The sequence below is a fragment of the Schistocerca nitens genome, chromosome 11 (genome assembly GCF_023898315.1).
Source record: "Schistocerca nitens isolate TAMUIC-IGC-003100 chromosome 11, iqSchNite1.1, whole genome shotgun sequence".
Lineage (NCBI taxonomy): Eukaryota > Metazoa > Arthropoda > Insecta > Orthoptera > Acrididae > Schistocerca > Schistocerca nitens.
In genome coordinates, this window is record NC_064624.1 from 133,280,074 (window position 1) to 133,352,162 (window position 72,089).

A 72,089-nucleotide genomic window follows, 5' to 3' on the forward strand; every position below is an offset into this window, starting at 1 on the left:
TTTTTACATGTGAAATTTCATCATTTTTTCATTTACTATTGGCTGCATTTGTTGCTACAGGCACACTTTTCTTCATAAGTAAGAGAGATTCTTCGATGAATTTTGCACAGCATACAAACCATACTTAACGGTGTAAGAAACTCTAGAATTTATTTAATTTATGAAAAAACAAATGAGATATTACTTCATAAACTACATCTTTAGAAAAAACTCAGATTTTATTGTTAATTATCTCAATTTTTAGCACAGTTTTTAATAGATTTGGAAAATTCTAGAGTTTCATACATCTGTAAGTATGGTTTGTATGCTGTGCAAAATCCATCGGAGAATCTCTCTTACTTATGAAGAAAAGTGTACCTATAGCAACAAATCCAGCCAATAGCAAGTGAAAAAACTATGAAATTTGCCATGTAAAAAAAAGTTATTTTGTTATGTTTTTGACCTTCCACTGCTATAAGTGTGAATCCTGAATCCTTCCTGGTCATTCTGACGAAGTTTTATGAATTTTTTTGTAAAAGTATAGGCAGTGGACATTAAAATGTCCTGTGGTGCCTCTCCTGCTCCAAGTCGGCCCGTTTGACGTCCTACCCCCCCTTAAAGAAAAAAGAGAAGCAGAATATATTCTCTTTTTTTTCCTTTAAAATCAGTACCGCTATTAGGCTGTTTTTTATTTGCAGTGTTACATTTACACGATCATGATTTCGGCTTTAAAGTGCCATTATCAAGTGTTTTAATGTTATACAGTGCCTAAGATGGCATACTGTCGTACTTAAAATACACTATTAGACACATTGTCTAAGGGTTGTATTTTAAGTATGATTGTATCTACATCTACATCTACATCCATACTCCGCAAGCCACCAGACGGTGTGTGGCGGAGGGTACCTTGAGTACCTCTATCGGTCCTCCCTTCTATTCCAGTCTCGTATTCTTCGTGGAAAGAAAGATTGTCGGTATGGCTCTGTGTGGGCTCTAATCTCTCTGATTTTATCCTCAAGGTCTCTTCGCGAGATATACGTAGCAGGCAGCGATATACTGCTTGACTCCTCGATGAAAGGATGTTCTCTAAACTTCAACAAAAGCCCGTACCGAGCTACTGAGCATCTCTCTTGCAGAGTCTTCCGCTGGAGTTTATCTATCATCTCCGTAACGCTTTCGCGATTACTAAATGATCCCGTAACGAAGTGCGCTGCTCTCCGTTGGATCTTCTCTATCTCTTCTATCAACCCTATCTGGTAAGGATCCCACACCGGTGAGCAGTATTCAAGCAGTAGGCGAACAAGTGTACTGTAACCTACTTCCTTTGTTTTCGTATTGCATTTCCTTTGGATTCTTCCAATGAATCTCAGTGTGGCATCTGCTTTACCGACGATTAATTTTAGGCCGGCCGAAGTGGCCGAGCGGTTCTAGGCGCTACAGTCTGGAACCACGTGACCGCTACAGTCGCAGATTCGAATCCTGCCTCGGGCATGGATGTGTGTGATGTCCTTAGGTTGGTTAGATTTAAGTAGTTCTAAGTTCTAGGGGACTGATGACCTCAGACGTTAAGTCCCATAGTGCTCATAGCCATTTGAACCATTTTTTTATTAATTTTATATGGTCATTCCATTTTAAATCACTCCTAATGCCTACTCCCAGATAATTTATGGAATTAACTGATTCCAGTTGCTGACCTGCTGTCTTAGGCACTGTATAACGTTAAAACACTTGATAATGGCACTTTAAAGCCGAAATCATGATCGTGTAAATGTAACGTTGCAAATAAAAAAACAGTCTAATGGCGGTACTGACTTTAAACAAATATATTATGACTGTGGCCCTACATTATGAAAAAATTATTAGAATATATTCTGACATTTGGCATTCCTGGAAATCTGATGTCCGCATACTTACTTACTTTCCGTGTCTGGAACTAAACTTCCAAAAATCAGCAGCCAATATAGCCTTGTCATTTGCCTCCCGTAAGTCATTCATTGTGCAGGGCTGGTCTAAATATGGACAGATAAGCAGGTCAGTACCACACAGACAGAGAGTGTTCTCATTCTCTTTTAGGAAACCCCACTGCTGCAGGTTTGTCTTGCACTTTGGCGCTTCTACCCTCATACGGTCTAGGGTTCTCCAGACAGTGTATGGTAGGTCTCCACCAGGCGCCAGTTCTTCTTTTACATCTTTATGGGGGTTTCTCAGGTCGGTTTCCCACCTTTTCAAACGATTCTCTGCAGCCGGCCCTTCCAGGGCTCGGGTACGTGACTGGAAACTCTTCCTCGAACAAAGCTGTCGGTCAACAGGCTGGTGTCCATATAAATGGTGACGCATGTCCTTTTCTTGCTTGGTTTTTTCGGCTTCGGCAGCGATGTCACGTCGTATGTTGGGCGGTGCGATCCCCATGATTAAGTACATCTTGTGCACTGGTGTCGGCCTCAAGCATCCGGTAACAATCCGTGCTATTTCATTCACTGCAACATCAACTTTCCTCATGTGTGTTGTTGCAGACCATACTGGAGCGACGTATTCCGCGGCTGACACACAGGACTTTTGGGTTTGCACCTCAGGATCCGCTGGTTAGTCTCCTGATGATGTTTCTAGTTGAGACTTTTTCCCTTGTGGCATTACAATGATGTTTATAGGTCAGTGTGCGTTCCAACGTGAGACCAAGATATTCGGGCGTTTTACAATGCTCAAGAAGTTCACGTCTGCATATTACATTTAATTCACGATTTGCCTCCCTGTTCTTTAAATGGAATGCACAGACCTGCGTCTTGGAATGGTTCGGCCTTAGGTGGTTTGCCTCATAATACTGGGAGACAGCTTCCAAGGTACTGGTTAATTTTTCCTCTACATCCATAAAATTGTTACCTTGGGCTACAACTGCAGTGTCATCAGTATACATATTTTGCACCTCATACAAGGTGGGCTGGCAGCGGAAAATTGTACTCCGCTCTTCAGCCACAAGCAGTACAATAAAAGAGAAAATGAAGACAGAAAAGTAACAGCCTGGTGGTTAAAAAACTGTAGATACAATAATTAAAAACATGAAGCCACTCACACTCGACGAATAAACAAGGAAAACTGTCGGCACTGTGCACAAACACTGATGATTTAGACGAGACACGTGAGCGAAGGTGCGTGGCGGCGAAAAACACTAAATCACAAACACGACGGCACACACACGATGATCTCTGGTGTGCGAATGTCCACTGAACGTGTGCGAGTCTGGGGACCTGCCAGGAGGGGAAGAAGGTGGTGGGGGAGGGAGAGGGGAGAGCAGAGATGCCAATGGCAGGGGAGATGGTGGGAGAAATGAAGGTATGGGGGTAGGGGAAGCCCGGGGGAGGAGGGGGGAGAAAGGGTGGAGGGAAGGAAGGGGGAGAGAAGGGAGACAGGGTGCCCATAGGAACAAACACAGGAAGTGGGAGTATCAAAGTTGGTAGGAGGGGTAGATGGAGGGATGAGGGCATCATCATGGAGGGGGTAAGGAGAGATGGAGAGCAGGTGGGACTTGGAAATACAGGCGTGGCAGTGGGCGGGGGTGGGAGAGGATGTGAGAGACGAGCAGGTGAGGGGGATCGGGTTTACGGGAGGTGTAGAGGATCTGTATCCGTTCGAGGAAAAGGAGGAGGTGGGGGAATGGAATAAGGTCGTACAGGATCCATGTGGGGGAGGGGAGACGGATGCGATAGGCGAGGCGAAGAGCATGGCGTTCGAGGATTTGAAGGGATTTATAAAAGGTAGGAGGGGCGGAGATCCAGGCCGGATGGGCGTAACAAAGGATAGGGCGGATGAGGGATTTAAAGGACCTTGAGGAGACGGAGTCGGGAGTATGCCTCAGCTTGGATTGTCCGGAGATGGGGGATCCAGGAGACGCGACGGTCAAGCGTGACACTAAGGTACATGAGGGTGGGGGTGAGGGCGATAGGACGGCCATAGATGGTGACATAGAAGTCGAGGAGGCGGAAGGAAGGGGTGGTTTTGCCTACAATGATCGCCTGGGTTTTGGGAGGATTGTACTTAAGCAACCACTGGTTACACCAAGCGGTGAACCGGTCAAGATGGGATTGGAGAAGGTGTTGGGAGTGGCGCGTGATGTTTGGCACTGGTTGGTCATTTGTGTATATATTATACAGAGCTGGGGCGAGAACGCTTCCCTGAGGTAGGCCATTCCTTCGATTTCTCCACCTCCTCTTCAATGTCCACGTGGGAGTGGATAAGAAGATTACACAAGCCTACTCGAGTGGCTTACTCGAGAGCTCCGGCTCGCACACTTGACGGAAAAAGATTCGAGGTGACGAGGGCGATAAGCTGACAGGCGCCACCTGCTCCCGATCACGCGAGGTGACGTCACGCGGCCGCAGCGACCGCCTGCAGGTGTTTATAAGAGGGGCGGGGAGCCGCGCCGTGGCTGTCTGTACGCCGTGTGAGCCGCCCGCGACTCAACTCACCACCTGACGGAACTCCGCCACGACTGCAAGGTGAGTAGGGGCGCTGCAAGGTCTGCTTCCTCTGCTTAAGCTGTCGCCACAAGGACCGTGCTGTCGAACGTAAACGTCGAGTGTGCTACGATCAACGTGCTGCTCAACGCTCAGGAACGATGCGACTTGTGCATGCGGTACGTGGGCACCAACGTGGTATACCAACACCGACTCAAAGGAAGGCCTCGGCGCTTGTTGGTGACGTCACGTCAGCTAGGCATGGCGAACGCCAGGTCTGTTGCAAGCAGAAACGCCTGGGCGTGCTTATCACTATAAATCTCTTGTTTTTGGACAAACTGTTTGGTATTGTTTTGGATTCTGCACTTTTATTTAGATGAAAGACTTTCTTACTATCGTAAAGCTACAAATGAAGATTCTGTATTACTGAATCCTGTCGAAACAAACGTAGATCAATATGAGAAGACGCTTTGCCCCATTGAAAGCTTCGGAAGTTTTACGTTCAAGTAACTACACTCCTGGAAATTGAAATAAGAACACCGTGAATTCATTGTCCCAGGAAGGGGAAACTTTATTGACACATTCCTGGGGTCAGATACATCACATGATCACACTGACAGAACCACAGGCACATAGACACAGGCAACAGAGCATGCACAATGTCGGCACTAGTACAGTGTACATCCACCTTTCGCAGCAATGCAGGCTGCTATTCTCCCATGGAGACGATCGTAGAGATGCTGGATGTAGTCCTGTGGAACGGCTTGCCATGCCATTTCCACCTGGCGCCTCAGTTGGACCAGCGTTCGTGCTGGACGTGCAGACCGCGTGAGACGACGCTTCATCCAGTCCCAAACATGCTAAATGGGGGACAGATCCGGAGATCTTGTTGGCCAGGGTAGTTGACTTACACCTTCTAGAGCACGTTGGGTGGCACGGGATACATGCGGACGTGCATTGTCCTGTTGGAACAGCAAGTTCCCTTGGCGGTCTAGGAATGGTAGAACGATGGGTTCGATGACGGTTTGGATGTACCGTGCACTATTCAGTGTCCTCTCGACGATCACCAGTGGTGTACGGCCAGTGTAGGAGATCGCTCCCCACACCATGATGCCGGGTGTTGGCCCTGTGTGCCTCGGTCGTATGCAGTCCTGATTGTGGCGCTCACGTGCACGGCGCCAAACACGCATACGACCATCATTGGCACCAAGGCAGAAGCGACTCTCATCGCTGAAGACGACACGTCTCCATTCGTCCCTCCATTCACGCCTGTCGCGACACCATTGGAGGCGGGCTGCACGATGTTGGGGCGTGAGCGGAAGACGGCCTAACGGTGTGCGGGACCGTAGCCCAGCTTCATGGAGACGGTTGCGAATGGTCCTCGCCGATACCCCAGGAGCAACAGTGTCCCTAATTTGCTGGGAAGTGGCGGTGCGGTCCCCTACGGCACTGCGTAGGATCCTACGGTCATGGCGTGCATCCGTGCGTCGCTGCGGTCCGGTCCCAGGTCGACGGGCACGTGCACCTTCCGCCGACCACTGGCGACAACATCGATGTACTGTGGAGACCTCACGCTCCACGTGTTGAGCAATTCGGCGGTACGTCCACCCGGCCTCCCGCATGCCCACTATACGCCCTCGCTCAAAGTCCGTCAACTGCACATACGGTTCACGTCCACGCTGTCGCGGCATGCTACCAGTGTTAAAGACTGCGATGGAGCTCCGTATGCCACGGCAAACTGGCTGACACTGACGGCGGCGGTGCACAAATGCTGCGCAGCTAGCGCCATTCGACGGCCATCTCCGCGGTTCCTGGTGTGTCCGCTGTGCCGTGCGTGTGATCATTGCTTGTACAGCCCTCTCGCAGTGTCCGGAGCAAGTATGGTGGGTCTGACACACCGGTGTCAATGTGTTCTTTTTTCCATTTCCAGGAGTGTATATTTACTTGATCCATTTTGCTACCGAAACTTACCCCAACCCCCTTACAATTAACTCGTTTCTTATATTTATTTATTTATTTTTGTTTGACATCGTCACTGCAAATGTTAACTAATTTACATGTGTAAATGTCCAACTGTTGCCAGTCATTAGACTACAGACGTTTTCAACGAAAGGAATTTTAAACAGGAAACAAAATAGCTTCATACATCGAAAATACTGCTGATCTTAAACTTTTTTTAACATGCACGTTAGAAAAGATAAATATTCCCCTCTTGCAACTGAAAGGAGAAACTTTATAAGATAGAAAAATTTTATTTGATAAAACAAGTATCTCTCTTTTGCCTCTTCTTCTGTCCCCCACCTCCTCCCCCAACGTGTACAATCGCGAGATATTTCATTAAGATTCAGTACTCCTCACCCGACAGTCAACCAAGATACCTAAAGAAGAGCACCAATATGTTCACAGTTTCTTGTAAAAGCGACCCAGTACAAATGTAACTTCCTCAGATTTACAAATAAGGAAAAGAAGCACGAATTCTGTTGTTGCTGGACCATGAAGTTGTTTTTGTATGTCAATCCTTAAAACAGGTGGAAATTTAAGTTCAGGAGGGCACTATTTGTTAAGAAACGTAATGAATTGCACAATTAATTGATTGCAGAAATGTCTCAGAACAATGTTTGTTGGTCAACTACCGCCAATAGTTTCACATTTTCCTGTGTCAGAGAGGGAGACACCACCATTATGAGTATGCCTGCAACAGACCTGGCATTCGCCGTGCCTAGCTCGAGGCCTAGCTGACGTGACGTCACGAACAAGCGCCGAGGCCTTCCTTTGAGTCGGTGTTGGCTATATGCAATCGCAACGCACTCCAGCGGCAGTTGAGGGATGTTCCTAGTTCGTAAATCACACTGTTTACTCAACGGGCGCGAGTAAAATTCCCACGTTAGCTCTATTAAAACGCACATTTCCTCCATCGTCCACGAGAAGGAAAGTACCATGTCCAATCAATAAGGACACAGGCTTATAAAAGTTCCATTACAAACAGTGCGATACAAATTTACAATACTTCTCCAAGTAAGATAAACATTATTTCATCATTCCCACATTTTAGTAAAATCCCAATGTCAGTCTTACTTGATCACTGTTCCTACCCAGTGGCAGAATCTTTGCAACATGTGGATTAGGAAGCTTAAAAGAAAAAGGAGCAAAATATCTTTATACAAGTAGCGCAAGATGTCCTGTAGATTAAGCCAATCGAACAAAGTCACCCCTCAAAAAAAGGTGAACTTACATTTACATAACATCAAATATTATTGTATATGCTTATATTAAACTAATAATAAAGTGTCAGAACCTAATAAAAACGCGAATGGAAAAAAAAGTTGGCAGGCTCAAGACGCGAACCACTGCCCCACCATAAAACTCTTCAGAGCTCAGTGACTCCACTCATTATGCTAAACCAACATCACAACAACATGTTATGATACGTCTTGCTGAAAACCTTAGATATGTTAGTAATTGAAATTTAATTATAACAAATTGCACCAAAAACAATACGTTTTGGGTGGATCGTCAGTGTGTCGCTGCTTTCAAATAGCCTACTCTCATAATACGCAAGTTACAATAATTCTTTTGCCACGAATATGATGTTTCTCATTATTTTATAGGAAGGAATCACACAGTTAACAACGGGTTTTCCAGTGATTTTCAATTTGCTGGTGCTCATGAACGGCATATATACATATAGGCTTGAAATGAATGCCAATATGGCGCCTCACAACTCTGTACTGAAGAGAGACGGCGCGCCTGTGACGTAGGTGGCGTTGTGCCGTCTCATTGGTCAACGCTCAGACGCACGCTCAGAATATCTGACATCTTACAAGGGAACCTCCCCATCGCACCCCCTCAGATTTAGTTATAAGTTGGCACAGTGGATAGGCCTTGAAAAACTGAACACAGATCAATCGAGAAAACAGGAAGAAGTTGTGTGGAACTATGAAAAAAATAAGTCCATGTGCAAGAGAGACAACATCAAGGGCAGTGAGAGTTGCGAAGCGCCGTGGTCCCGTGGTTAGCGTGAGGAGCTGAGAAACGAGAGGTCCTTTGTTCAAGTCTTCCCTCGAGTGAAAAGTTTACTTTCTTTATTTTCGCAAAGTTATGATCTGTCCGTTCGTTCATTGACGTCTCTGTTCACTGTAATAAGTTTAGTGTCTGTGTTTTGCGACCGCACCGCAAAACCGTGCGATTAATAGACGAAAGGACGTGCCTCTCCAATGGGAACCGAAAACATTTGATCGCAAGGTCATAGGTCAACCGATTCCTCCACAGGAAAACACGTCTGATATATTCTATACGACACTGATGACGGCATGTGCGTCACGTGACAGGAATATGTTGTCGACCCACCTAACTTGTACACTCGGTGAATGGGTAAAAAGATTCTTCTGCCTTGCCCGATTTAGGTTTTCTTGTGGATGTGATCATCACTTCCAAAAAAGTGATGAAAACATAAGAGTTTGTCATGGAAGGACGGACGGACAGACAATAATTGTCTGAAAATAAAAAATTAAACTTTTCACTCGAGGGAAAACTTGAACCAAGGACCTCTCGTTCCACACCTGCTCGCACTAACCACGGGACCACGGCGCTCCTGAGATCACACTACCCTTGATGTTGCCTATCTTGCGCATGGACTACTCAGTTTGTATATTTTGCTTATTTTTTTCATAGTTCCACACAACTTCTTCCTGTTTTCTCGATTGACCTGTGTTCAGTTTTTCAAGGCCTATCCACTGTGCCAACTTATAACTAAATCTGAGGGGGGTGCGATGGGGAGGTTCCCTTATTAGATATTACTCTGCACGTTCGGAAAGACTCCCGAACGTGTTATTCCACGCTATGACGTTAGAAACTCGGCAAGCTCAACGCTCAACGTTCTGATGCACGGTCCGTGTGCCGACAGCTTTAGTCTCGCAGTTTCTTCGGGTAATGGGTGGGCGCTGCTTTGCACTGTCTCCCGGTAATTCCTCTCCCAACTTCAGGCTCACAAGGGGAAGGTCTCACACACGGCCACCCGATTCGGCTCAGATCTGGCTGGTCGCTTGTGTACAACCTAAAATAGAAATTGAGATATGGAAAGATACAAGCGAGAAGAAAAACATCCGCTAGGTTTCCTCGAGATTTGAACCCAGCTTCTCCGCTTCCCAGCCATTTACTTTGGTTGTTGCGTTGCGATGTGGGCAGGGGTCATTGTACAAGGCCTGGCCACTATGTCTCCATCGCCATACAGGAACATATGGAAGGGGTAAATGGCCATAGGAGAATATTCACTTGTATTGACAAAAAATAAATCCACCTTGTCTTTGAAAGAAAAATAAACACAAAGCTACACTTCTGTAACACGCACATACAGCGTCGATACTCCATGGACGCTGCTGCCGCTTTTTCATGGCATGTTTTCTTGTAATGTCGTGTAGCTTCTTATCTGTTCATCTCCTTGTGCGTACGTATCAAATTAATCTCCTGCGACCGGCCGTTGTGGCCGAGCGGTTCTAGGCGCTTCAGTCTGGAACCGCGCGACCGCTACGGTTGCAGGTTCGAATCCTGCCTCGGGCATGGATGTGTGTGATGTCCTTAGATTAGTTAGGTTTAAGTAGTTCTAAGTTCTAGGGGACTGATGACCTCAGAAGTTAAGTCCCATAGTGCTCAGAGCCATCTGAATGATTTTATCTCCTGAGATAAATAATCGAACTACGGCGCGGATCGTGGACGATGCTCTGCAAGAAGTTCGAAAAGTATTGACCGCACTTAGGGTTCTTCACAATAGCACAATGACGATCGTTTAAATAGTTCCAAAAACCCACGAGTTCTGTGACACCACGTCCAAATAAACAATGAATCACGTGACCTCTGATCCACGTGACGGCGTTGTGTTTCGTCCTCGGGCAATAAACAGCGTCCGGGTAGAGGCGAGGGCGGGATTCGACGTAAGAGGGCGAAATGCGTAAAAAAAAAAAAAGCAAAAATTTTAGGAACAAAATACCAGATCCCTTCCGCCGTCCAACAACGGAGCCGGACTATTTGCGTTGCTGCTCTCGGCGAAGAGCGTTTACCATGCGGGTGCACAAGCGGGAGCTGTAAAAGTTTCTTTCTTCGATTTCTGGGAAAGTATGCATTTGTGGTCCCTACACCTCATGATGAAAAATACTCTAGTTACAATTGTCTTCCTATCCCGCCAATTTTGGGTCAGTTGCTGGACGTAACCTTTAGGGGTGGTTTTCTCAAAAACTTGAGGGCGTTGAGCCAAAATTGCTAAACCACGAACATGACGTGCTACAGACGCGAAATTTAACCGACAGGAAGGCGATGCTGTGATATGCAAATGATAAGCTTTTCAGAGCTTTCACGCAAGGTTGGCGCTGGTGGCGACACCTACAACGTGCTGACATGAGGAAAGTTTCCAATCGATTTCTCATACACAATCAGCAGCTGACCGACGTTGCCTGGTGAAACGTTGTTGTGATGCCTCGTGTAAGGAGGAGAAATGCGTACCATCACGTTTCCGACTTTGGTAAAGGTCGGATTGTAACCTATCGCGATTGCGGTTTATCATATCGCGATATTGCTGCTCGCGTTGGTCGAGATCCAATGACTGTTAGCAGAATATGTAATCGGTGGGTTCAGGAGGGTAATACAGAACGCCGTGCTGGATCCCAAAGGCCTTGTGTCGCTAGCAGTCGTGATGACAGACATCTTATCCACACAGCTGTAACGGATCGTGCAGCCACGTCTCGATCACTGAGTGAACAGGTGGGGACGTTTGCAAAACAACAACCATCTGCACTAACAGTTCGACGGCGTTTGCAGCAGCACGGACTATCAGCTCGGAGACCATGGCTGCGGTTACCCTTGACGCTGCATCACAGACAGGAGTGTCTGTGACGGTGTACTCATCGACGAACCTGGGTGCACGAATGGCAAAACGTAATTTTTTCGGAAGAATCCAGGTTCTGTCTACAGCATCACGATGGTCGCATCCGTGTTTGGCGACATCGCAGTGAACGCACATTGGAAGCTTGTATTCGTCATCGCCATACTGGCGTATCACCTGGCGTGATGGCATGGGGTGCCATTCGTTACTCTTCTCGGTCACCTCTTGTTCGCATTGACGCCACTTTGAACAGTGGACGTTACATTTCAGATATGTTACGACCCGTGGCTCTACCCTTCATTCGATCACTGCGAAACCCTACATTTCAGCAAGATAATGCACGACCGGATGTTGCAGGTCCTTTACGGGCCTTTCTGGATACAGAAAATGACCGACTGCTGCAAATGGTTCAAATGGCTCTGAGCACTATGGGACTTAACTGCTGTGGTCATCAGTCCCCTAGAACTTAGAACCACTTAAACCTAACTAACTTAAGGAGATCACACACATCCATGCCCGAGGCAGGATTCGAACCTGCGACCGTAGCGGTCGCGCGGTTCCAGACTGTAGCGCCTAGAACCGCTCGGCCACTACGGCCGACTCGACTGCTGCCCCGGCCAGCACATTCTCCAAATCTCTCACGAATTGAAAACGTCTGGTCAATGTTGGCCGAGCAACTGGCTTGTCACAATTCGACAGTCACTACTCTTGATGAACTGTGGTATCGTGTTGAAGCTGCATGGGCAGCTGTACTTCTACACACCGTCGAAGCTCTGTTTGACTCAATGCCCAGACGTATCAAGGCCGTTATTACGGCCAGAGGTGGTTGTTCTGGGTACTGACTGCTCAGGTTCTATGCACCCAAATTGCGTGAAAATGTAATCACATGTCAGTTCTAGTGTAATGTATTTGTCCAATGAATACCTATTTATCATCTGTATTTCTTCTTGGTTTGGCAATTTTAATGGCCAGTAGGGTATCTTAGAGTCCTTGGTTTTGGATTGTACATAAGCGACCTGCCTAATTTGAGCCGAATCGGTTGGCCGTGCCTGAGGCCTTCGCCTTGACAGTCAAGTCTATAGTTGGCGTGGCCGATCCCAAGTGTCCAGCTTTTGTCCAAAACGTTGGGGGAGTTCATTCATTTGTTCTGTCGGCGATGACAGAATCGACGCGCGTGCCCTGCAATTTTTCCTGAACGATTTTACCGAAACTATTCAGTAAAAAAAATTCATGTTTGCTTCACTTGTATCTTTGTACGTCAGGTTCATTACGATGTGCCCATCGTTTCGTTGACGATCATAGTTATTGTGATATTTGCGTGCTAGTATGACACTGCTCGGATTTCAAAAGTTGGCAACGATAAACAGAGGTCGCTATGATTTTGCGTTTGGTGCATATTACATAATATGTTGCTAAAACTTAGCTAACATATTGAATTTTTCTTTAGACTTGGGTAGTTACAATTGCAACTGACCCAAAATTGGCGGGATAGGAAGACAATTGTAACTACCCAAGTCTAAAGAAAAATTCAATATGTTAGCTAAGTTTTAGCAATCTCTCACCCGTGTCGAGAAAATTGGTTTACGACCGCACTGCGCCAGCAATGAAGCTGAAGTGAAATATCTACAACATTCCTCGTGTATCATAAACGGTTTCAGATATCGGCGTGAGATTTTGGCGTATGATAGCACAGAAACAGTATTTTGCTGTATGGTTATTATGCAATACTTCTTTATCTACCTTGTTATTCGTGGCCGAGCAGTTCTAGACATTTCAGTCTGGAACCGTGCTACTGCTTTCGCAGGTTCGAATTCTACCTCGGGCATGGCTGCGTGTGATGTCCTTAGGTTAAGTTAGGATTAAGTAGTTCTAGGTGTTGTGTTGGCAGAAGAGCCAACACCGTGTTACTAGAGGAGGCCGAAAGGCACGCGTTTTAGTTCACGCAGGCTGGCGTGAGGAGGGAAGGGCTATACTGACGGGAGGTCTGGAACATGACAAGGAATGAGAATTCAGAAAGCGGACGTAATTAGTTTGATACTTAACTTTAATCCATTAATGATGAACGTCGCTCATGACGGTACATGGTTCACAATATTATCTGTTCAGAAGACATATAGTAACTGAATACGGCGCCTTGCTAGGTTGTAGCAAAGGACGTAGCTGAAGGCTATGCTAAACTGTCGTCTCGGCAAATGAGAGCGTATGCAGACAGTGAACCATCGCCAGCAAAGTCGGCTGTACAACTGGGGCGAGTGCTAGGGAGTCTCTCTAGACTAGACCTGCGGTGTGGCGGCGCTCGGTCTGCAATCACTGATAGTGGCGACACGCGGGTCCGACGTATACTAACGGACCGCGGCCGATTTAAAGGCTGCCACCTAGCAAGTGTGGTGTCTGGCGGTGACACCACACTAGGTTCTAGGGGACGGATGACCAGTGTTCGGAGTCATTTTAGCCTTGCTATTCCACTAACTACAGACTGTTCCGATGAAAGGACGTAATTGGTGAAACGGGAAATCCTACTGGTTTTGGAACAACGTCCGTGAAGTCATTACACGTTTATTTTATACCGAGGATGTGCGTTTTCATAAGATACTGACCTTGCTTTTCCTTAGTTCCTCACCTAATAAACCTCTCAGCGCCCGCTGCCGTCTACTCTGGAGACACTGTACAGGGCCCACTTCGGAATGGTGAGATGGCAGCGCCGCTGCATCAAGATAGCAGTTAGAGCACGCTAGGGCGGTGCTTTCGCCTCTGGGGTAACGGTTATCAAAAAATGGTTCAAATGGCTCTGAGCACTATGGGACTCAACTGCTGTGGTCAAAAGTCCCCTAGAACTTAGAACTACTTAAACCTAACTAACCTAAGGACATCACACACATCCATGCCCGAGGCAGGATTCGAACCTGCGACCGTAGCGGTCGTGCGGTTCCAGACTGTAGCGCCTTTAACCGCTCGGCCACTCCGGCCGGCTAACGGTTATCGTTCGCGTTTTACTGTCCCTGTTACTCGTACATGTCGATAAGACGGATATCGCACTAGACCAGTCGGGAACCACTCTATCGAATGGCCACGTAAAATTCCGCTTCAAAAATTATTTTGCTCGTAACGGGAAACAAACCGACGCTCTCCGTTGACACTGGGTGACGCATGAAAGACGTGATGACGTGATGAGAAGCAATTCTTTGGTATAGCTCCAGCTACACAATACGAAAAAAAAAAAGAAACTGCAAATATCTGCAGAAACGTCAGAGGAAACTGCGACTGACGACTCTACGACTCTCTCTCTCTCCCTCACACACACACACACACACACACACACACACACACACACATATACAGGGTGTCCCAGCTATCTTGTCCACCCAAAATATCGCTGGAACAATAATAGCTATTGGAAAACGACTTTCACCGGTATCAATGTAGGGCTGGGGCCTATGAATGTACATATTTGGAAACATTCTAAAGCGAAAGCATATGTGTTTTTTAACACAAACTTATTTTTTTTTTAAATGGACCTCCCATATTTTTTCTTCAGCAATCAATATCATGACAAAGCACATACAAAATGGCGTTGATTGCATCGCAATATTCCCATTACATCCCGAGACGCGAAGTTGACGCTTGAAACACCCGACATGCGCTGCTAGCGCACGTCCTGAGGCTCAGGCGTGAACCCCATGCTGCCCGTAATCGCGATGTGATTAACATGTGTAATCACACCTCCGTACTTATCAAGAGGGACACTTACTTGTGTCAATCACATCGCGATTACGGGCAGCATGGGGTTCACGCCTGAGCCTCAGGACGTACGCTAGCAGCGCATGTCGGGTGTTTCAAGCGTCAACTTCGCGTCTCAATATCTCGGGATGAAATGGGAATTGCGATGCAATCAACGCCATTGTGTATGTGCTTTGTCATACTATGGATTGCTGAAGAAAAAATATAGGAGGTCCATTTAAAAAAACATAAGTTTGTGTTAAAAAACACATATGCTTCCGTTTTAGAATGTTTCCAAATATGCACATTCATGGGCCCCAGTCCTACATTGATACCGGTGAAAGTCGTTTTCCAATAGCTGTTATTGTTCCAGAGATATTTTGGGTGGACAAGATAGCTGGGGCACCATATATATATATATATATATATATATATATATATATATATTGTTGTGGTTGGCAGAAGAGCCAACACCGTGTTACTAGAGGAGGCCGAAATGCACGCGTTTTAGCTCACGCAGGCCGGCGTGAGGTCTGGAACAGGTGAAGGAAATTAGAATTTAGAAAAACGGACGTAGCTGGTGGAGTACTTAACTTTAATCCATTAATGATGAACGTCGCTCTTGGCGGCACATGATTCACAAAATCAATAGTAACTGAATATGGCGCCTTGCTAGGCCGTAGCAAATGACGTAGCTGAAGGCTATGCTAAACTATAGTCTCGGCAAATGAGAACGTATTTTGTCAGTGAACCATCGCTAGCAAAGTCGGTTGTACAACTGGGGCGAATGCTAGGGAGTCTCTTTAGACTAGACCTGCCGTGTGGCGGCGCTCGATCTGCAATCACTGATAGGGGCGACACGCGGGTCCGACGTATACTAACGGACCGCGGCCGATTTAAAGGCTACCACCTAGCAAATGTGGTGTCTGGCTGTGACACCACATATATACAGCGTGGTCCATTGATAATGACGGGGCCAAATACCTCACGACATAAGCATCAAACGAAGAAACTACAAAGAACGAAACTTGTCTAGTTTGAAGGGGGAAACCAGATGGCGCTATGGTTGGTCCGCTAGAAGGCGCTGCCATAGGTCAAACGGATATCAACTGCGTTTTTTTAAGTAGGAAACCCCATTTTTTAATTACATATTCGTGTAGTACGTAAAGAAATATGAATATTTTAGTTAGACAACTTTCTTCGCTTTGTGATAGATGGCGGTGTAATAGTCGCAAACCTATGGCTCACAATTTTAGACGAACAGTTGGTAACAGGTATGTTTTTTTTTTAAATTAAAATACAGAACGTAGGTACGTTTGAACATTTCGGTTGTTCCAATGTGATACATGAACTTTTGTGAACTTATCGTTTCTGAGAAGGGCATGCTGTTGCAGCGTGATTACCTGTAAATACCACATTAATGCAATAAATGCTCAAAATGATGTCCGTCAACCTCAATGCATTTGGCAATACGTATAACGACATTCCTCTCAACAGCGAGTAGTTCGCCTTCCGTAATGTTCGCACATGCATTGACAATGCGCTGGCGCATGTTGTCAGGCGTTGTCGGTGGATCACGATGGCAAATATCCTTCAACTTTCCCCACAGGAAGAAATCCGGCGACGTCAGATCCGGTGAGCCACGGTATGGTGCTTCGACGACCAATCCACCTGTCATGAAATACCGCTTCAACAGCACGCGAGCTTTGTGCCGGACATCCATCATGTTGGAAGTACATCGCCATTCTGTCATGCAATGAAACATCTTGTAGTAACATCGGTAGAACATTACGTAGGAAATCAGCATACATTGCACCATTTAGAGTGCCATCGGTAGAATGGGGGCCAATTATCCTTCCTCCCATAATGCCGCACCATACATTAACCCGCCAAGGTCGCTGATATTCTACTTGTCGCATCCATCGTGGATTTTGCGTTGCACAGTAGTGCATATTATGCCGGTTTACGTTACCGCTGTTGGTGAATGACGCTACGTCGCTAAATAGAACGCGGGCAAAAAATCTGTCATCGTCCCGTAATTTCTCTTGTGCCCAGTGGCAGAACTCAACACGACGTTCGAAGTCGTCGCCATGCAATTCCTGGTGCATAGAAATTTGGTACGGGTGCATTCAACACGATATCGACCTTTTCCGCAATTGGTAAACGGTCCATTTTAACACGGGTAATGTATCACGAAGCAAATACCGTCCTTACTGGCGGAATCTTACGTGATACCACTAACGGGCCAACCAAAGCGCCATCTGGTTTCCCCCTTCAAGCTAGACAAGTTTCGTTCTTTGTAGTTTTTTCGCTTGAAGCTTATTTCGTGAGATATTTGGCCCAGTCACGATCAATGGACCACCCTCTATATGTATATACTCTGCAGATCACATTCAAGATTCTGACAGAGCGTTCATTGAAAAAAAATGCATGTGAAATCTTATGGGACTTAACTGCTAAGGTGATCAGTCCCTAAGCTTACACACTACTTAACCTAAATTATCCTAAGGACAAACACACACACCCATGCCCGAGGGAGGATTCGAACCTCTGGCAGTACCAGCCGCACAGTCAACGACTGCAGCGCCTAAGACCGCTCGGCTAATCCCGCGCGGCAGAGGGTTCATCGAACCATCTTCACATTTCTCTATTATTCCAATCTCGTACAGTGTGCAGAAAGATTGAACGCCTGTATCTTTCCGTACAAGCTCTGGCTTCCCTCATTTTAACGTCGTGATCGTTGCTCCTCCCTAAGTAGGTTGGTGTCAACAAAATATTTTCACATTCGGAGGAGAAAGTTGGTAACTGGAATTTCATGAGAAGATTCCTCCGGAACGAAATATGCCTTTCTTTTAACGATGCCCATCCCAAATCCTGTATCATTTCTGTGACACTCTCTCCCCTATTTCGCGATAATTCAAAACGTGCTGCCCTTCTTTGAACTTTTTTGATGTACTCCGTCAGTCCTATCTGGCAAGGATCCCACACTACGCAGCAGTATTCTAAAAGAGGACGGACAAGCGTAGCACAGGCAGTCTCCATAGTAGATCTGTTACGTTTCCTAAGTGTGCTGCCAATAAAACGGCCCGCAGCTCGTGGTCGTGCGGTAGCGTTCTCGCTTCCCACGCCCGGGTTCCCGGGTTCGATTCGCGGCGAGGTCAGTGGTTTTCTCTGCCTCGTGATGGCTGGGTGTTGTGTGATGTCCTTAGGTTAGTTAGGTTTAAGTAGTTCTAAGTTCTAGGGGACTGATGACCATAGATGTTAAGTCCCATAGTGCTCAGAGCCATTTGAACCATTTGAACCAATAAAACGCAGTCTTTGGTTAGCCTTCCCCACAACATTTTCTATGGGTTCCTTCCAATTTAAATTGTTTGTAATTGTAACTCCTAGGTATTTAGTTGAATTTACGACCTTTAGATTTGACTGATTTATCATGTAACCAAAGTTTGACTATTCCTTTTAGCACTCATGCGGATGACCTCATAGTTTTCGTTATTTAGAGTCAATTGCCAATTTTCACACCACACCACATCTTTCATAAATCATTTTGCAATTTGTTTTGATCTTCCAACGATTTTACTAGTCGATAAACGACAGCATCATCTGGAAACAACCCAAGATGGCAGCTCAGATTGTCTCCCAAATTGTTTATATAGATAAGGAACAGCAAAGGGTCTATGAAGCTACCTTGGGGATCGCTATAAATCACTTCTGTTTTAATCTACATCTACATCTACATCTATACTCCGCGAGCCACCTTACGGTGTGTGGCGGAGGGTACTTATTGTACCACTATCTGGGAACGACTGCTTGTAAGTCTCCGTATTTGCTCTAATTTCTCGGATCTTTTCGTTGTGATCATTACGCGAGATATATGTGGGCGGTAGTAATATGTTGCCCATCTCTTCCCGGAATGTGCTCTCTCGTAATTTCGATAATAAACCTCTCCGTATTGCATAACGCCTTTCTTGAAGTGTCCGCCACTGGAGCTTGTTCAGCATCTCCGTAACGCTCTCGCGCTGACTAAATGTCCCCATGACGAATCGCGCTGCTTTTCGCTGGATCATGTCTATCTCTTCTATTAATCCAACCTGGTAAGGGTCCCATACTGATGAGCAATACTCAAGAATCGGACGAACAAGCGTTTTGTAAGCTACTTCTTTCGTCGATGAGTCACATTTTCTTAAAATTCTTCCTATGGATCTCAACCTGGCGCCTGCTTTTCCCACTATTTGTTTTATGTGATCATTCCACTTCAGATCGCTCCGGATAGTAACTCCTAAGTATTTTACGGTCGTTACCGCTTCCAATGATTTACCACCTATGGCCTAATCGTACTGGAATGGATTTCTGCCCCTATGTATGCGCATTATATTACATTTATCTACGTTTAGGGAAAGCTGCCAGCTGTCGCACCATTCATTAATCCTCTGCAGGTCTTCCTGGAGTACGTACGAGTCTTCTGATGTTGCTACTTTCTTGTAGACAACCGTGTCATCTGCAAATAGCCTCACGGAGCTACCGATGTTGTCAACAATCGATGACTTTCCATCAATTACTACGAACTGTGACCTTTCTGACACACACACACACACACACACACACACACACAAATATATATATGAGGTGTTACATTTTAAACATAATGTTTAGAAAAAACTCAAATTTTGTAGTCATTATCTCAATTTTTACCATAGTTTTTAATAGATTCGGAAAACTCTAGAGTTTAGCATTAAGGATTAAACAATAGTAGATACTGATATACAAATTTAATTTGATAGTATATAACTCAGCTGAAGGACAAGCAGGTTCTCTATGATGCTCAGACATATCCCTGAAGCATTGTCAGGTGTTGTCCTGTTGTAATATTTCAGACGCGTTGTACATGAGCTGCAGCCTGAGTATGCCTGCTACCCTAAGGTAACGTTTCCCTGGAACGCATCTCAGCCTTATAGCAGGAGATGACTGATCTTCTGTGTAAACCAACTCCTCAATGGGATCATGCAAGACTAATGGTTAAAAGCAGAATAAATCAGATTCCGTTCATAAAATAACTTTGTCTCCTTAAATAACTGGAGAAATCAACAATAACTCGTTGAATAAAATCCTGCTATAGTTACTTACGACCTCTTTAGTACTGTGGTACATCTTCATTTCGAATTATTTCCTGGTCAAGTAACAATGCAGTGTTCTGCGAAATCAGAAGAAGTGAGGTCTCCGTCCCTTCTGAGGCTTCCTATGCAAACGAAATATGCTGAAACCGAAAGGAAATTCTTTAAAACGGTATTATTACAGATTTGTGTCTCGTCTCCTGTCGCATTAAGTTGACATGGCAAGGATATTGTTGCGTTGAAGCTGACCCAGATATCCCTGTGCCTCATAGAAGTATCGAAGGTGAACTGTGAACAACCACTTACCCGCATTGTTGAATTATGATTATGAAACCCGGTTGACATAATTGGCCTGTCTGCACATCACGACACACTCTTATAGACGTGTGATGTGTTACAGGACTCAGGTTAGCATCTCACTTTTGTAGGACGTAAATGGAGAAAAGAAGGAATTGCCACACTCACCAGTAATTCTTGTATCAAAAAGTTTGCTTAGAAAAACATGTGGAAGCATATGTGGCCGATGTTGAATTTCATAATAAATCCTTCATAATACACCGGCGGAATAAAAATCCCACTACCAAGAAAAAGTTTTGCGGGATAAACTAAAGTTGGTAGGCGTGTTTCTACATCTAAAAGATGATGTCTATTGAAATTTGGCGCCAGTCGCATGGGAGTGGCTCTACTGGCGCCAGTATGAGAATGGAAATCTAGTTGGCTTTAAATATGCGCTGCAACGATCGTGTGAGTTAGTTATCTTTGAGATTGGAGGTGGTGAGTTGATTTTAATCAGGAATGCATGTAAGGCAATACTGACCTTACGACTTATCTTAGAAGGAATATTCAGGAAAGGAAAACCTACATTTCTAGCATTTGTGGACTTAGAGAAAGCTTTTGACAATGTTGACTGGAATACTCTCTTTCAAATTCTAAAGGTGGCAGGGGTAAAATACAGGGAGCGAAAGGTTATTTACAATTTGTACAGAAACCAGATGGCGGATATAAGAGTCAAGGGGCATGAAAGGGAAGCAGTGGTTGGGAAGGGAGTGAGACAGGGTTTTAGCCTCTCCCCGATGTTATTCAATCTCTATATTGAGCAAGCAGTAAAGGAAATAAAAGAAAAATTCGGAGTAGGTATTAAAGTCCATGGAGAAGAAATAAAAACGTTGAGGTTCGCCGATGACATTGTAATTCTGTCAGAGATAGCAAAGGACTTGGAAGAGCAGTTGAACGGAATGGACAGTGTCTTGAAAGGAGGATATAAGATGACCATCAAGAAAAGCAAAACGAGGATAATGGAATGTAGTCGAATTAAGTTGGGTGATGCTGAGGGAATTAGATTAGGAATTGGGACACTCAAAGTAGTAAAAGAGTTTTGCTATTTGGGGAGCAAAATAACTGATGATGGTCGAAGTAGAGAGGATATAAAATGTAGACTGGCAGTGGCAAGGAAAGCGTTCCTGAAGAAGAGAAATTTGTTAACATCAAGTATAGATTTAAGTGTCAGCAAGTCGTTTCTGAAAGTATTTGTATGGAGTGTAGCCATGTATCGAAGTGAAACATGGATAAATAGTTTGGACAAGAAGAGAATAGAAGCTTTCGAAATGTGGTGCTACAGAAGAATGCTGAAGATTAGATGGGTAGATCACATAACTAATGAGGAGGTATTGAATAGAATTGGGGAGAAGAGGAGTTTGTGGCACAACTTGACAAGAAGAAGGGACCGGTTGGTAGGACATGTTCTGAGGCATCAAAGGATCACAAATTCAGCATTGGAGGGCAGCGTGGAGGGTAAAAATCGTAGAGGGAGACGAAGAGATGGATACACTAAGCAGATTCAGAAGGATGTAGGTTGCAGTAAGTACTGGGAGATGAAGAAGCTTGCACAGGATAGAGTAGCATGGAGAGCTGCATCAAACCAGTCTCAGAACTGAAGACAACAACAACAACAAATGCCTTTAAGGCGACAAAGATGCCATTATCAACAGTACACTGAGTTTGAATGATGTCGTGTAGTGGTGCTATGAGAAGCTGGATGTTCCTTTCGTGATACTGCAAAAAACTTGGCAGGAATGTAGTGACTGTACGTGAGTATTGGCAGCAGTGGTCACAGGAAGCTACGGTCACAAGAAGACCGGACTCCAGACTGCCACGTGACACTACCGAGAGGGAAGGCAGGTGCGTCCGGTGTATGGATGTGGCACAGTAGGTACTGGGAGATGAAGAAGCTTGCACAGGATAGAGTAGCATGGAGAGCTGCATCAAACCAGGCTCAGGACTGAAGACAACAACAACAAAACATGCCTTTAAGGCGACAAAGATGCCATTATGAACAGCACACTGAGTTTGAACGATTTTGTGTAGTGGTGCTCCATCTGCAGCAGCAACCTGTGCAACAGTTGGAACCACAGTGACACAACTGTTACAAATCGGTTACTTCAATGACAATCTCCGAGGCAGATTCCCTAAAGCGGTATTCCACTGACCCCAAACCACCAGCGTTCGTAGCTTCAAACGTATCAAACGAGAGCACGCTGGAAGGCAGGGTGGAGGTCAGAGGCGTTTTCTGTTGAAAGATGGTTCTGCCTCGGTCCCGTTGATGGCTATGTGTGGTCAGAAGGAGGTCGGGTGAGCGACCCAACGACTCTGTGCCTGCAGCCTAGATACACTGTACTGGAGGGCGATTTTGTATGACAGTAGGAGCAACCTCGCGGTCACCTCATGCACTCTCACCGCAAATTTGTACGCCAGATTCGAGCTGTTCAGCTGTCATTACAGGGTATGTTTTCCAACAGGATAACGCTCGCCCATGTATCCCTGTTGTAGCCCTACATGCTCTACAGATGGTCGACATGTTGCATTGGCCTACTCGATCACCATATCTGTCTCCAATCGATCTTGTCCTGTGGAACATCATTGTACTAGAACTTAAGCATCATCCACCACCAGCATTAGCCATCCTTGTATTATCCAACCAAGTGCAACAGGCATGGAACTCTATCCCAAACTCACATCCGGCACCTGTACGACACAATGCATGTCCGTTTGCACACTTACATTCAACATTCTGGCAGTTACACTGGTTGTTATGAAATAGGATATCACATTTGTATTGACTTCTATCACACTTACATGAACCAGTAATTATGTAACGTTAACCACGTTACCTAGCCAAACGTGCCCCAAAATTTCATTACTCTACATTACTTGTTACTTGGTGCAGGAATTTTTTTCTGTCATTGTAGTAAATGTAGTAATTGTAGTAATGTAGTAATTGTAGTAAATGTATACCAAGCACCTACAGGTAACTTTAGTCTGTTTATCGAGGGTGTACCATAATTAATGGTGTAACCGCATATAGTTGAAAGTACATGATATTATGTAGATGCAAGCAATCCAGCAGACAAAGGCTCTAAAATGCATACCAGAAGAGCTCTGTGCATTTCTTCTTCGACACTGTGAAACAGAGCTCTTCTTCTGCAAGCTCTTTGTTTTCCATATTTTGGGTGGAGATAGTATGGACAAAAACAGGCTGTAAAATGAGTATAGGTATTAAGCTATGTGCACTTGTTCAGTAGAAGAGATGTCGACATAAAAGTTTTCTGGGTATGGTACCGCATCATAGTCTATAAAACTACTGCGTTTATACAATATGACGAGGTACAATTTTTTTTCCAGAAAACTTTTATGTCGACTGACTCTGGCCATGGAAGCCTACGCAATATATTAGAAGAGATGTGTTTCACTATAGCGAAGATGAACAGGTGTTTATAGTTCTTATAGTACACACTTTAGAACCTATGTTTACTCAACATTTTTATCTTGTTTTGGTCCTTACTACCATCTAGAGGTGGCAAAAAATAACGTAACTGATAGAAATAACCGGTTACTGAGAAGTAACGGTTACTGCGATAACCGTTCCTCTGATTCTGGCAGTTATTTCAATAACTGTTTAGTGTCAACAGTGCCTCGCGCCATCTGTTGACCGAAGATCGTACTGCGCATTTGGAAGGCGTTCTATAGACCATGGGAATAACTGTGAGACTGCGCGCCATCTGTTGATAAGAACTGTGTACTATTTCGTGGGCCTTCGTTACTTTTAGCATAAACAATTAAATAAAGTTAATGTTCGAGCCGTGGCTGATAGGAGCTGCAGTACAGGCATTAACAAGTACAGTCGATCCCTTGAGCCACCGCCTTACGTGTTAATTTAGCTTGGACGCGTAGTACAAGGAAAGTTACTAAGGAATTCGAGCGACTATGGAAATAACTGTCAGAGACCGGTATTCTCCTCTGGCAGTTATCGTTATTGGCTCGTAGTTCTAGTTCTCTGGCAGTTATCAGGCTACCACCACAGGTAACCTGGAAGCTGGTAACGGAATAACTGTGTGTCTAGACGTTCCTGACTCGGTGACTCCAGTTAAAGGTCGTAGTTCCAGGTGATATTTCCAGAGAGGATAGTAACTGGAGCGAACAAATATTTTCGTACTGCTACGGAAATGACGGTGGGCCATTGGGGAGAGGGGATAGCAAATAACGCGAAGAGGTCGAGGACAAGCGAAATGTGGTCATATTTCGAAACTCTTGATCGAGAGTCTGCGAAATGTACTTTGTGCGGTAAGAAATTATCGTACAAATCGACGACGACGAATTTAAAAAAACATCTTCAGAAATCACATTTAATTGTGAATTTCTCTTCATAAAGACCTTCGGAGCTAGATTTGGGTGAGTAATGAAAAAAATATATTTATTGCAATTACGGTTATTTCAGTGCATGCATAATCATTTATTTTATTAATTTTTTTAAAAAATAAGAGCATGCTATACAGTGTGGTGCTTTGTACATTTTTACACGCGAGTTTTCATTTGTCGTGACTACTTAAGCTGTCGATACCACCGCACCTGTTTGCCTTGACATTTTCAAACATTAAATTATGTTGCATATGGTGCCGGAATACTTAATCATTTAATTGGAAGTTATTGTTGGACGTGTAATAACGATAGTGCTAATAAAATGCCACTGTGTGATATATGAACAGTCGTCTCGCAATTATTAGTAACTAATCGGATAGCAGATTGTATCAGTGCTCATTCCTGTGTATCATTTGTTTTTAACCCTGACGATGCCAGGGGGGAATTAGATACTGTTTCATATTTTAAAATTTTGAAAAGGAAAATTGTTTTTAATGGAGTCTTCAACTGAATTCCATAAATGTTTTAAATTTTGTGGTTAAACTTAACCCAAAAATTTGACACGTTAATAGTACATGTGACTTTCCACAGTGACAGTCATATTGAATATTTTGAAGTTCAGGGCCCTACTTATACATCAGTATTTGTTTAAAATATATGTCAACAACAATTAAGATTTTTTTTAGGGTGGAAATACAGTACCCTCCCTTCCCCCCCAATACACATTATTGAAAATGTGTTGGTGTTGCTAGGATTAAAGAAGAAACTTGAAGCTATAGTCATTACTAAAACTGAGTCAATTGTCAACTTGTATGAAGTAAATATTCAAGCTGCAAGTACCATGTAGAATACTGTATGCAAACATTGTAATATATATCACCAAAAATAATATGGCATCATTTCTATTGTGCTTATGCTGATATGAAACCTTTTTTTCTGTAGGTGAAACCCTTCCTGTGGAGAGGTGATCCTTGGCACCAGTAGTGTGGAAGAGGAGCAAGAGGCACACCAACACCAGCAGATGAGCCTCCGTTTAATACTTGGGATATTATAACAGTAAGGTAATTCTAGTTTGGGTACATTTTTGGCAGATTTGAACTCCCCCTTAAAATGGAGATATAACTGTAGGGCATAGCATATATTTGTTTTGCTGCATTAAGAGTACTAGTGGTTTTTTGTTGAAGTGTTTAATGTATATTGTCGGTCAGTAAGTCAGAGCACTTTGTTCCAGTTATAGCTCCAGAAGTCAGTCACCAGCAGCAGATGTCACAGTTATCAGCAGCAGCAGACGTCACACAGCCATAATGCAAGAAGCTTGAAGAATAATCTGGTAGTGGTTTGGATACATATGACATATTTCACCTTCAGTTTAAAATTAAAGTTTGTTTATATTGGCAGGTGGTAACTCGGAGCTCTTTGTTCCAGTTATGGCTCTGATAGTCTTCCAGCAGCAGCAAATGTTACACAGTCCTATAGAGGCAAACTTGAAGTATAAGGTAATAGTGTTTTGCATACAATGGCAAACTTGACCTTTCGCTTAAAATGGAGGTACATTTGCACTGAGTTTAATGTTATGAAACGTGAATGGATTACCAGTGATGTATATGTAAAGACTGGAATTTGTAACTTAGAACTTAATTTCAGTATCGGCTTTGAAATTTGGTCACTGGATACAACTATATTATCTTTCATGTTGATAGCAGCAATCATCAGATTGCAATCCAGTTAAGTACCTGTGAGGCATGAGATGTCAAAAATACTTGTGGGTTATTGGTAGCCTGTGTCAAGGCATGTGGCACCTCAAAGTTTGTAAGTACAGTAGCATTTTGTTTTCTGCTTTACTTAAAAACTGGTAGCTGTAGCACCCATTCTGACATTCAATTATTTTGAATTTCAAGTTTCTTAAAATGATACTGACATCAGTTTAACACTAATCCGTATATTATTGTTAATATATGCAGCTATTTTCCTCAGATGTTAACTGAAATTGTTTTATTGTTATGATAACAACATTTCAGCCTTTGCAAACTTGCAGTATAGGTTACCTGCTGAGAAATATTTACTGGAAGAAATGGTTTCTTGAATAGGACTGAAAGGAAAACCATTGAAAATGCCAAACGTGAATTGGTGAAACATCTTGTGCTCAATACTAAATTTCATTTGCAAAACACGGAAGTTTTCCTATCTTTGTGGTGGAACACAACAAATTCTCATAATTTTGCTAGTTTGTATTCTAGAAAGGGTGCCAGAAATGGAAGAGTATAATTTTTATTAAATCGGGCATTAAATGTAAGTAGGTTGGAGTGCAGAAAGGGTGCAACTGGCCTTCCCCACTGTAGCCTGATGTGCTCCAACATGCAATTTGTACTGATGAGCAGGTGGTTATAACACTAGTATCAAACTGCATGGTACCCGCTTACTAATGTGACCTACCCTTGCATGATCTTCTGCAGACAGCAAGAAATCCGCTACTGCTCTTACTACCTGTCCAACAGTTGTGGAGGATTTTTTCCCCTTGGTGCTTGACATGACATGTTTTGCCCTCTGCCCTTAAAATCTCAATTCTTGTTACATTTTTCATCCATTTTCTATCTCCTGATGGACCTGTATTGATTAAAAAACTAATCACTGCAGAGGTGATTGTAGAACTTTTGCTAGTGGCAGTGTGGAGGGGCTCCACTCTTTAAAAAATAAAATTACATTGTGGGACATGGAATTATTATTAGATGCTTTCATGGACATTTTGTTTACTGAAAAAGTCAGTCATTATCTGAGGTATTTAAATGTTAACTTCAAATCTAAAACTGCATCAAAAGATAAATTTCAGTAAGTCTTTAACAAGTTTCAGTATGTTGCTTCACATGCTGGACCCTCCAACTATAAAAAAACAGTGTTTTGCAGAGAACAGCTATTCAGATGTTAACATCCCAGAATTTGTGTAGAAGATATCCCTTACATTGTTAGTTTCATTGTGGTCACACTCTACAGTGTAGTGTTATCAGCATACATATAGAAGTTTGAAGAACATATTAAATTAATTGCTAGACATACCTTAAGTGAATATGTTTACTACTAATATGAGCCAGCTAAGTAGTTGCTGCAAGTTTTTATGTTGTTTCTAAAGTGTCTTTAGACAAGGATATTTCTGCTGTTTCCTGTTCTTCTGTTTCAGATAACTACTCGTATACGCAGCAACTGCTGAAGCAGCCTCTGGCAGTTTATTGAAGTTCCGTGAACAAAGTGTTGTGTGGTCTGTTTGTGTAAAGTGATAAAGAAAAATGTTAAAGTGTAATTGCATATGTAATTGTGTATATATTTAATCATTATTTTTGCTAGTTGTAAGATCTATTTTCATGTAAATCAGAACATTGTATAATAGGTAACAACTGAATGAGGCAGTGTAGCTATTAACAGCACTGACCTCATATTCGGGAAGATGGGGTTCGCTCTGTCTGGCCATCCTGGATCGCTAAGGCAAATGCCGGGATGGTTCCTTCATCAAGGCCACGGCTGACCACGTGTACCGCCCTTAAAGAGATCCTTTAAACATTGTGTGTATACCCATATTTTGAATTATTGATGTTTGTTGTATTATGTTGAGATATTCTTGGATGAAATAAAAAAAGTTTATACATTTGTATTTGTGGTCACATGTTAAATTACTGAGAAAATTTCAGAGTGATTATGGCACCGAATTTCCATTCAGGTGCATTGGGATCCTTCACCTGTTTGAACATCCTGATTTACATTTTATTTGGGTTCCCTAAATTCCTTTAGGCAAATACTTTTGTTGGTTCCACTGAATAGGCCATGGCAGATTACCTGCCATGTCCAATCTGAGTCTCTTGACATGTTAACTATTTATTCATTCTCTTTATAATGCTGCAATGTTTTAAGTGTTCCATATCATTGTGAAAAAGTCAGAATAAAATTGATCATTTCACATGTACATACATTTGTGTTGGTTACCATTTTTTATTTTAACTTATCTTCCTTTTGTTCCCTGTACTCTTAAGTAATTTGTTAAAAACCCATGAGGTCAAAGACGAGCACTTACTACCATTTTAGGATATATTTTATGTACAAATAAGGTAATCTCATGTGGCATGGTAATGTCTTTGTTGAGGTGATATTACTGTCTCATGAACATAGGTGTCTTACATAGAACATACAGAAATTAAATAGCTGTGCAGTAATCTTGTACGAATATATTTTAATTTTGGGGCAGGATAGGAAACTCATCTCAAGTGATACATGTATTATCTACCTTCTCAAGAAATGTCAAAATTTGTGGCACTACTGTGAGCACAAACACTTGCTGTCTCATACATAGTATGGAAAGCTATGAAGTGTAGTAGTGTGTATGCAACATGTTAATACTTTCTAGGGATTTTAAACTTACTGAAATGCCTTGAGTATCGGCAGTGATCTAAAAATGGAACATAGTTGAGTATCTTCTCCAAGTATACCCCATCACTAATGCTTGGTAGCATCATGATGAAAAAGTGCCAGTGCTGTATCAGGTCAACTTGAATACAAAGAAACTTACGTAATTTGGTGAGACTTAGCTTTGTGGCATTAGCGAGAGAAAAATGAGTTTTCTTAATTTGTACACATCCATTGCAAATAGGCTTTTTCTCATTTAATTAGTTTTTGGCCATTGACTTTGAAACATTTTATACATAGTTTGGAGCATATCACTTTTATGCGGGAACAGTGTACACTTCAAACATAGGTATTGCAATTGAAGCATTTCACGGAGGTATATTTGGCATGAATACAATATGCTTACAACAATAATCATGTCAGATACATATTTACTTACATTTGGGCCTATTAGCACTTGTGCATACTACATGAAAGTTTTTGAATAAAATATGCTTTTTTGTTTTCAAAGAGCTCAAGTAAGTTCATTTTCTATTATGTTAAGCAACACTGAAAAACTGTTAGGTGCACTCATTGCTACGTTGAGGTCGTTATATGCAAGACTTAGCCCTTCATTTTGAGTGCTCATCTTGTCTTGTTCATGAATTAGTCTTACCTATTCAGACAGTTAACTGTCATGATATTAAACTGCAAAAAGATCAAAGCAGGCAGCTGGCATTGACAGAAGAAGTGTTTCGAAAGGATTCGTGTTATTGCCTCGTGTGAGACAGAAAAAAAAAAAAAAAGCAAAACGTGGAATCGACAGGTAAAGCATTCCCCAGGAAAGGAAATTTTGTATTTCCTATAGATGAATATCTTAACAGGGACTGGTAGAGTAACTTAAGTAAAAAGTATTATTTCAGTTTTGACAGCACTTTACTGCAACAGACAAGATCAGATTTCTGAAAACTTACTGCAAATTTGTATTACCTACACAATACCATTAATTCATACTCTCACAATCTGGATATACAAAGAAGAACTGTATAAAACGAGTGAAAAGGTATTGTAATGACATCTGAGACATTAAGCCTTATGAGTTGTTAATCAATCATTCAGCACTGGAATTCTGTATACAATAATGCCAAACATGACAGATACACAACAAACTGAAGGCTTGGGCATATGCATTAGTCATTCTCCCACCACAAAATCAAAACCCTCACTGTAGATTAGATTAACTTGTTTTTGTCCCAAAGGCCCAAAAATGAGATGATTCTCATGGATGTGCAACATGTCAAAGTATAACATAAAGCATTTGAATATAATACTTACCACCATCATCTGTCACGAGATTGTCAAAATATGTGAATATATTGCAGTAAACTGGAGCTGCTAATATGTACAGCATTAATATACTGCCAGAACAAAACATAGTTATGCACTTTTAATAAATTTATCACACACAGAATACCTGATCTTGACTGTTGTGACCAAGTGCTGTCAAAACTAAAATATGCTGGTAGCAGAATTTTTACTTAAGCTGGTCTAACAGTCCCTGTTAAGATATTCATATATATAGTAGAAGTTGCCTATCAAAAAGTATTTCAAACTCTCAGTAAACCGTGATTTATTTGAAACAAAGTTTTTAATGGTTGCTGGCAGTTTATTGAAAATGTGTGTTCATGAATGTTGAACCCCTTTCTGGTCCAAGGTAAGTAGATAACTGTTCTTATTCCTAGTATTGATACTATGTTTTGTGCTATTGGTTGGAAATACTTGCAACAAATTTCATTAAAGAATAAATATACTATAAAGCAGTGGTTAGAATATGAAGTTCCTCGAACAGGTTTCTACATGGTGTTCTTGAATTTATACCACAAACGATTTTTATTAGGCCTACATGCTTTTACATGCTAAACACTTTTGCTCCGTTGATGAGTTACCCCAGAATATGATCCCTTATGACATAACAGAATAAAAGTATGTAAACTTTTTTACATTTGTGTCTCCTACATCTGACACCATTCTCACTGCAAATACAGATTTGTTTAGGAGCTTTAGCAATTCTGTGGTAAGCCCTCCAACTGAATTTATTATCGAGTTATAATCCCAGAAATTTAACACTGTCAATCTTTTCGATCTGCATGTCTTTATATGTTATGGGATTACAGAACCTTACGTCACAGGTCAAAGCAGACGGGTGGAATCAGACGCTTCCATTCATCCTATGTTATACACATGCTGCAGATGGAGAAATCGAGCAGTTTTCCAACTAGCGTACTCACACTTTCAACCATATGACTATCTTGTAGAGGAGTGAACGAATCTTTCACATTACGTATATTTTTGTGTTTTATTACAAGGCAGTACACTTATTCTATTAAGTAAACAACACAAGAAATTAAGCTTCGAATTTAACCTAAAGTATTCAGTTTACATATTTCTTCAAACTTAAAAACGCACGTTGTTAACATTTTACTTAAACAGCGCTGTGGCGAAGTTCCGCGTACTTTCTGTTGCAGCTGCGAGGATAATATTTCTAATAGCGACCGATAACCTACATACATATAATCTGAAACACTAATAATCGTTCTAACATCAACTAAAATGTACCCGGAGCTGAGGTTATGACACGATTCATACGACATTCCTGCTATTTCACACTACTCGCAGTTATACTGATAACTAAACTGATGGATTCCAACTATGTCGTTATTTAACTGTCGGAGTTATCGGTATTCGCTAGCGAAAAATAACTTGGCAGTTATTAATAACCGTTAACGATAACGGTTATCAAAGAATAACTGGAACTGTGATAACGGTTACTCCAGAATAACCGTTTGGCCCACCTCTACTACCATCTCCAAAATATGGAAAGCAAAGAGCTTCAATATAAGAGACTTGTTTCACAGTATCGAAGATGTTCTTCTGATAGACGTTTTAGAGCCCACGTTTACCAGACTTGTTTGCATCTAGTGTTGTGTACTCTCAACTGTGGGCATTTACACCATTTGTTATGATACAAGCCACAAATCACCTTGAAGGTCTATTGCCCTATTTAACGACAAAAAGAAATAGTGACAATTGATGATTTTGGCATACATGTTCTCAAAAATTTCTCCAGTAAAAATTCATTACAGTCAGTAGCATTAGCATTAAGCTTAATTCCTACTGCAAATTTCCCAACTAGCGTAGCTAATTGCTCGAAAACAGCCAGTGATAATATCTTTGTACAAATAGCTAATGAAGACAATTATGTTACAAACCGTTAATATCTTTGTACAAAGAGCTAATGAAGAAAATTATGTTACAACTGTTAGTCAATGACCTCATACACCAGATCATGCAATTTCTTTTGTTAAATGTTAATAATAAGAAGGATATAAAACTTATTAAATCAGAGCTCAAGAGTGTAGCCAGCAAGCCACAAATTGATCATTTTCGCAAACTGCTCACAGATATGAACCGTAGATGTGTATACTGGCTCACAGCATTAATGGAAAATAGAAACAATGATTAATAATATACTTACCGTTTTTTAGAGCCGCTTTTGCCAAAACTAACCCAGATTAGACCAGAGTCTACAAATACACTGTGGATTACTCAAGGAATAAAGGTATCTTGGAAGACAAATAGGAAACTGTATCTGTCACTCAGACACAAGTCTGGTTTTGATACTGTAGCTTATAGCAAAATACACTGCAAAATATTAAAAGTGGTGATGTGGGTGTCAAAGCAAATGCATAACGAGAACCAGAGAATCACATCAGGCATAATGAACAGAATACGGAATTTAGCAACAGGAGAGACAGGTAGAGAATTTGAGATAAAGAGGGACAGATAGTATTAAAAGTAAATGATACACTGGTAACAGATGTGTGCAATGTTGCAAAATTTGTATCAAGCATTTCATAACTGTTACTGAAAAGTTGGTGATGCTGCCATGAAACATCTCGGACCATTCATTACAAATAACTTCGCCAACATATAATACCTGTAGAAGTGATGTCAACCAATAAATATTCAAAATCAAAAAGGTCAAGTGGTTTTCATAAAATAGCAGCAAAGTTAATTAAAGAGCGCGCTTCTGAGTTTGGTAACATATTTAGTTATCTGTGTAGCCAGTCATTTATCAGTGGAACATTGCCTGAATTGTTGAAAGATGGTGAAGTTAAACCATTGTTTAATAAAGGAGATAAAGAAATACTGTTACGTTTATGTCCATTTTCACTTTTCCCATTGATCAAAATTTTAGAAAAGGTAGTATACAATCAGCTTCTTAACCATCTGACAACAAATAATATATTGTCATGTCACAGTTTGGATTTCTATAAATGGTTTCGATATTGGGAAGGCTGTTTATACACAAAGAAAGGATTTAAGTATTTCATTATACAATAAATTACAAGCTACTAATATATTTTGCAATCTCTTAAAAGCATTTGACTGTGTAAATTAAATGTATTATTGTTTTTATTTTATTTGATAATGTGTTTACATACCACACAGCACATAAATAAATCCTTTTGAGTAAATTAGAATATTATGATGTAAGAGTAAATGCTGCAAATTGTTCACAATATTCTTTATGTCTGAAAGGACACAAAGGGTTTCAATACAGAAGGGACATGTATTAACATTTCAGGCTTCATTCATCTGTGTACCAATTATAAGTACAATCCCACAAGGTTCCATCTTAGGGCTCATAATTTTTCTTGTGTACATCAGTGACCTTTCGTCAATGAAATTATGAGATGCCAAGTTAGTTTTGTATTCAGGTGTTATAAACATTGTAATAAATAGCACAAAAACTATTCAGTTTAGAGTTTATAAAGGTTCTCCACCAGCATATGCCTAAAATATGACATGGAGCAGATAGAAGAAGTTGACGGTGTTAAATTCTTTGGATTTCAGCAAGAGAATAAGTTCAGCTAGGTGGAGCATATCACAGAATTGCTGATGTGCCAAAACAAATCTCTGAATGCACTGCAAATGTTGTAAGACATAATGGATATAAAAATGATAAATCTAGCATACTATGCACACTTTCATTCCGTAATGTCATATGGGATTATTCTTCAGCATAATTCATCCAGTCAGCCTAACTTTCTGTGAGTTCAAAAACGTGTAATGAGAATTATTTGAGACATGAATTCAAGAAATTCTGCAGGAGACCTGTTTACAGAATTAGGTATACTAACTACTGCTTATCCATACATATATTTCGTAGTGAAATTTCTCATTAAAAATATATCTCTTTTTCAATGGACAGTTCAGTTCATGGAATCAGTACTGGAAATAAGAATAAACTTCACAAAATTTTAATGTTAAAACTTGAGTCCAGAAAGGTGTCCATTATTCAGGAACACACATTTTCCATAAATTGCTAGCAGTCATGAAACGTTTAACTACAAATGGAGTTCAGTTTATGAAGAGCATGAAGAATTTATTGATGGGCAATTCCTTCCACTTCAGTAATGAATTTTGTTAGCAGAAACGACTGTTGTGTAGATGTACTGATAATATCAAAGAATGTATCATGTACAATTCAGTCCAGTAATGAAGTCATTGTTGATAAGTGTTGTAAATATGTTTCTCTGTCTAAACTTTTTCGCTTGGAATCCATGGAAGATAATTTAGCATATCTGTTTCTCTTTGTAAATGTTTATAGTGTATTCTTGTTTCCCGACATATTCTACATCCAGAGGGATCTATTCACTACAGATTCATATTCTACGTCTGGGGGGATCTACTCACTACAGATATATTAGAACGACAACATATCGACTTTAGTCTAGACAAAAGGCTGCTAAGTGATGCTATGTTTCAGAATCATCCACAATGGAAACAGTTAAGAAGGTTGAGGAGACGATGGCCACGGACCTGGGAGCCCTTCTGGACGCTGGGGACGGCGCCATCGTGATGCTGGTGGCAGGCGACACACGGCTGGCGGCCCACCGGGCAGTCCTGGTGGACAGGAGCCCCGTGTTCGCTGCCATGTTCCAGCACGACACGCTGGAGGCCAGCAGCGGAGAGGTGGCCATCGCGGATGTGGAGGGCCCGGTGCTGCGCCAGCTGGTCTCATACCTGTATACCCTGCGGGCCCCCCAGCTGCCCAGCATAGCCCCCCAGCTGCTGGCCACAGCAGATAAGTACGCATTGTCGGGGCTTAAGGCAGAGTGCGAGAAACAGGTGGCCGCAGAGCTGGCTCTGGAAACCGCAGCAGCCACAGCGGTTCTCGCTGTGAGGCACTCTTGTAGCAGCCTCAGGCAGGCTGCACTCACCTTCATCAAGAGACACACACCCACCAGGTGATGGCCACCCAGGGATGGGCTGATGCGATGCTTCGTCAGCCTAAAGATCTGATTGAAGTGAGCCGGCTGCTCTCTCATCCACCGGCAGAAACCAGGTAAGCTGAAGACAAACCACTCATCTTTGTTTCTTGTGTATGTATGTATTTCCAAGCCTACAATGCTCGTCACTGAGTTTCCTTAGATGTGTCCCTGCTGTAAAATACACCATTACAGGCATTCGTTTCCTGGTAGCTCGTGGTTCTTTAACTGCCTCCTCATAACAGGTTCATCGAACCTCTAAATTTAACTGTGTTTATTAGCAGATAAACAGGGTGTACATAAAGTCCGGGAACACTTTCAATTATTATTTATTGCACAAGAACTAAACATTGTACAGATGTCCTACGTATTGTATTTTGAAGAGAAACTCTGAAAGTTTTTTTACAAACTTTTGATATGCGAACCATGAGTGAGCCGGCAGACGTCAATACGGTAATCGAATTCTTGCCATAGCCGTCCCAGCATGGCATCGTCGACTGTGGCAGTCACTTCCCGTATTCTCTCCTGGAGCTCTGCTACATCACGTGGTAGAGGCGGGTACATACACCAGATCTGTAATGTGTCCCCACAGAAAAAAGTCACACAGAGTGAGATCTGGTGATCGGGGAGGCCATTTCACGAAACAGCTGTCCCCTGCGAACAAAACTCAAAAGGCTTGTCTTCGTTGTCGTCATTGAGCTTCTGTACCTACTCCAGTTTGAATGGTTTCATAGACAGCTGCTGTCGCAGGACTTTCCACACTGGCATTGGAGACATTTCGAGTTCACAGGATGCACGACACACCGATATCTTTGTACTCCTTACTAATGGGCGGCCGCTGTGGCCGAGCGGTTCTAGGCGCTACAGTCTGGAACCCCGCGACCGCTACGGTCGCAGGTTCGACTCCTGCCTCGGGCATGGATGTGTGTGATGTCCTTAGGTTAGTTAGGTTTAAGTAGTTCTAAGTTCTAGGGGACTGATAACCTCAGAAGTTAAGTGCCATAGTGCTCAGAGCCATTTTTGAAGCTTACGAATGTCTCTCGTACACGGTCCATATTCACTTCACTCACATTGGGATGTCCGCTTCTCTTTGCCGCACACAAGCAACCCATCGTAACGAATTTGTTGCGCCAGTGGTAAATAGCCTTCCTTGTTGGTGGCTTCTTACAGAACTTGGTTGTAAACATCTGTTGAACAGCTGTAGCACACTTGCTTTTGTCGAACTCCAACACACAGAAAGCTCGCTCCGCCCCTGAACTCGCCATGTTTGCGTCTAGCGCTGACTATCAGCAAATTACAAAACTACGCTGTGGCGGTATACATAAAAAAAAAAAAACTTTCAGGTTTTTTTTTCAAAATGACATATGTATGATATCTGTACAGTGTTTGGTTCTTGTGCAATAAATAATTGAAGTTTCCAGAATGACATTTTCACTCTGCAGTGGAGTGTGAGCTGATATGAAACTTCCTGGCCGATTAAAACTGTGTGCCGGACCAAGACTCGAACTCGGGACCTTTGCCTTTCGTGGGCAAGTGCTCTACCAGGTAAGCTACCCAAGCACGACTCACGCCCCGTCCTCACAGCTTTACTTCCGCCAGTACCTCGTCTCCTACCTTCCAAACTTTGCTGAAGCTCGCCTGCGAACCTTGCAGAACTAGCACTCCTGGAAGAAAGTTTACTGCGGAGACATGTCTTAGCCACAGCGTGGCTTTCAGGAGTGCTAGTTCTGCAAGGTTCGCAGGAGAGCTTCTGTAAAGTTTGGAAGGTAGGAGACGAGGTACTGGCGGAAGTAAAGCTGTGAGGACGGGGCGTGAGTCGTGCTTGGGTAGCTCAGCACTTGCCCGCGAAAGGCAAAGGTCCCGAGTTCGAGTCTTGGTCCGGCACACAGTTTTGATCTGCCAGGAAGTTTCAATAATTGAAGTATGTACACCGTGTATTACCCAGAAATCGTGTAAGAGTTAAGTTTTACATAGCATCATGAACCGTTTTGACCTTTAAGTAATCCAACCTTATTTGCAGTCATTAATTGTGTTAAGCAAACGCTAGTTATTTAATTGTCTGGACAAATGCTCCATTGACTGTGTGACTACAGCATGGGGTATAGTAAATTTCGTTCTCCTCCTGAAAAAAATTTAAAAAAATTAGAGACGACAGTGCAAAACTTTTTGAACACCCTTTTTACTCAAGGAACACACAAGCATGCTGCAAGCAAGCATAACAACAACGCACCCAGCAACTAGGCAGGTTGAATGGCACAGAACGATATCTCGTAAACGACTCACACTAGAATCCTGCAACAAACACCACTGACATTCTAATTTACCCTACTTTTAATTTGTCATTGTCGATAGGGATTGTTCCATTTAATAAAAGTATATGTTCACACAAAAATGCGCTTACTGAATATCATTACAATCTTTTGATTGGCTAACAGTACGAAACCTTTGACTAACGATTTATCCTGTGAAAACCGCACATCAGTAGCATTTTCAGATTCCGAATTACCTGCGGTGTAGGTTCACCCCGTATATGCAATATCCCAATAACCTGCCCAAAACAAGTTTTTGTTATTTTGGAACTTACTTATAAGGCACATCAAACGAAAGAGTGATTAGTTTTCCAGTCAGAGCTTGTATTTCGATGTGCAGAAAGAAAAGTGAAAGCAGCATTTGTGCTCCAATGGGTGGCTGCCTACTCCTCACACAGACACTCTGTGACCACCTCATGGTACCACAAACCACTCCTCATGGCAGCTGCGGCCAATCACACACTATGCTGAGTCTACCCTTCTCGGTTTCTTCCCCTTTCTGTTCAGCCATAATCCAGAGCACACACAGTATGTGGGTGCATTCCACAGAAAAAGGGCTGTAGTGGTCAACACACTTTACTGCATCCTCAGTCAACTGGTGTCAGGTTCCTGTCTGGTTCTCTTGGTTGCTCTATGGCTCTACTACCAGGTCTCAGCCGATGATCTTCTCTACCCCATCTGTTGTTGCTGCTGTTCCATCTCAACTTGGACACTGAAGAATCGTTGACATCCAGCTTTCCTTTACTCCACACCATCTTCCAGTTATATATGCCACCTAAAAGTCTACTAACCAGTAACACTCAATATTATGCAATACATTATGTCCTATTTGACCTACTGGAAACCTTGACGTGGAGGTTACATTGCTAGTACTTCCTCGATTACGTGTAATCAACTTATAGCCTGCACAGTAGTCGTTTGATCTCTATTGTTCAGTGTAGATTAAAACGTAAATACATGTTTGAAGCAAGAAACATATTACTATTGCTCTGTATTTTTATTGTAAAGAAATTGTTTTCTTAATACATTATACATAAATATATTTGTCTGCATTAAGCCAAACTTGTTCTGCATGCAGTTTCAAATTACAAACACCCACAATTTTGAAGAGTTTGTTATTACAAGGATAGTCACATCTGGCTGTGCATTTTCAGTTCCTGTTAATGATGTACATGAGATTCTTGTCCCATCACTCACAGCCTAACACTTCACACACATTTTGACATTAGTCATAGGTGAGTATCTAAAGCTCAGTTTTGGGGTTTCCACGCTCTCTTACTGATTTCTCCCTCTGCCCAAAACGTAGCGCACCATCGCAACTACATCAAATGTGCTCCTCTCCCAAAAAAAAAAAAAAAAAAACAAGTAACTTTCACACCTACATTTAATGTGCCACCCTCGAAATGCAACTTACCATTACACCCACATTTAATGTGTGCCCAAAAATGCAACTTACCATCACATCCACATTTAATGCGCCACAGATGCCGTGGATTTTAATGATAATAAAAGTGAAACATATAAAAATATTTTAATATAAACATAATAATTTTTTACATTTGTGGTTAATAAAATGCTGTAAGGGGAGAGTTTCATGACCCCATGACTCAACCCATCCTTATATCCATGCTATTTTTAGTTTTCTGGCTCCTATTGGTAAATTTCTCATTGAATTTAGTATTCACATATACATGTGAATGACAGGCTTCATATACTATAAATCGTAGCATTCCTCATCACACAAACACACACACACACACACACACACACACACACACACACACACACACACACACACACTGTTATGAATACAATTGTGGAATCAGGAAAGGACCATATCTTCAACAAACATTTATCGTCTGATACACAGATCACTTCGATATAAGAGCACGCCCTCTGTAAGCTGTGGTATGGAGAGCTCTTGAAACAGTTGTTTTTTTCCATTACTACCTGTGTTGTTACACAAATATTTTCAATCTTCAGTACATTGCACAAAAACTTCTGTCAACTAGTTTTGTTAGTACAGCTTGCTTGTCAAAACATTCCAGCCACATTTCTGGATTGCACATGATGAGACAATACAAGCGAGCTCAATGTTTCATAATGTGCAACACCGAAAACAACAACAACATTAAATTAGTAACCATTGGAATGGCGTGTGCTTACTCATTCACCCATACACGCACGCATGCACGCACGCACACACACACACACACACACACACACACACACAAACTAACACATACAGATGATCCCTCCAGTGTTATCATTCAGCTCACTGTGAGTTCTACTCACTGGGCCGGCCGCGGTGGCCGAGTGGTTCTAGGCGCTCAGTCCGGAACCGCGCGGCTGCTACGGTCGCAGGTTCGAATCCTGCGTCGGGCATGGATGTGTGTGATGTCCTTAGGTTAGTTAGGTTTAAGTAGTTCTAAGTCATAGGGGACTGATGACCTCAGAAGTTGAGTCCCATAGTGCACAGAGCCATTTTTCTACTCACTGGTAAATGTCACTACTGATTTTAAGCACTTCATGACTTCATGAGTACTTAGAGAGTGAGAGCAAATGTTTTAAAATATCCAGTCTGGAACCGCGCGATACGGTCGCAGGTTCGAATCCTACCTCGGGCATGGTTGTGTGTGGTGTCCTTAGGTTGGTTAGGTTTAGGTAGTACTAAGTTCTAGGGGACTGATGACCTCAACAGTTAAGCCCCATAGTGGTGAGAGCCATTTGAACCATTTTAAAATATCTAAATTCGTGAAAACTCTATGTACTGGATAAAATTTCAGTTTCTGCGATAAAATTTTTAATGCTAGGTCAATTTCCCACTACCATAGGTTGTTTCTATCACGATATCTTGATTTTCGCATTCCTGCACTGTTTACTACTTTGAATTTTTTTCTCCAGTCAGTTAAAAACCAGCTGTCCACGATTTAACGTCTGTGCCTTCACAGCCCCAATTTTTAATACACGCTTTGAACACTGCATCATGATGATAGTATGACAATAGTGAAATTTTTAATTACTGTCACTTCTAATTCGTCTGCAGTTGCTGTTGTTGAGGGAACTTGCACTGACCTGTATAATAATTCTGTGATTAAATTTAGCATAACTGTCAGTCACTGTATGTACCTTTTGTTTGTGCTTAATTTTAAACCATCTTATGCTTGGTGTAGTGAATTACTGCTGTGGCGAACTCAAGAGAAGCAGTACTTCAGTGCTAAGTCATTTGTATTAACTGAAGCACTACCCTTGTTGTTGGTGTGTGTTCTGCCTATTGCCTGTGTGTGGACAGTGCTTCAGCTGTACTGGCTACAATAAGCCACCACATGGTTCCCACATGGTCACACGTGCTCACACTGTGCATCTCACTTTTTGTGTGCAGCACACCAACCGCTACACAAGTGAGGTCCACCACCACCACCACCACCACCACCACCACCACCAGCGCCACCCGCCAGTCCCACAGCAGTCAGATTCCTGCTGCAGCTGTGCCGGCAACAGCAACAGCAACGGCAACGGCATCAGCAATGGAAACAGCAATGGCAACAACAACGGCTCCTTCACTTGATGGCGATGCTGTCTCTCGCATACAGTGAGTTCCCTCTCCTATATATACACTCATCGTGCAAAAACATGGTGAGGAAGCTACCAAAACAAAAAGAAAATGTAAATGCTCAATATAGGTTCAATGGTAGTCAGAGGCGAGATGAAATGATAAGCATATATGGTCAGATGAGTAATGTTGTACAAAATTGTATCTTAAGAGGAAGTTAAAAATGAATTAGAGGAGCAAATAGTGAGTTATAGTGAACAGTTCAGTGATTTTATTTTCATCTGAGCCAGCAAATTTTTATAATCTCACCAAAATGTCTAAAATCCATTGAGGAATTTCTCACACAACAGTAGAAAACGCATTTTTCAACCAGACTGAAAGAAAATTATAAAATAGATTCTTTTATCCAAATACCGATTACTAGCCTCACACAGATAATCCTTAAAATCTTTGCTTGTGCATTCTTAATTGATGTGAATACTTGTAAGATCCATAACAAATATTGTGGGATGCATGCAGTACGTAACTGATGCATCAATAGTACACCTCCTAATCACCTATCACATAGGTCCTACTTTTTCTTTATAAATGATACAAATATTTTCATAACAATTAAAAATTCACAAGCAAAAACTCTCAGGGCTGTCTGGATGAGGTTAGGATTTTGAATCAGGCTAGGAGAAATTATTCTATCCATTTTAGTTCTATTTAAAAATGTGTTATACTAAGAATGTATTTTTATTTGAATCATTGCGTCTTATATCTTGCTTCCATTATCAATTACGGGTTAGAACTGCTTCTCTGGAGCCTTTATTTTTCCTAGATTCAAACATTCTGTCGTCTAACAGATCTTCAATGCAGTTTTCCATTCATCTGTATGTTACTCCAGTCAGTAGCTTGGATATGTTAAGCTCTTTGTGTGAAGGTACTTTCAGCTATTGGCCCTTGTTCGATTCTGGAGTGTCTGGTTGATATTTTTTTCTGAAAGTTTGTTGGTATATTTCTAGTCTCATAGATTCTGTAGATCTACTAGAATAGTTATTTGCATGCAACTTTCCCTAAACGATTACAGAAATTCTGAAGGATTGTTATCTAATCGCATTCCTTGTTTGTGCACACTGCCTCCAAACATTTATTAAACACTGAGTCTGGTACTGAATAATTATATTTTCTGATTCGACTTCCATTTATTCCTCTCTTAAATCATCTGACAGTTTCCCTCCTCACAGAGATTTTCATCCCTTCTCTCCTCTGAGTTTAACTACGCAACTCCTTTTGAACTCTTCATCTTGACACCTTGGGGCAGTGCGGTTACTTTTGTCCTGCACTTACCTGTGGACTCTTTACAGCAGATCACTGGTAGGAAAGCCAAGCGGAAACCTACCGTATTGCAACTCGGACTTAACATATTATGATACAAAATTCCTCGTCGTCTGCATTCGCACTGCCTTAAAAATTTGTCACGTCAGTTCGTACAGTAAAGCAATGATTTACATATTTACTTTAGACCACTTTCACGCACCATTCACACTACTAAAAGCATATACAAAGCTGTACCAACATAATGAACAAAAAAAACCTTCAAGAAATAAACAGAACATTTTAGAAAACATTCTCTTGACCTGTTTCTTGAATGTCTCTGTGCGCTGCTGTCCTCTGGTGGATGAAAATCAGAGTATATGCTCAACTGGACCCGCTTCAGACCATCTGTCACTGGACATGCGTGACTCATTCTCCTTATACACAGGCTCTAGACAGGAGCGATATAAGGTGCCACACCTTAATGTTTGTTCTTTATTTTATCGAATGTTGTTTGTTCTTTTCTATGTGCTAAAGCTGTCCTTCCTACAGTCATTTCTTTTTCGATTTCTTCTAATTCTTCCTGCAGCCATTGTGCTTTATCTTTCCTTCTACTAGCTATTTATTTCACTCCAGAGTGGTTTACATTGCTGTATTCCTATCTTCTACTGAATATTTTTCTGTTTTTTTTATTTCCTCAATGAGTTTATATTTCTCTTTGTTTACCAAAAATTCTACGGGGATCCTTTCCTTGAAGTCGTTTGAGTGACAAACTTTTGTGGTTGCCCTTTTTGGAGATGTTCAGTACTGTTCACCGATCTTCGAATGCAATATCAGATTATCTACAACCTTGTATTCCTCAATACTTCAGTATTCAACTTATTTACACACTGGTTCTTCTTGAAGCTTCTCTTCAACTTTGGTGTACATTACAGCTGAATTGTAATCTCAGTCTGCATCTGCCCATGAATACCCCTCATAATTCAATAACCGATTTCAAGATCTCTTTTTGGCCACGATATTATCCAGTTGGAATCTTCCAATGTCCCCAGGCCTTTACCAAGTAAACCTCCACCTCTCTTCTTAATAGCCAAAAACACTGAGGCACAGAAGCACTTATACAAATGTATCGGCATATGTGATGTAGACTTGCAGTAGATCTACCATCCAGCACAAGTACTAGAAAGAAGTGGGAGGTCTCTTCCACATGGGATTGGTGTGGAGAGAACTGGCTGCCGATCAGACAACAGCGCTCAGAAATTGCACTTCAGTGGTGAGGTTATTTGGTAAGATGAATTTCTTAGACTGTCACTGTTCCTAACTAGTTGACTATTCATTACTATCACAAAAGGTTTGAAGATAGAAACATGTACATATGTCTGTACATGAAGCAACATGGTTGCTTCTCCCAAAATCTTGGATTCCACATGTCAGGGATTGATTGACAAACAGTCCTAGAAAGTTTTAACCTGACTTTCACATCTGTCATCTGTGTGTTTCAAAATGAAAGATCACCATTGTTAGTCTTCCATGTCAGGAAGTGTGTGTGTCTGAACCAGTTAACAGATTAAATGCCTGCAAAGATGTACCAGCTCCACCAGGGCTGTCCCTAGTGAGACACTTTCAAAAGAACTTCCAAGTGTCAAGTACGGTAAAGACATTCAAAATGCACATCTATCTTATTATTCGATCTAAGATTAGGCGACATGTCATATAAAAAGTTAGAAACCTAAGATTTCTCTTTAAGAAATGAAGTGCATCTGAGGTCATTAATTTTTCATTTGCACAGATTTATTTTTAATTGAAAAAGAAGCCTTAGCATCTTCCTGTGCAAATAATTAGAAATGAATCTGAGTTGTTGAAAGATGAACATTAAGTTGAACATCTGTAATACCTCCCTTGGCAGACTGAGAAAACTAGATTGTTTTTATTTATTTAAGGTTTTTAGAGAAATTGGCATATTGCAGGTATTAGCACATATGATGCACAGGTATGAGTAAATATTTTATGCCATGGTGATTGCAATGAGATAGTCAGATACAAGTGACACAGCACATTTTCCAGTACTTACATCAGTGTGTGATTTAATCAGTATTTCCACTAAGACAATGTTTGTTTACAAGTACGTTTCTAATGGTAGTCTAGCAAAATGCATGAAAGATTAATTTACTTTCGTGGATTGTAACTTTTGCAGTAGCCAGAAGACATGGGACAGCAACAAGAATTTAGTCAGAAGTGTGCATGTGCTTGTGTGTGTGTGTGTGTGTGTGTGTGTGTGTGTGTGTGTTTGTGGTGGTGGTGGTGGTTAGTGTTTAACGTCCCGTCGACAACGAGGTCATTAGAGACGGAGCGTAAGCTCGGGTTAAGGAAGGATTGGGAAGGAAATCGGCCGTGCCCTTGCAAAGGAACCATCCCGGCATTTGCCTGAAACGATTTAGGGAAATCACGGAAAACCTAAATCAGGGTGGCCGGAGACAGGATTGAACCGTCGTCCTCCCGAATGCGAGTCCAGTGTGCTAACCACTGCGCCACCTCGCTCGGTGTGTGTGTTTGTATGAATATTAGTGTACACTATCAGGTACTTCAGAGTGGCAGTGTGCATATCCAGATGTGTTCTTGTACAAGTCACACTAACAAAAGTGACACACATACACACAGTATAAGTGTGGGTGAGTATCAGTCCACTTAAAGTGCTTCTTTCAACAAAATCATTTTCTGCGAAACTTTCGCTATTTGGCATGTGTGTGTGACTAAATGTGCTGATAACTGGACTGAACCTTTTTGGCTCCTTGTCCGGAAAATCTCATTAAATATTTGGAGATGGAATTCATTTTGTGTGTCACCTACGGTAGTTTAAGGAAAGACTGCTGCACACAGAAACAGTATTATCTCTGTGAAGCATCTGTTTCACTTGAGGTCAACAGAACAGACTTCCAGCAAATAATGGGTGAAAATGTGACAACTCAATTTCTTGAAAGACTGAATAAAGGAATTTTTAATGGAGAGAGAATGAAGATTTTGACAAGGGGCTACAGCACTACTTCTATACCTTGACATACACAGAGTTTCACTCATCTGTATAACAGAAGTGGGAAATATAGTAGGTTTTTTCCTGGACAAATGTACATTCAGAACTGTTCTGTTTGCTTGTTTGATAGTTTCCCACATAAGGTGTGTTTGTTTACAGTAAACTGTAAGAATTTATCTGTTATATGCAGGAGCCTTTCTCAGCAAGGGAAAAACAGAAGGCTGATCCAGGCAGCTGAGCAGGGGGCCGTAGAGGAGCTGAGGGCACTGCTAGCTGCAGGGGCGGATGTGGGGGTGAGAGACAGAGGCGAACACAGGATGACTGCCCTACACTGGGCAGCGCAGGAGGAACATATGGAGGCCGTGAGGTGTCTACTGGATGCTGGTGCGGAGGTGAACGACAGGGACGGCAACCAGAACACACCTCTGCACTTGGCTGCATACAATGGTGATGTGGCTCTGGTGCGGATACTGCTGGAGTCATCTGCTGATCCCAACGCGAGGGATAAGTGGGGGAGAACGCCGCTGCACGATGCTGTGTGGCGTGGCCACATCGAGGCGGCGACTATGCTGCTCGACGCAGGAGCTGATAGGGATGTTATGGATGACGATGGGTTCACCCCCCTGGACAAAGCCCAGCAGAAAAACAACCAGCAGCTGATAGATTTGTTATCATGAGGCAGGCCGACCTACAAACTTTTGTGTAATAGTACTGAAATAGTCTCTCTAAATCTGTTTATGTTTTTAAATAAAGAATGAAAAAAGTTGTTCCTACAGCCACTCATTTGTAACCATCTTTAAGTTGTGAGTGTAAATGCTCTAATAACACAGTAGCAATACTGTGTGAACTAATTTAAGTAACAGGAGGCAATCTCTCTCTGAAGAAAAATCTCTACACTGCTCTTTGCAGAAGCCAACAAGAACAGATAAATACACACTTAATAGCTCACAAACACAGCACTCTACAATATTTGATTATTGAAAAGTATTTCATACTGGCGTATATGATGATTTATACGAGCTCTGCAGTTAGAGTTTTCAGCTTTGATCTCAGACTGAACTTACTTGTGCATCTGTAGCAAGATGGTGCAATGGCTTCCGTCTTTAAATACAGCATGACATTCGTAGCAACATTCACACCACAATACGTGCTTATCTTTTGGAATCATATAATCAGTTCAATTCAACTCAGGAGAAGGTACACTACTGGCCATTAAAACTGCTACACCAAGAAGAAATGCAGATAATAAACGGGTATTCATTGGACAAATATATTATACTAGAACTGACGTGACTACATTCTCACACAATTTGGGTGCATAGATCCTGAGAAATCAGTATCCATAACAACCACCTCTGGCCGTAATAACAGCCTTGATACGCCTCGGCATTGAGCCAAAACGAGCTTGGATGGTATGTACAGGTACAGCTGCCCACGCAGCTTCAACACGATACCACAGTTCATCAAGAGTAGTGACTGGTGTATTGTGACAAGCCGGTTGCTCGGCCACCATTGACCAGACGTTTTCAGTTGGTGAGAGATCTGGGAAATATGCTGGCCAGGGCAGCAGTCGAACATTTTCTGTACTCAGAAAGGCCCGTATAGGTCCTGCAACATGCAGTCATGCATTATCCTGCTGAAATGTAGGTTTTTCGCAGGGATCGAATGAAGGGTAGAGCCACAGGTCGTAATACATCTGAAATGTAATGTCCACTGTTCAAATTGCCGTCAATGTGAACAAGAGGTGATCGAGACGTGTAACCAATGGCACCCCATACCACCACGTAGGGTGATACGCCAGTATGGCGATGAGGAATACACACTTCCAATGTGCGTTCACCACGATGTCGCCAAACACGGATGCGACCATCATGATGCTGTAAACAGAACCTGGATTCATCTGAGAAAACGACGTTTTGCCATTTGTGCACCCAGGTTCGTCGTTGAGTACACCATCGCAGGAACTCCTGACTCTGATGCAGTGTCAAGGGTAACGGCAGCCATGGTCTCCAAGCTGATAGTCCATGCTGCTCCAAAGGTCGTTGAACTGTTCGTGCAGATGGTTGTTGTCTTGCAAACGTCCCCGTCTGTTGATTCAGGGATCGAGACATGGCTGCACGATCCGTTACAGCCATGCGAATAAGATGCCTGTAATCTCGACTGCTAGTGATACGAGGCCATTGGGATCCGGCACGGCGTTCCGTATTATCCTCCTGAACCCACTGATTGCATATCCTGCTAACAGTCATTGGATCTCGACCAACACAAGAAGCAATGTTGCGATATTATAAACCACAATCGCGATAGGCTACAATCCGAGTTTTTTCAAAGTCGGAAACGTGATGGTACGCATTTCTCCTCCTTACAAGAGGCATCACAACAACGTATCACCAGGCAACGCCGGTCAACTGCTGTTTGTGTATGAGAAATCGGTTGGAAACTTTCCTCGTGTCAGCACGTTGTAGGTGTCGCCACCGGCGCCAACCTTGTGTGAACGCTCTGAAAAGCTATTCATTTGCATATCACAGAATCTTCTTCCTGTCGATTAACTTTCACGTCTGTAGCACGTCATCTTCGCTGTGTAGCAATTTCAATGGCCAGTAGTGTAAGTGCGAACTCAAATCTTATGAGTCCCACACAGCAGTAATGCTGCTCTTGTGATACGCTCTCCCGGCAGTCAGGTAACATTGATCTTCACTCTGATATCGCAGGATGCTGCAGCAAATGTTCTCGCTTTCCACGTTTCCCTTCTGCCGGTCTTCAGTGCACTGCCCTCAGCCAGGTGTCGTATGGGCAGAGCGCCTGCAGGGTCCACCGCACAGCAACAGCAACTCTGGCTGGACAGGCGCCACTGATGACAGCGCCCTCACTGCCCCATTGCCAGTCTCCTGAACTATGGCTCTCATGAACTCTACAACTGATGGCGGAGCGTGACGTATTTGTGTTGGCAATTGGATCATAAAATTGAACATTTAACACGAGTTCTACATTCAGTTCCATGGCAAAATAACAAAAACCGATAGTGTTTCTAACTTTTTATGAAATGACTATGCAAATTTGCGGAAATAAATAAGAAAACAATACGCTCAGCCGTCTCATTCATCAAATAGGTTGTTACAGCAGAATATAAGTAGCACGACGCTGTGATATGGTGGCAATGTAATATAAACTGTTCCAAACTGAGTAAAATTAGCTGTTAAATGTACAGGTGGCTCATTGTAGACTTCTTGGTTTTTGACAACGCCAACCATACGTTTTAATTAGAACAGAAACCTGTACCTAAATGCAGTACTGAAGTCAGAAGCTAACGAAGGCACATACAAAAAAGTAAGAAAAATTCTATCTTTGTAGTAAAGTCATTTTACTTCACATAATCAAATTGAAACAATCAAAATAATTGTGGTTGAATTTGGGGCAGAAAACTGATTGCCAACTTTGAACATGAGTAGCAACATAGGTTTCACAATGTTGATGTAACTTGACACTCATCAGAAAGAATTACACAGGTGAGGTGGTTGTACAAGTCACGAAAATACAGGTGTAAAATTGTATTGCCTTTGGCTTGTAAATCACTTAAATAACTATAGTGCATGTCTTACAAACGATATAGGTCCTACTGTTAAGTTATTTAATTCGTCGATTCCTTTATTGATGATAATCCTACAGTGTCTCTGACTTTAGATGCGTTTTAGAAAAAGGGCATCAATGTAGCTTTTTTATACTTCATATTTCGATACAGCTATACCCAAAATCTGAAATTGCCTTGCATGTATAATATTGTCATAATGTTGACAATTACTGTGAAAATTTGAAAGGTAGGAAGTCACAATGTCTCCGAAGCTACAAAGTAGTGACTGTGTCATATGGTGCAGACGTATGGACGTTGACAAAGGACAGAAAGACCCCCTCACAGTGGAAGTTACATGTCCGAGAAGGTGTTGGAAAACTGCGATATTGGCCAGGTTAAGGAAATGAACACACAAACGAATAATGCTACAGTGGATAGAAAGGAAGCAACTGGAATGGTACGATCATGTGAAACCTGTGGATTCTAACACAGGGAACAATGGGCTGGCTTAAGCTTCCTATTCTTGAGTTCAGTGAACTCTGTACGCGCTACAAATCCGATCCCTGGTCTAGAGCGATGAGCAGTGTAACTCAGTCAACTGAAATTGTGGGAAAAATGACTGAAATATTGTTGTCCTTAAATTGCGTTATGTGTACTCTTGATCTATTGTAGGTCTGTTCTACATATTGGGTAGAAGTACAGTGTATATTATTAGCTAAAACAGTTTCAAATGAACTTGAATTTTCCAATATATTTACGGAAGCATATGCTGCACTTTAGTTGTTATACGCTGTTGTTACGACCATTTGACTATACAGTGTAGCTAGGACACTTCTGTGATAAGTATAAGGGAAAATAAAACTAAAACAAGACAGATTGTATAATGGGCGTGGCGTTGACGTTGGTAATGCAGGTAGGTGTGTGTATCATAGTTGGAAATCAGGAACAGCGCGAACATTCACCACTGTACCATCCGTTCATCAGACATGCTCTACGTCAGTTGGGCGACTCGTGTGTGCGCCTGCATTCACTATGAAGACTGTGAAAGAGGCAAAGTAATGTGCAGTGCAGTGACACACTGTCAAAGTTGTCTCAGGAAATGAAATTCATGCCGAAATGTCTGCTGTGTCTGGCGAGCGCAGTACATCATGTACATGAGAGTTTGTCTTGAACTCGTGGTCTAGTGGCAAGTGTTACTACCTCTGGATCACAGGGTTCTGGGTTCGATTCCTGGCCGGATTGGGGTTTTCTCCGCCTGGGGACTGGGTGTTTGTGTTGTCCTCATCATCTCATCGTCATTTGGAAAGCAGTGAGATTGGAACTTGAAGGATTGGGAACTTGTATGGGTGCTGATGACTTCGATGTTTAGTGCCCCACAAACCAACATCATCATCATCATCATCATCATCATCATCATCATCACCATCATCATCATTATCATTACATGTGAGTGTGTGTGGAATAAACGATTTCGAGAAGGTTGTGTATCACTGGAAGACAGAATTCGGCCAGGATAGCCTCATTGTGTCATTACTTCCCATTGGTGTGGTGGACACTGCCATCAGTAATAACCAACACCAGATGGTAGAAACCATTTGGCTCCTGTTGGGGATTAGTCATGGTGCTGCTCACACCACCATGGGAGAACCTGTGCACAGTGGGATTTCCACAGACAGATGGAGTAGCAGAAGTTGAACAGAATCTCGACAACACTGCAGCGCCTGCCGCAATGTCATGGTGGAGACTATTGTTACCTGTCCCTTATTGTAATGGGAGATGAAACATGGTGTTATCATTCTGAGCTAGAGAACAAACGTAAGACCCAACGTTGGAAGCACTTGAATTATCCCCTGATGAAAAAACCCAAAGCCGTGAAGGCCACATGTCTGAAAGATATGATTACCTTTTTCCCTGCTGTTCATTGACTTTCTGGAACATGGCATCACAGTTAACGCACAGTGTACGTGGACGCTTTGCAAAAATTGAAGTGTGCCATTGACTCCAAACACCTAGGAATGTTGTGGATGGCACCATTCAGTTGCAGGATAATGCCCTCCTACAATCTGCCAAGGTTATTTCGACTACATTGCAGAAGTTTTTCTGGGAAACCCACACACATCCTCAAAACAGTCCTGATCCCTCCCCGTGTGATTGCCTTATTTTTGGAGCCCTGAATAAAGTCATTTGTGCACACTGATTGGATTCAGATGAAGAGGTGCTTGTCTGGTTCAATCATGTGTCTGAAGGCAATTGCAAACATTTTCCATGAACGCATTGACCATCTTGTCCCACAGTGGGATAAATGTATTAACAGTTATATCAATTGCTTGTGAAACAGTAAACAGTATACTTACTTTTTTCCATTCGTCACATTTTCATTTGACTGCTCCTTTTATGAAATGGCATAGTAGTGTGCCATGAAGATTCTCGTTGTCGAGAACCGAAAGTTGGGCACGTTAAGTAAAATTATGTATCTCACTTGGGTACTACAATGAAAAGTAAAGTTTTTTTTTTTTTTTTTTTTTTTTCTTTATTGTGATTTCATTCCCCTGCCCCATACGGGCAGGGGAGGGCTGTCAGCAGCACAATCCGCCGCTCTTCAGCCGAGTGATATGACAATTAAAACAAGAATAAAATAATACATACATAAGGAGGTAAAAAGGGGGAACATAAAACAGAGTAAGGGGAGAAAATGGAGGTAAAAATACACTGATATGTAGACGTTCATTGGGGACAGTTAAAAAAGTCACCAGAAAGTTAAAAAACACAATTGGTGATTCTTAAAACACATGGAAGTCACTAGATGCACAGGCACAGGTTAAAAGTCGGCCACAGTATTAAAAACACTCCGAAACAACACACTTAAAACCCACTCGGAGCACACACGACGAAGAATAAAACTACCAGGTGGGACCTGCCGAGGGAAAGGGCAGAGAGGATGGAAAAGGAGATGAGAGCATGGGGCAGCTGGGGAAGCGGCGGGAGGAAGGGAGGAGGGGAACCGTGGGTTCACGAAGAGGCAGGAGACACATGGGGCGGGAGAGGAAAAGGGAAGACAGGGCAGGAGGGAGCGCAGAGACACTGAAAGAAGGCACAAGAGATGGAGGGGGAGGGGAAATCCGCTCAGAAGGAGGGAGGGGGAGGAGAGGGAGCCCTGAGGAGGAGGCAGGAAGAGGGGGTTAGAGTTGGTAGGAAGGGTAGATGTCAGGGCGAAGCTCATCATCCGGGAGCGGTAGACGGTGGAAGTTGTGGTGGGAAAGGAGATGGAGGGTGTGGAGATGGAGAGAGGGAGGGACACAACGGTAAAGGCGCGGCAACTGGTCGGGATTGGAGAGGAAGGGAGACACCAGGGGGTGGGGGGGATCAAGGCGACGGACAACATAGAGTGTGCGGATGTGTTCAAGGAAAAGGAGAAGGTGGGGGAAGGGGATGAGGTCATAGAGGATGCGCGTGGGGGACGGAAGGCGGATGCGGAAGGCGAGGCGGAGCGCATGGCGTTCGAGGATTTGGAGGGCGTTATAGAACCGGGGAGGGGCGGAAATCCAAGCGATGCTGGCATAACAAAGGATGGGGCGGATCATGGATTTGTAGGTGTGGAGGATGGTAGAAGGATGCAGACCCCATGTCCGGCCGGACAGGAGTTTCAGGAGGCGGAGGCGGTTGTGAGCTTTGTTTTGGATGGTAAGGAGATGGGGAGTCCAGGTGAGGTGGCGGTCGAGGGTGAGGCCAAGGTATTTGAGGGTAGGAGTGAGGTGGATAGGACGGCCATAAATGGTGAGGTAGAAATCATGGAGGCGGAAGGAACGGGTGGTGCGGCCTATGATGATCGCCTGGGTCTTGGAGGGATTAACACGGAGGAACCACTGGTTGCACCAAGCGGTGAATTGGTCAAGGTGGGTTTGGAGAGTACGTTGGGACCGTTGAAGGGTAGGATAAAGGGCTAGGAAGGCGGTGTCATCAGCGAACTGGAGAAGATGAACAGGAGGGGGAGGTTTGGGCATATCAGCAGTGTACAGGAGATAGAGGAGAGGGGAAAGGACAGAACCTTGGGGCACGCCGGCAGAGGGGTAGAAAGTACGGGAGTTGGAATTGTGGATAGTCACATAGGAGGGACGATGGGAGAGGAAGGAAGCAACGAGACGGACGAAGTTGATGGGGAGAGCATAGGTCTGGAGTTTGAAAAGGAGCCCGGGATGCCAGACACGGTCATAGGCGTTCTGGAGGTCAAGGGAAACAAAGATAGCAGAGCGACGGGAGTTAAGTTGGAGGGAAAGAAGATGGGTAAGGTTAAGGAGCTGGTCGTCAGCAGAGAAGGAAGGCCGGAAGCCACATTGGGTAAGAGGAAGGAGGCGGTGCTGGTTAAGGTGGCAGTGGATACGGCGAGAGAGGATGGCCTCAAAGACCTTACTGAACACGGAGGTGAGGCAGATGGGACGATAGGAAGAGGTAGCAGAGGGGGGTTTGTTAGGCTTAGGGAACAGCAGGACACGGGAAGTCTTCCACAGGTCAGGGTAAAAGCCAGTGGAGAGGAGGACATTGTACAGGGTAGCAAGGACAGACAGGAAGGATGGAGGGGATTCCTTGAGGTGACGGTAGGTGACGCCATCATGACCAGGGGCGGTGTTGCGTTTGGAGCGGAGGACGAGTGTGATGTCTTGCATGGTGATGGGAGTGTTGATGTCGGAGGGGGGTAGCCGATCCAAGTACTGGAAGCTAGGGGCGAGCGGGGGGACCGAGGTGTCAGTGCGGTCAAGGACAGTGGGGAAGAGGGAGTAATCAAAATGGGGAACGTCAGGAATGGAGAAGACCTCGGATAGGTGGGAAGCAAAATGGTTAGCCTTACTGAGGTTGTCAGGAAAAGGGCGATCGTCATGGAGGATGGGGTAATGCGGGGTGGGATGGCTACCAGTAAGGCGGTGGAAGGCTGACCAGTACTTGGAGGAGTTGACAGGGAGGGTGGAGTTGAGGCGTGTGCATGTCTGACGCCAGTCCCGGCGTTTCTTTGCTGTAAGGAGGTTCCGGATATGTCGCTGTAATTGCCGGTGGCGGGTGAGAGTATCCCGGTCACGAGTGCGGAGGAAGGAGCGGTAGAGCCTGCGGGATTCACGCAGAAGAAGGACGGCCTGCGGAGGAAGCGTAGGGCGGTGAGGGTGGATGAGTTTGGTAGGGACATGAGCCTCCACAGCGTCAGTGATGGTCTTCTGGAGGAAGGAAGAGGCATGGGTGATGTCATCAGGGTGGTGGAAAGTGAGGGGGTGGCTGTCGACCTGTAAGGCAATGGATTCCCGGTAGGCATCCCAATTGGCACGGTGGTAGTCATGGACAGACTTTGGAGGGGCAGGGGGGCGGGTGGCTGCAGTGGCAGGACGGGTAGAGGAGATGGTGAGAAGGACAGGGAGATGGTCACTACCGACGGGATCGAGGACATCAACGGCAATGCGACCAAGGAGGTTGGGGGAAGCGAGGATAACATCGGGGGTGGGGTTACTTTCAGGACGGGTGTGCTGTGGGAGAGGAACAAGGTCACCATGGAGGGTGGCAAGGAACTGATGCCACCGCCGAAGGGTGGCAGGGTCACGGCTGTGGATGTTGAGGTCAGCGGCGATCACATAGGTGGAGAAGGTACGGTCAACATGGGAAATGAAGTCAAAGGGGAGAGGAGCTGCGGGGCGAATATAGATAGTGGCACAGGTGACGGTGAGGGAGGGAAAAAAGAGGCTGAGGAGAAGGTGTTCGGTTGGGTCATTGAGGAGGGGTTGTGGCCGGACAGGGAGATGCCGGAGGTGGCCGATAGCGACCCCGCCTCGAGCTAGGGGAAGGGGATTGTCAGTGCGGTGAAGGAGATAAGGGGAGATGCGGACCACATGGTGGGGTCGGAGGAAGGTTTCATTAAGGATGAAGGAGGCAACCTGGTGCTGGGAGAGGGTATGCATGAAGAGGTATTTGTTTGCAAGGAGGGAGCGAATGTTGAGGTAGAGGAGACGATACTGTTGACGAGCCATGAGAGTGGGTGCGGGAAGGGTGCGGGAAGGGGAGAGGGGCTTAAACGAGGGTGTCTAGACGGGTGAAGGTAAAGTGGGCCTGGTTGTGGGAGTATGTGGCGTAGGTGTTTAAGTGGAAAACAGAGCGGGCAGCGAGGGAAATCTGCTGGAGTGTGTGGGGGCGCTGGAAGGGGTGGATGTTCTGCAGGACGACGGTGAGGAACCGGATGATGTCTTCTGCCGTAGGGGGAGGGCGGAGGGAATTGTTAGGGTGGATAGGTGGGTCAATGGGGCGAAGGGGGACAGTGAGTTCAGGGTTGGTGGGAGGGGGCTTGGCTTTGCATTTGGAGGAATAGGTGGGGTGAGGTTCATTGCAGGTGTTGCAGGATGGGGGGGAGGCGAGGTTGGGACACTGTTTGAGGAAGTGGGAGGCTTTACAATGGGGGCAGGTGGGTGGGTTCTTGCAGTTCTGGGTGAGGTGGTCATTGTACAGAAGACAACGCTGGCAGCGGTAAGATTGAGGAGGGGAACGGGACGGGTCAACAGGGTGGCGGCGGTTGAAAATCAGGGCTCCCTGCGTGAGGAGGTGGTCGATGGAGGAGGCGGACTCTGTAAAGATACGCATGAGGAAAGTAGGGCCAGAGGAGTTGTAAATACGGCGGGCAGAGCGGATTTCCAGGGAGGGGTGGGCATTCAGTTCCGCCAACACCTCAGCCTCCGTGACCACAGGGCTGAGTTTTGTGATGACGGCAGTGAGGGTCGGCGGACGACGAGGCGGTTGGGGTTGGCGAGGAGAGGAGGATGTAAGGAATGGGGTGAGGGATGCGTGGGGCCCAAAGGTGATGCGGGGAAGGCGCCGGAGGAGATCAGTATGGAAGGATGGAGAGGGAGACTTGATGAGAACAGAGTCTCTGCGAGGGATAAGTTGGGTGATGGGTGCACTGGGGATGTACTTCCGGATTTCAAGGGTGAGGGTGCGGGCATCCAGGAATTTCGGATCAGGGTTTGCTAGGACAAAGGTATACAGGGAGGGGGCTGGAGAGGAGGGAGGTGGGGTGGTATCCATAGTGGGGTCAGTGGGAGGTGGGGGAGGCGGGGCGGGCAGTGGCCTTTTGGAGGAAGGAGTAGAGGAGAGGTCGCCACTGGGCCGTTTCGAAGATTTTTTGGCGGGTGTTGCCTGGGAGGAGGGATGAGGGACTGGATGGATGGGAAGGTGGTGGGAGGCAGGGCCCTCCTGTGAGGCAGGAGCACCGGATGAGAGGGTAGGGCGCTCTGTGGCGGCGACTGTGGCGCGGCGGGCGGAGACTCCGGGAGGGGAAGCAGCGGTAGTCGCAGGGGGTAGAGGGGGGAAGTCGTCTCGGCGGGCGACAGGAGTGGGAGGGGGGTTGGGAGCAGGGGCAGAGGCAGTAGCGGGAGAAGTAGCAGGGGCAGTAACAGGGGTAGGAGCAGGAGTAACGTACAGGTGGGGATACATCGATGGAGAGGAGAGAGATGGGGAGGAGACTGTGAGTAGGGGAGGTGCATGAGACGGGTGAATCCCAGAGGAAGCACTCCATGACGTTACAGTGGGGGCAGGTGAAGGAGAGGTGTAGATGATGGTGGTAGTTGGGGCGTCCATGATCGCAGGCGGCAGCGAACACCGAGAGACGGCGGCAGAAGAAGCGGCGAGCACCAAGAGACGGCGGCAGAAGAAGCGGCGAGCACCAAGAGACAGCGACAGCGGCGGCGGCGGCCGAAGAAGCGGCGACCAGGTGGCGGCGGCAGAAGAGGAAGCGGCGAGCACCGACAGACGGCGACCAAGCGGCGGCGGCGGCGGCGGCGGCGGCAAGCACCGGGCGGCGGCGAACAGACGACGGCGGCGGCGGCGGCGACCAAGCGGCGGCGGCGGCGGCGGCGGCGGCGGCGGCGGCGGCGGCAAGCACCGGGCGGCGGCGGCGGCGGGCAGCAGCGACGGCGTGCAGACGGGCAACAACGCGACAAGCACGAGTGGGTCTCTTCCACGTCGAAGGTACACCCTGAGAGTAGCCCAGGCAGTGCGAGTCCTCGATGAGGAAGTGAGGGAATCCAACCCTCGAATGTGAAAAGTAAAGTCGCATAGTAGACTTTTGAATTTAGTCATCCCTAACACTTGTTTCAAGAACAGTGCAAGGTTGTACACGTGGAAGACACCTGCCTGCACTAGGAGATTTTAGATAATTCCGTGATGCTACGACGGATTTGATACAAGATTTTCAACTGCAAAATAAGTGGTCCAGTCACAATAATGTGTTCATAGCCTATGTTCGTCGTCAACGTGCAATAAGCACTCACACAGACGGTAGATGGCAGCAGTAGAAGTGCAGTGTACATACACTATGTGATCGAAAGCATCAGGACACCCCCAAAAAACGTACGTTCTTCATATTAGGTTCATTGTGCTGTCACCTACTGCCAGGTACTCCATATCAGCGACATTAGTAGTCATTAGACATCGTAAAGGAGAGCAGAATGGGCCGCTCTGCGGAACTCACGGACTTCGAACGTGGTCAGGTGATTGGGTGTCACTTGTGTCATACGTCTGTACGCGAGATTTCCAGACTCCTAAACATCCCTAGATCCACTGTTTCCGATGTGATAGTGAAGTGGAAACGTGAACGGACGCGTACAGCACAGAAGCGTACAGGCCGACCTCGTCTGTTGACTGACAAGGGACCGCCGAGTGTTGACGAGGGTTGTAATGTGTAATAGGCAGACATCTATCCTGACCATCACACAGGAATTCCAAACTACATCAGGATCCACCGCAAGTCCAATGACAGGTGGGAGGTGAGAAAACTTGGCGGTAAATGCGGTCACGGCGGTAAATGCCAAACGACGCCTCGCTCGGTGTAAGGAGCGTAAACTTTGGACGATTGAGCAGTGGAGCAAGGTACATAATGTGGCGATCCGATGGCAGCGTGTGGGTATGGCGAATGCTTGGTGAACGTCATCTGCCAGCGTGTGTGGTCTTATGGTGTGGTCATATTTTTCATGGAGGGGGCTTGCACCCCTTGTTGTTTTGCATGGCACTATCACAGCACAGGCCTACACTGATCTTATAAGCACCTTCTTGCTTCCCATTGTTGAAGAGCAATTCAGGGATGGCGATTGCATCTTTCAACAACATCGAGCACGTGTTCATAATGCACGGCCTGTGGCGGAGTGGTTACACGACAAAATATCCTTGTAATGGAATGGCCTGCACAGAGTCCTGCCCTGAATCCTATAGAAGACCTTTGGGATGTTTTGGAACGCCGACATCGTGCCAGGCCTCACCGACCGACATCGATACCTCTTCTCATTGGAGCGCTCCTTCCAGCACCAGATTGAACGTATGCCTGCGAGAGTGGAAGCTATGATCAAGGATAAGGGTGGGCCAACACCATTTTGAAATGCAGCATTACCGATGGAGGGTGCCACGAACTTGTAAGTCGTTTTCAGCCAGGTGTCGTAATGAGGAAACGGAGCGATTTATCTGACATCTAAAAGGGCTTTCAGGACAAAGGTGGACGCATTTCCAGAATAGCTAGGCCGAAGCGACGAGGCTGGCCGAGGGTGACTCGCGGTCTGGAGAATGTTTTTGTGGCACTCCCTGGGAGATATCGTCATTCTGGAAGGCACAATGGACAACACAAGTGTGCAGCTTTTCTTGGGGACTACGACCAACTCTACATACAGTTCGTTTTTCCCTGGCACGATGGCATCTACCAGCAGGACAATGAAATATGTCACACAGATCGCAGTGTACATGCTTTGTTCAGATAGCACCAGCGTGGGTTTACCCCAGTCCCCTGGCCACCAAACTCCGCGGTTTAAACCCAATTGAGACTCTGTGGGACCACCTTGGATCCTCAGCAGAAAAATGTAGCGCAGCTGGCCATGCGAGTGGGGTGGGCGTGGCTCCACATAGCCGTCGGTAACTTCCAGAACCTTACTGACTCGCTTCCTGCGCATTTCACAGCAGTCTCGACTGCGAAAGGTGCTCATTCAGGCTTTTGAAAGCTGACCAAATTGATATGACTGAGCAGTCCACTTCCAGGGGCGCATGTGGCCTTAACTTAGTTTGTTGTTAGTAAACTACAGACTAAAACTAAAGAAATTGTGAAGTAGGAAATTAAAGAGATGAGACCTCAAAAAATTGAAAGGAAATAATCGATTGAAACACGGGAAGCGAATGAAATATGAGAGGAATGGGTACCTTTGAGAAATGGAACAGCGAGGGGAGCTGAGAATCAGAGGGCACTTAGCTCATGAAATGAGTCATTATACACTGAAGAGCCAAAGGAACTGTCACACCTGCGCAATATCGTGTAGGGCTCCCGCAAGCTCGCAGAATTGCCATAACACGATGTGGCGCGGACTCGACTAATGTCTGAAGTAGTGCTGAAGGAAATTGACACAATGAATCCTGCAGGGCTGTCCATAAATCCGCAAGATTACGAGGAAGTGGAGAACTCTTCTAAACAGCACGTTGCAAGGCATCACAGATATGCTCAACAGTGTTCTGTCTGGGGGGGTTTGGTGGCCAGTGAGAGTGTTTACACCCAGAAGAGTGTTCCTGGAGCCACTCTGGAGCAATTCTGGACGTGTGTGGTGTCGCATTGTCCTGCTGGAATTGCCCAAATTCGTCGGAATGCACAATGGACATGAATGGAGGCAGATGATCAGACAGGTTGCTTACGTACATGTCACCTGTCGGAGTCGCATATAGGCGTAACAGTGGTCCCATATCACTGCAACTGCCTAAGCCCCATACCATTACACATCCTCTATCGACTTGACCAGTCCCCTGTTTACATGCCAGATCTATGCATTTGTGAGGTTGTCTCCATACAGGCAGACTTCCATCCTCTCTATACCATTTGAAACTCGACCGACCAGGCAACGTGTTTCCAGTCATCAACAGTCCAATGTCGGTGTTGACGGGCCCATGAGAGGCGTAAATCTTTGTGCCGTGCATCATCAAGGACACATTAGAGGGCCTTTGGCTCCAAAAGCCCGTATCGATGATGTTTCGTTGAATGGTTCTCATGCTGACACTTGTTGATATCCCAGCATTGAAATCTGCAGCAATTTGCGGGAGGGTTGCACTTCTGTCACGCTGGACGGTTCTCTTCAGTAATTGGTCCTGTTCTTGCAGGATCTTATTTTCGACACAGCAATGTCGGAGATCTGCTCAGAATGACGTCAAATCTGAACAGCATGTTATTGAGACAAGGAAAACGTCATGGAACAAAGAGGGGTAACGAAAGTTTTTCTACAGTTGGCCCTGTAAGCGTCTTAACACAAATGGGGTCGATTATGAATGACATGAAACCTAAGACGATGGCTGTGGTTTGTCTTGCACGTTAACCCAACCATTCTGAACCATGTGCGTGACTGCTCAAGTTCAGCAGTCAACAGATGTTAGTTAGGTAAGCCCATCCACTACACAAGGTCGTACCGCAACGGTTGGGAAAAATCGGTTTTTAACTGTCATGAGGCGAAAACCGCGTGAATAGCTAAATGACATTGGTTTTGAATTGTTCTAGGGGCCAAAACCGCATTAAAAGCAAAATGACTTTGGTTTTTAATTGTCCAAAGGCCCAAAAACTGCATAAGAAGCAGAAACACTCCACCTTCTAACTGGCGTGACCCTGCCGCAAGACATATATGATATGCTCTTCACTGCTTTCTGCCAGAAGTTGAAGTTTAAGTTGAAGTGTCTTGGAAGTAATGTTCAGAATGCATTGTGCAATGTATGCCTTCGATTCAGCTACATTCACAACTGGAGCACTGGACACGACATCTTTCAGATAATCGTACAGCCAGAAGTCATACAGATAAAAATCATGTGATCTGTATGGCTAGGCTGTGGGCAAATGACGACTGGTAATTTTAGATTCTGAAATTCCTCTGCAACAGCTGCGTCACTGGCTGTGCAATGTGCAGAGGAGTGCCATCTTGCAGAAAAATAATCCTAACGACACTGTTGAAGGGTTGTAATTATGTTGATGCACAAAAGACCCTCGTGGCGTTTACCAGTGCTGGTACAGGTAACAGGCCCCATCTCCTTACGAAAATTGAATCTACATCTCAATCTACATCTACATGGATACTCTGCAAATTACATTTAAGTGCCTGGCAGAGGGTTCATCGAACCACCTTCACAATTCTCTATTATTCCAATCTCGTATAGTGTGTGGAAAGAGCGAACACATATATCTTCCCGTACGAGCTCTGATTTCCCTTATTTTATCGTGCTGATCGTTTCTCCCTATGTAGGTCGGTGTCAACAAAATACTTTCGCATTTGGAGGAGAAAGTTGGTGATTGGAGTTTTGTGAGAAGATTCCATCGCAGCAAAAAACAACAGTCTCTTAATGATGTCCAGCCCAAATCCTATATCATTTCTGTAACACTCTCTCCCATATTTCGCGATTATAAAAAACGTGGCCGGCCGAAGTGGCCGTGCGGTTCTAGGCGCTGCAGTCTGGAACCGTGAGACCGCTACGGTCGCAGGTTCGAATCCTGCCTCGGGCATGGGTGTGTGTGATGTCCTTAGGTTAGTTAGGTTTAAGTAGTTTTAAGTTCTAGGGGACTAATGACCTCAGCAGTTGAGTCCCATAGTGCTCAGAGCCATTTTTTTTTATAGAAAACGTGCTGCCCTTCTTTGAACTTTTTCAATGTACTTCGTCAGTCCTATCTGGTAAGGATCCCACACCATGCAAAAGTATTCGAAAAGAGAATGGACAAGTGTAGTGTAGGCAGTCTCCTTAGTAGGTCTGTTACATTTTCTAAGTGTCCTGCCAATAAAACGTAGTCTTTGGTTACCCTTCCCCATAACATTTTCTGTGTGTTCCTTCCAATTTAAGTTGTTCATAATTGTTAAGTCCTAGGTATTTAGTTGCATTTACAGCCTTTAGATTTGATTGATTTATCGTGTAACTGGAGTTCAACGAACTCCTCTTAGCACTCATGTGAATGACCTAACACTTTTCATTATTTAGGGTCAACTGCCAATTTTCGCACCATTCAGATATCTTTTCTAAATCATTTTGCAATTTTTTTGATCTTCTGATGACTTTATTAGTCGATAAACGACAACGTCATCTGTTAACAACCTAAGAAAGCTGCTCAGATTATCTCCCAACTCGTCTATGTAGATAAGGAACAGCAAAGGGGCTATAATACTACCTTGGGGAACGCCAGAAATCACTTCTGTTTTACTCGAAGACTTTCCGCCAATTACTATGAGCTGTGACTTCTCTGACAGCAAATCACAAATCCAGTCACATAACTGAGACGATATTCTATAAGCACGCAATTTCACTACAAGCGCTTATGTGGTACAGTGTCAAAAGCCTTCCGGAAACCCAGAAATTCGGAAACGATCTGAAATCGCTTGTCAATAGCACTGAACTCTTCATGTGAATAAAGAGCTATTTGTGTTTCACAAGAATGATGTTTTCTAAACCCAAGTTGACTGTGTGTCAATAGACCATGAGTATTGGAGCAATTTATGTTCTGGGTGACTCTGCATCATTGCCAGATGTATCCAAGATGGTGGCGATGACGTCATCCCAGATGGCGGTGTGTAGACCTTTCAACAGTGCATGATGTCATCCAAGACTGTGGCCATGACATCATTCAAGATAGCGGATTTTCCGGGAATTTTGAATTTTGGCGGGAAGAAGGTCAATTGGGCTACATCCACTAACCTTAGCCCCTCCCCTCCCCCAGAAAATGGCGGGAAGATCGAATTCCAACAGGATACTGCATCACAGTTATCTCTAGTAACCTAAGAAAATGGCGGGAAGATAGGTCACTTTGGCTACCCACACTAACCTAAGTCACTCAACTGCCACTTCATCCCATGAACTGGAGACAAGTTTGAATTTTGGGGGTAAAAAAAGATCAGTTTGCATATCTGCACTACATTAAGAAAATGGCACGAAAGAAACTACACTTGGACTAACCTCAGTCACCCAACTGCCACCTTCTCCTAGGAACTGGTGCCAAGTTTGAATTTTGGAGGTAAAGAAAGGTCAATTCACATATCTATACTAAGTTAAGAAAATGGCGCCAAAGAAAGGACACTTGGACTACATCCAGTAACCTAAGTCACCTGACCACAACCTCGTCCTAGGAACTGGCGCCAAGATTGAATTTTGATGGTAAAGAAAGGTCACTTGGCGTTTCTCTACCAAACTGAGAAAATTGCTGGAAACAAAGCTCACCTCCACTAACTTAATTCGCCCGACCACCACATCCTCCTATGGATTTGTGGGAAAAGGAATCAGCCTGCACTGGGCTGGTGGAGAGAGGAAGGGGTGTACTTTATTTATTTTGTAACACTTTATTTAGGGACGGAGTATATTTATCACAGTGATACAGAAGACACGCTCTGACATGCCACACAGCATACAGACCTGCAAACTACTCCTAAATAACTCATGTATAATGCTCTATACACGTGTCTGCTACCTGTAAACTGTCAAAATAATGCACTGCACCGCCTACAGACACGCAAACCACACGTAAATAATGCAATGCATTTACGTCAAGAGAGCCAAGCAAGTCCTCAAATGACAAAATAATAATCCATCTAAAAGACTCGTCAACTATCCAAATCATGCACCAGTCATTTCAACAATTAGAGACAGCACCACCATCCACTGTGTCCACCATGAGGTCCACACTCCAACTGACCTAGTACACACAACCACCAGCAGAGGGCGCTGTCATCCAAGATTGCAGCCATAACGTCAGCTGATGAAGCAAGTACCGTTATCCAAGATGGTGGCAAACAGTGTGTTCACCATGAGGTCTAGACGTAGTACACAGTATCACCACCAGAGTGCACTGTCATCTGTTCAGTGACGTAATCCAAGACGTTGGGGGGAAATGGTGGGAAAACGACACTGCCTGTGATGGACATAAGTTTTTTTTCTTTTTTTGCAGGTAATGATTCCACCACGAGATCTATACTCCAACTGACTTAGTACACAATACTGCCACCAGAGGGTACTGTCATCCCTCCTGTGATGTTATCCCAGATGGTGGTCTCGAGGGGAAAATGGCGCGAAGATGACTCAGCCTGCGCTGGGCTGCTGGGGAGAGTAAGGAAGGAGTGTACTTAATTTATTTTGGAACAATTTATTTAGGGCTGGAGTATATTTATCACACTGGCACAAAACATATGCTGGGGTTACAATACACAGTCTGCAGACCTGTAAACTAATTCTAAATAACACTCTCCAGACATGCAAACAACTCCTAATTCACCGAAATAGTTTCAGTACAGATCTTCAAACTGCTCCTAAATAATGCAGTGCAGTGATGTGCAGACATGAAATCGTAAACTGTCCAAATAACGCATAGCACAGCCTAGACCTGCTCGCAAAATAATGCAATCAACACGCACAAACACCATCCACCACCCCCTGTTCACTAGACTGCACAGGAGGCTACAGGCCGACCCAGCAAAGTGACACAGCTGTCAGCTGTCAGACCACACGCAGATGCCCGTTAGGGTCCCGCACACATGAGATGGCAGCATCGCATTCATACTTGACACCTAAGAAATTTCTCGTGGTCATGCACAGTCGCAGCCACGAGCCGCGCCCGGTAGCAGGTGTAAGTTGCCTCTATTTTCGAGTATACCATCTCTGTTATGCCGACGTCACAGAATTCCAAAGAGCTCTCACGTCCACGAGACACCTCTGGACAGAACTGGTCATTTCCGCTGCTGACAGAATAGAACAGGCTGCTTTCCCCTTAACGGAAGATACGAGCTGCGTCCAGCCGTGTGTACCCACCCCAGCACCACTGACACCTCGCCGCCGCGAAACGACCGCGTGGCGACCCGCCATCTAAAACGTTCTCAATGTTATTCTTACGTCACATGGCTTTGTAAAAAATAACAGCCAAGTCGACCTCTTGGGAATTGTGTAGTGTCCCAGAAATAGTTAACGCTCGCTTTCTTGATGTCTCAGCTTGCATGCACGGAAATTCTTGCCCTAACAGAACCTGTTTACGAAAATAACATCGAATGCACCCTTCCCAGCGCTCTTAACGTGATACCCCTCCTGCTCTCAACATGCGCTAATGTTCTCACCGCTATGTAGAGGCTCCTATATCCCAGCACAAAAGGATGTGAATGAATCGAGCATTATGATTGACTCTTATCGAATTTATCCGCCGAATTACTGATGCCACCGGTATCGAAGCTCCGTCCGCCATTTTTCCTTCTGGAGACTTTCTGTGGTTATTTTACACTGATCATCATATTACACCAACAACTAAACCTCGCAAAGTGCCATACATACGGTCAAATACGGAAAGACTCTTGCTCAATTAAAATGCTCTCCCACAGAAAACAGTGACCAATATGGCGGAAGTGTTCCAGCGAAAAACGAAAATAATGATGGTAAAAGTAAAGTGTGTGCTAGTTGTAGGAACGAAATAGTTAAGCTAAATGAGCGTATCTCTAGTCTGCAGTTAATAAACAGCTCACTTAGTAGTGAGATGTCGCAACTTAGAAAGGAAATGTGTGTGCCGTTAGCCAAACACAAGTGTAATTCTTTTGCGCCTAAAAACTCAAACGAGTGGTCGAAAATATCGTATAAAAACAGAGATCCGGTCATTAAAAAATCACCAGCGAGTGAAAACACCGATCAATTGGCAGTTGAAAACAAATTTCATGTTCTTTCTGTTATGAAGGAACTGAATTAATACTGGAAAGTAAAAATGGAATTTTTAACCAAGAGTGTCGACAGAAAGTTGAAACAGTCAAAGTCCAGCATTAGGGGAAACAGTGACAGCGAAAAAGTGTGTAGGCCATCCATTGCACGTAAAAATGAAACGAATGAGATGAACACTATCAACAAAAATGTAAAACAGCGCGTTTATGAAAGTAGTGTATTATTTTTAACCGACAGCCACGACAAAAACGTGACAAAACTTTTCGAAGAACACAGGAAATGCTACGCAACAAGTATTGTTAAGCCTGGAGCGACAACAAAAAATATTATTGGCATCAATCTGCATGACAAGTTGCTAAGAAAAAATGACTTTGTGGTGTGTATTGTGGGTTCAAACGGTGTCGCAAAAAATGAAGCTGATAACTGCCTAACGGAGGTAAAGAAATTCCTAGAACGAAATGAACAACGCAATACTATTGTCTCGACTTTACCACACGGATATGACTTGATGTATCACTCGTGTCTCAACAAAGAAATACGAAAAACTATCATGAAAATAAAAGAAATGTGTTCTTTGTTCGCGAAAACTGCAGCGTCCTTGATATAGGCAAATTGGACAGATGCCAGCATACCCGGCACGGGATGCATCTGACTTATGAAGGAAAGAACTTTATATGTAAAATGGTAAACGAAATTGTTGAAAACAGAGAGAAAATGAACCAAACAGTTCCTTGTATGGGACCAACCTCACTAGCACCAGAAACAGCAACTGTCCCCCTGTGTTCGTCGGCAGCAGATTCGAAAGTTTCATCTGCTGTTGATATTTCATCAGTGGCTCAGGACCTTTCATTAGGACCTTTTAACGGTGAAAGACTTTTCAGCAGCTTCATCATCATCAGCAGTAACAAAAGCAAACAGAAGAAGCACAAGAACCAGGAAACATACAACTCTGCAAGATTTTTGGTACCCGGCCTCAGTTCCAAGACTAACATAAGGCAGGTACCTTCAGGTAGACCTCCTACAATATCTACTTGCAGTTCACAACAAAGAAGTGCCATTGAATCAAAGAGTTTAGGAAGTGACAAACTTTCCTTATTTCATCAAAATATAATGGGTTTAAGGAACAAACTGAACCAGTTGTCTGTTTGCATTTATGATAGTGATGCAATTAACAATGCCCATATTTTATGTTTTACTGAACATCATATGAAGGAAAGGACTGAAATCCTGCAACTAGACAACTATACCTTAGCAAACTTTTTATATTAGAAGTAAAATGGACAGAGGAGGAGTGATAATGTATGTTAGAAATAATGTTGTTGTTGTTGTGGTCTTCAGTCCTGAGACTGGTTTGATGCAGCTCGCCATGCTACTCTATCCTGTGCAAATTTCTTAATCTCCCAGTACTTACTGCAACCTACATCCTTCTGAATCTGCTTAGTGTATTCATCTCTTGGCCTCCCTCTACGATTTTTACCCTCCAAGCTGCCCTCCAATGCTAAATTTTGTGATCCCTTGATGCCTCAAAACATGTCGTATCAACCGGTCCCTTCTTCTTGTCAAGTTGGGCCACAAACCGGCTTTATCGCCGCGTCCACGCACTATGCTCAAGGGAGAGGCTTGATGACGAAAACGACTAAAGCGGTTTCGGGACAGGACACATTTATTTTTCATACCGTTACAATAAATGACAAATAATATACTTCGCTAATGTCCGTCCATACAGGCGCGTTGCACTGGCGGCACGGCCCGATCACCGATCCCGGAGGCTATACACTCCAGTGACGAGCCGCGGCGCGACCGCGTGGACCGAGCGAGACAAAAGGCCACGTCACTGAATGTTCTGCTCCTGGCGCGACCGGAGGCGCCGTAACGTCCGCGAAGGAGCGAAAGACACATTAACGGCGACTGCGTTTACGACCGCGCGTACGCAATTACGGCGGAGTCACGTTGACTCGACGCACGTGGTCCGCGGCGGAAGAACTGGGAGACGTGTGTCGCGTCGCGTCGACTAGCTCGCACTGCCCGCCTGCTTTGTTCCCGTGCGATCCGGTGTGCGACGCACCGTTGCCGAAATTCTGCGTAACGGTACAGCTGCCCATACTTGTGTCGGCAGTGCCGTAGTTCAGCCCTTCGTGCGCTGGACGGTGCTGCCGCCACACTTCTATTCTCTTCTTGTCCAAACTATTTATCGTCCATGTTTCACTTCCATACATGGCTACACTCCATACAAATACTTTCAGAAACGACTTCCTGACACTTAAATCTATACTTGATGTTAACAAATTCCTCTTCTTCAGAAACGCTTTCCTTGCCATCGCCAGTCTACATTTTATATCCTCTCTACTTCGACCATCATCAGTTATTTTGCTCCCCAAATAGCAAAACTCCTTTACTACTTTAAGTGCCTCATTTCCTAATCTAATTCCCTCAGCATCACCCAACTTAATTCGACTACATTCCATTATCCTCGTTTTGCTTTTGTTGATGGCCTCAGCTGTTAAGTCCCAGAGTGCTCAGAGCCATTTTTTTAACCTCAAACTTTTTATTTCTTCTCCATGGATTTTAATTCCTACTCCAATTTTTTTTCATTTGTTTCCTTTCCTGCTTGCTCAATATACAGATTGAATAACATCGGGGATAGGCTACAACCCTGTCTCACTCCCTTCCCAATCACTGCTTCCCTTTCATGCCCCTCGACTCTTATAGCTGCTATCTGGTTTCTGTACAAATTGTAAATAGCCTTTCGCTCCCTGTAATTTACCCCTGCCACCTTTAGAATTTGAAGAAGAGTATTCCAGTCAACATTGTCAAAAGCTTTCTCTAAGTCTACAAATGCTAGAAACATAGATTTGCCTTGGAACACGGGAGGCAATACTGACCCTACAATTTATCTTAGAAAATAAAGATAAGTCGTAGGGTCAGTACTGCCTCACACGTTCCAACATTTTTACGGAATCCAAACTGATCTTCCCTGAGGTCGGCTTCTACCAGTTTTTCCATTCGTCTCTAAAGAATTTGTGTTAGAATTTTGCAGCCGTGGCTTACTAAACTGATAGTTCGGTAATTTTCACGTGTGTCAACACCTGCTTTCTTTGGGATTGGAATTATTATATTCTTCTTGAAGTTTGAGGGTATTTCGCCTGTCCCACACGTCTTGCTCACCAGATGGTAGAGTTCTGTCAGGACTAGCTCTCCCAAGGCCGTCAGTAGTTCTAATGGAATGTAGTCTACTCCGGGGGCCTTGTTTCGACTCAGGTCTTTCAGTGCTCTGTCAAGCTCTTCACGCAGTATCGTGTCCCCCATTTCATCTTCATCTACATCCTCTTCCACTACCATAATATTGTCCTCAAGTACATCGTCCTTGTATAGACCCTCTAAATACTCCTTCCACCTTTCTGCTTCCCTTCTTTGCTTAGAACTGGTTTTCCGTCTCAGCTCTTGATATTCATACAAGTGGCTCTCTTTTCTCCAAAGGTCTTTCTAATTTTCCTGCAGGCAGTATCTATCTTACCCCTAGTGAGATAAGCCTCTACATCCTTACATTTGTCCTCTACCCATCCCTGCTTAGCCATTTTGCACTTCCTGTCGATCTTAGTTTTGAGACGTTTGTATTCCTTTCTGCATGCTTCATTTACTACATTTTTATATTTTCTCCTTTCATCAATTAAATTCAATATTTCTTCTGTTACCCAAGGATTTCTACTAGCCCTAGTCTTTTTACCTACTTGATCCTCTGCTGCCTTACTACTGCATCCCTCAGAGTTACCCATTCTTCTTCTTCTATATTTCTTTCCCCCATTCCTGCCAATTTTTCCCCTATGCTCTCCCTGAAACTCTGTAGATGTAAAAAAAATACTGTGTTGACCAGCATTTTGAGGCTTGTTGCATTGAAGTCCTTGTCAACATACTGCCCATTTATGTTATTGCTGTTTACAGAGCTCCCTCATGAAAGGTCAGTGTATTCCTCAAGCAAGTAGAATCACTTTTAACTTACTTGTATTCAAAAACCAAAGAAATAATAATACTTGGTGATTTTAATGTACATTTTCTTACCTATAACAGTGACAGAACAGAGTTTAAGAATGTAATGAATTCTTTCAATGTGAGGGCAGTTGTTGACTTTCCCACTAAGGTAAAAAAGAACTGTTCAAGTCTGATTGATAATATTTTTGTAGATAATAATAGAATCGAAAATGTATTTGTAACAAAAATCTTAAATGGTCTCTCTGACCATGATAGGCAGCTGTTGGAAATACACGATGTTATTGCTGTTTACAGAGCTCCCTCAGGAAAGGTCAGTGTATTTCTCAAGCAAGTAGAATCACTTTTAGCTTACTTGTATTCAAAAACCAAAGAAATAATAATGCTTGGTGATTTTAATGTACATTTTCTTACTTATAACAATGATAGAACAGAGTTTTTAGAATGTAATAAATTCTTTCAATCTGAGGGCAGTTGGTGACTTTCCCACTAAGGTAACAAAGAACTGTACAAGTCTGATTGACAATATTTGAGTAGATAATAATAGAATCGAAAATTTATTTGTAACAAAAATCTTAAGTGGTCTCTCTGACCACGATAGGCAGCTGTTGGAAATAAATGATGTAAGCCTTGCTAACAAGAGCAGTTCTATCAGTAGGCCATACAGGTCAATCAACAGTGAGAATCTGGAAACCTTCAGTAGGCATTTGGAGGAGTTAGACTGGGAGGCAGTATATCCGGCTAAAAATGTAAATGATAAATTCAACCTTTTCCTAAATGAATTTTTTACCCTTTTTGAAGCTATATTTCCTAAGAAGATTTCAAAAGCACAAACTGGAATGATTGTAGGATACAGTGGCTCACTAACGGAATAAAAACTTAATATAAAAAAAAGACTGCTTTATGTTTCACTCAGAAATTCTGATAAACCTCAGGATAGGGAACACTACGGATTGTACTGTAACATCCTAAAGAATGTTATTAAAAAATCCGAGGGTATGTTTATCAAATCCGAAATTGAGAGATAAAATCATAAAATAAAAACAATCTGGAAGGTGGTAAAAATGGAGACAGGAAAATTTTCAGATGATACAGACAGTATCCAAGTGTGCTATAATGGAAGCATGGTAGATGAGGGGCAAATAGTTGCCAATATCTTCAACAATCATTTTCTGACAGCAGCAGATCAAATTGGATGTAAAGGGTCTATGGATGAAGCCGTGAACCTTCTACAAAAAGCATTGCAGAGAAAAACTGGCCCGATGTATGTACCCTACATCACAGCAGATGAGATTGAGAAGGTGATATGCCAAATGAAAAACAAAAATTCCACTGGTGTGGACAATACAGGGTGTCCGAAAAGTCTTTCCCTGATTACATAAATTGACAACTCAGGCTAGAAGTAAGATACAAATATTAAACCTGTGTCGAATTGTTTACAACTATCGAAGTTTTTTTCTGTTTTAGCTTCGCAGTACATAAGTAGTGGATGAGGTGCAGTGCCCAAGAAGCCATGTTAACCAATCAGGAGGAGGCACAGTGTGTCCTGTGGTAGCATGAGACATGATCACCAACCACGGTGCAGAGACACTTCCAGACAACATTTGGAAGGAATCCACCTGATGTCAAGAGCATTAAGGCCTGGTATGAGAAGTACACGAACACAGGATCAGTTGCTGACCTTCCGAGGTCTGGTCAACCAAGAACCTCAGCGGACAGGGTGGAAGCTGTAAGGCAGTCTTTTCTATTAAGTCCGAAGAAATTGGTGTGCAGGGCCTCACGTGAATTACAGATGCCAAAAAGCTCTCTCCATGACATTTTACAAAAACGTTTATTGTTTCGTGCATACAAAGTGCAAATCGTTCAGACCTTGTTGCCCAATGACAGTACACATCGATATGACTTTGCGGTCGAAATGCTATATCGTATTGAGGACGGTCATGGATATCTCAGACGAATTGCCTTTTCTGAAGAAGCGACCTTTCTTGTCAGTGTAGTAGCATTTGGGTTCACAACCCCTTGGTGAGGTCATGGAGTGCACCAGAGCAGTCCAAAGGTGAATGTTTGATGCGCGCTATTGCACGATCGAATTATCGGGCCATTCTTCTTCACTGAGGCTACCGTCATATCTGCAGTGTATCTGGACA

At 43.8% G+C, this 72,089-nt stretch overlaps 1 protein-coding gene across 1 annotated transcript; it reads left to right on the top strand.

The window, feature by feature from the left end:
• Window positions 1–4,408: 4,408 nt before the first annotated feature.
• Window positions 4,409–46,410, top strand: LOC126213443 (poly [ADP-ribose] polymerase tankyrase-1-like). The gene is made up of 4 exons (XM_049941188.1): window positions 4,409–4,469; window positions 35,017–35,595; window positions 41,210–41,419; window positions 45,898–46,410. The coding sequence occupies exons 2-4, from the start codon at window positions 35,501–35,503 to the stop codon at window positions 46,382–46,384; spliced, it is 792 nt and encodes a 263-aa protein (XP_049797145.1). The 5' UTR covers window positions 4,409–4,469; window positions 35,017–35,500; the 3' UTR covers window positions 46,385–46,410.
• The last annotated feature ends 25,679 nt before the right edge of the window (window positions 46,411–72,089 follow it).

What these genes read in the sequence shown, in the direction of transcription:
- LOC126213443 (XM_049941188.1), top strand. Translation starts at nt 35,501, where the DNA reads ATGGCCACCCAGGGATGGGCTGATGCGATGCTTCGTCAGCCTAAAGAT. An exon ending in CATCCACCGGCAGAAACCAG is followed by an intron (nt 35,596 to 41,209) that starts GTAAGCTGAAGA and finishes TTTTGTGTGCAG; the next exon opens with CACACCAACCGCTACACAAG. An exon ending in GATGCTGTCTCTCGCATACA is followed by an intron (nt 41,420 to 45,897) that starts GTGAGTTCCCTC and finishes TGTTATATGCAG; the next exon opens with GAGCCTTTCTCAGCAAGGGA.